The following is a 72089-nucleotide window of genomic DNA, read 5'->3' on the forward strand; positions in this document are numbered from 1 at the left end:
CTTTTCCAGCCTGAGCTCAGTTCCCCCTCCCCCCCCCCTTTTGTCTTTGTTTCTTATATGTTTCCAGCAGTCATCCTGATTAAGTCACATATGTAAATAGGTTTTACATATGGTGGAAACCCTTTGTTTTCCAGTGTGGTTCCCGACCCCCAGGAGAAAAATACTGGCATTCTATCATGGAGTCCAGTACCAGGTGACATGATCACATGACCCTGCAGTGTCAAAGCAGCCATGAGTCAAAGGTTGTTTGTAGCATCTCAGGAAACTTTTTAGGAACGTGGGAGATTAGCATCTTCAAAGACCTATTGTTCTCCCTAATGGCCCATCCGGACTGATTGCATTCTGTCTGGTGGGCATTCCCCAGGTATAAACCCACTTGTAATTGATACATAGTCAATATTCCTAACTTTAGATAAAAAAATGATACATGCGTACAAATAGGATAATAATATTCAGTAAATCATAACCTTTCCAGTGATATCTTGCATGCATTCTCTTGCACAAAATATATCATAGATATGCTACAATTATATAATATCAATATTTCTATGAAGAATATGGGGCATAGTGTCACACCTTCCCCCTGAGATTACTGCCATAGGGTTAGTCACTGACTAATGCAAAGGCAGTGTTCCTAAAATTCTCCTTAAGTCTTGGGTATCCAACTGGCCAGTGTTACCAAAAAATGGAGTGTTATTCCTAGGTGTTTTTTAAAAAAAAATGGGTTTCTTTTTCCAGGTTGCCTGAAAGCAATCTAGTGTGCAGCATTATTAACACAATGTAGATATCAATATCTTTTAGTGTGTAGGTGTCTTGGCATTTAGCCACCAATGCCATGAGGCAGTGTGCCTCAGTTTCCCCTTCCACACAGCAGCCTAGGTTTGTTATGCTTTCTCTGCTGTGCCAAGCTGTGAGCCTGTTTACCGGTGCTAGCTGAGAAGTAATATTCTTATAGGACTTCCTTGTTACCACTCTTGGCATGTTCAAAAGTTTCTTCCAAAAATCATAGAATCATAGAAGATTAGGGTTGGAAGATACCTCAGGAGGTCATCTAGTCCAACCCCCTACCAAAGTCTTTGTTATGACCAATAAGCTGTATAGTATAAGGTTCAACACTACCAGCAACTTCATGACAGGGAGGCGTTTCCAAGTATACCATGCCTTCTGTTTAGACAGTCCGGTTTGTTCAATAGTCATTGTATTTCTTAATCCCTTCTTGAACCACAGTAAGTATTCTGATACTGGTCTTTCTTCCCCTTTAGTAAAGGTTCTCAATTCATGTCTGTCTTTGGGGCTTTGGCAAGGAAATGGTGTAAGGAGACCTTGCATGTTACTGGCCAGCCTCCGGTGGAGCTGCATTCCATCTCCAGGGTTATGCCCATACAAAAAATCCCTCCCTCCCTCCCCCCTGGGATTTTTTGTAATTCTCACTCTTAGAGTTGGAATCTTCCCCACTCCTTTTCTCAGCTCTTGCCTAGCTGCTGGGAGGAGTTTACCTGCCCGGGAGAGTGCGTCCTCCTCCCCTTTCTCAGGTGGGTCATTAGCATTTTCATTGACACCCAGTTGTTAGAAAGACTCTCATCCTGCCTTAAAGAGACAGAGTTAGTTTTCAAAAGTACATTAGGAACAACATTTAGCAAAAATGGGACCTGGATTGGGGTACCCTCTGTCACCCCTCTCTCTGTTCCTAAGAGATCAGTTGTATGACTGCTCCCCTCCGGGAGGTCAGTTACAGAGTTCCCCCTTAAAACCTGAGCCTGCTGGGAGGAGTTTACCTGCCCGGGAGAGTGCGTCCTCCTCCCCTTTCTCAGGTGGGTCATTAGCATTTTCATTGACACCCAGTTGTTAGAAAGACTCTCATCCTGCCTTAAAGAGACAGAGTTAGTTTTCAAAAGTACATTAGGAACAACATTTAGCAAAAATGGGACCTGGATTGGGGTACCCTCTGTCACCCCTCTCTCTGTTCCTAAGAGATCAGTTGTATGACTGCTCCCCTCCGGGAGGTCAGTTACAGAGTTCCCCCTTAAAACCTGAGCCACAGGTGGGGTGCCTGGGAGCATAGATGCCAATCCAGCAAATTTCTCCTGGACAAACCCTCCCATGTAATCAGCGAGGAGACATTCCTTTACTCCCCCACATCCCTTCTTAACTTCCTTCTCTTGGGCCCCCACTAAGGCACACACCTCTGTGCTCTTTAGAGTGGGATCTATCCCCTGTTCAGCTAACAGCTAACAGCCAGAACAATCCTTTCGCTGGTAAGCACTGCACCCTTTCTTGTGTTTATTTTAAACCTGCTACCTATTAATTTCATTTGGTGTCCCTTTGTTCTTGTATTATGAGAAGGAGTAAATAACACTTCCTTATTTACTTTCTCTATGCCACTCATGATTTTATAGACCTCTATCATATCCTCCCTTAGTCGCCTCTTTTCCAAGCTGAAATGTCCCAGTCTTATTAATCTCTCCTCATATGGAAGTTATTCCATATCCCTAATCATTTTTGTTGCCCTTTTCTGAACCTTTTCCAATTCCAATATATCTTTTTTGAGATGGGGCGACCACATCTGCACACAGTATTCAGGGTGTGGGCGTACCATGGATTTATATAGAGGCAATATGATATTTTCTGTCTTATTGTCTATCCCTTTCTTGATGATTCCCAACATTCTGTTCACTTTTTTGACTGCCGCTGCACATTGAGTGGATGATTTTAGAGAACTATCCACAATGACTCCAAGATCTCTTTCTTGAGTGGTAACAGCTAATTTAGACCCCATCATTGTATATGTATAGTTAGGATTATGTTTTCCAAAGTGTATTACTTTGCATTTATCAACATTAAATTTCATCTGCCATTTTGTTGCCCCGTCGCCCAGTTTTGTCCCCTGTCTTGCTGTATGCAGGACACAACCACTCCCATTTGTGGATTTTTGGAGAGGTGGGGCCCCCTGGTGTGGGGTTCTGGTTCTGGTTCTGCCTGTGAATCAAGGCCAGTTCCTCCTGTCTCTCTTTTTCCTTCTCCTCCATGGCTAGCTTCTGGGCCTCCATTTCTTTGTTTCTCAGTTCCAGGGCAGCTTTTTGCCTGGCTGCTTCTGCCTCCATGGCTCTCTCCATGGTCTTAAATAGGTTTTACATATGGCAGGAACCTTTTGTTTTCCAGTGTGGTCCCCCACCGCCACCAGTGGAAAAATACTGGTATTCTATCATGGAGTCCAGTACCAGGTGACATGATCACATGACCCTGCAATGTCAAAGTAGCTATGAATCAAAGGCAGCATCCCAGGAAACTTCTCAGGCAGGTGAGAGATTAGCATCTTCAAAGACCTGTTGTTCCCTACTGGACTGATTGCATTCTGTCTGGTGGGAATTCCCCAGATGTAAACCCACTTGTAATTGATACATAGTCAGTATTCCTAACTTTAGATACAGAAATGATTCATGCATAGAAATAGGATAATCATATTCAGTAAATCATAACCTTTCCAGTCATATCTCACATGCCTTATCTTGCACAAAACATATCATAGTTATGCTATAATCATATTATAACAATATTTCTATGAAGAATATGGGGCATAGTGTCACAGTCACTATGACCATATTTGCAAGCAGAGTTGGGTGAATAATGAAAAAACTATTTGTCAGATATTTGATTAGAAATTTTGTCAAATGTGTTGAATAGGTATTTGATAAATGTTTGTAAACCATTCACACAGCCCTTGTGCAGAGAAGCATTTCTCTAGCCAACATTGAGGATTTATGTCTATTTACACACCTATCAAAGCACAGATGACATGTTAATTTTAATTACATTCTTTCAAATAAAAACTCTTAACTTGGTGCCTCCGGTAGAGTATTTTAGTGCTGTAAAAAGTCCCCAAAGGGCCCTGGTGTACCATGCAAAGCAGCTGCTTTTACTTTGGGCTCCGTCTCTAGAGGAGGGGCATGTCTCTGGTCTCTCTTCCCCACCCCCACATCCTCGCACATTCCCCAGTGCTGTGATTCCCCTGGCTGCCTCCGTGCATTGTTGCTGCCTGCTCACACTCAGGGTCCAGAGTTGCCCCAGCTAGAGGGGTCCCACATCACAGCCACCCCTACCCTGGGTGGCCAGCAAGCCCCACTCTCCCCTGGTGGCCCCTCTTGTTGGGCCCCAATATTCTTCTGGGCCCTCGCGTGACTGCATACTCGCACCATTGTAGTTACACCACTGGAATTTTTAATAATTGAAATGAGATATTGTGAATTTCGGAATTTTGTTTGTTGTTTTAATTTTGGGAGATGCTCAGATGAAGGACATATAAACGCATAGGTAACTAAATAGATGGAGAGCATCTGACTGTAAGGGATGACCATGATGTTTGTGTCACTCACAATATGTGGTGACATCTGTAAAGTGCTTGTACTTCAGCATTTAGAGAGCCAATTACCCACTCCTGGAGAAGAACACTGCATGTAATCTCCAGATGGTTTTTCAAGCAGTTTCTTTCCATTCTCTCTAGGAGGGGGGAAGACTTTTCAATCTCATATTGGGAGGAGGGGTACAGTCTGGAAAGCCCATTGTGCCCTATTCTGAAGAGAAATTAGAATTAAATCCTACTTTTCTCAAGCCCACTGTATATTAAGGAGATTTGCATTGCAGTAGCTAGTGCATTGGTGTAAATCCTAATGAAGACATGCTGCACCAACACAGAGTGGGGCTTGCACCAGAGATTGTCACTTGGTAATGTGCTGGGCATAGAGCAGAGGATATCACACACATCAGCAGCTGCCCAGTTCTACTCCTTTTCACCCTCTATAATTCCAGTCCCACCATATACATAGGAGGGGTTTTTGCAACCTGGGGGAAGAGTGTAAATAAACACTGATCAGCGCTCCCCACCTCCTGTATCCTCTCCCAATCCCCTCAGCTTTATCTCCCCTCCCTCAGCACAAAGGGAGGAAAACATCCTTCCACTACTTCTTAATTTCTGTGTATGTAAAGTTTGCGGGTATAGTTCACTCCTAGACTCAGCTACGTTTTTGATTAAGGGTGACTTTATCTTAATTATTTCCCAAGAAAATGTCTATTGTGTTATGGAAAAAGCAGTTTTCGTCTACTTTAATGATTTCATTATAATATATAAAAATAAGTTTTAAAATAATGCAGGAAGATTCTTTCAAAGAAAACAATTTGTGTAACTATCTGCATATGAGCCAGTTCATTACACCTGAACATATTACTACAAACAATTTTCATAATTAAAGTACAGTAGTTATCCCAAAATACTTTTATAGCAGAAGTAATTTCATAATAACAATAGAAATTACATCCGAATTAAGGAATAATATGAGCTTGTTATGTTACCACATGTTATCAGAATAACATGATTCCAACATATATGCAAAAATTGTTACTTCTTTAGGCGTTGCTCACTTTCAGTGTACTAATACATTATATTATGGGTTTTGAGCTAAATTCACAGTTGTAGCTATGTTAAGAACCTTTGAGGGTGAATCTGTGGTAAACAAGTCTACAAATCTTTTTAATGCAAATGACAGCTCAAGGAGAAGTCTTTTAAATCACACAGACACTTAATTAGATTTGGTTCCGTTACATTTCATTGATTTTTATGGAGAATACTGTGACATGCCTCAAAGACTTCATTTAGCGAACCACAAATAATTTAAAGCACAAAAGATCATAGAGTAAAAAAACACAGAATAGCTGATAACATAAGATAATGAATGTTAATAGAATGGCAACCACTGAGATTAGACCAGTAAGTTTTTTATAGGGTGCAGAGATAATTCTGAATTCTCACTTTGTGGAACACATCCACAATGTATATGCTTCTTCCTACATTAAAATTTACTTGCCACCTCAGCTGATAGGAATAGGATTCCTTAGATGGTATTTTTGTAATAACATAGACTAAAGATACCATTAAAAATAAATCAAGATACCAGCTGCTGGTAATGTCATCACTGTGCTGCTGTCATTATGGTGTTACATTTTGGAGATCAGAAGATAAAGCAACAGGAAAAAGAACAAGCCGGATATCCAAACTATATTGTTTCTAATTTTGTTTTGTGAATTGTGTCATCATTGATTGGCCTTAGATTTGGTGGTATGAGAAAGCATTTATGCTTCTACGGAATATGACACATGACAGTATATTATTTGAGTGCTGTAGAAGAAAATTCAGGATTTTTAAAATGAATTTAAATGACATTACAATGGTTCTTTAGAATATTAGTGTATTACTCATATGGTCAAATTCAGAGGTGACATATGGAGATACAAGTTACACATGGTGTCATGTAAAGAATACAGAAAATGCTAATAGGAAAGTGTAAGATAATTAAATATGCTATATCTCCTTTATTTTATAACTTCTTGCAAAGTCCTTCTGGCCACTGTTCCTGCTGCAACACCTCCCTTCTGCACCCTTTGATGAATAAATTACACCAGTCTACAGCCCTTCTCCACTACAGCTGTGTAGATAGTAGTGGGTGACTTACTTTCAACCTATTTGTCCTTTGACCTAGTTTGAAAATCATTCCAGTTTGTAGTGCATACAAAGGTGTGTCCCTAAACTGTGTTAAAACCCACAATGCAGGGACACATTTATTATCCCATCTATGCTGCAAAATGGAACCCTGGTCAGGGATCATAGAATCATAGAAGATTAGGGTTGGAGGAGACCTCAGGAGGTCATCTAATCCAACCCCAACTAAATCATCCCAGCCAGGGCTTTGTCAAACCGGGCCTTAAAAACTTCTAAGGATAGAGATTCCACCACCTCCCTAGGTAACCCATTCCAGTGCTTCACCACCCTCCTAGTGAAATAGTTTTTCCTAATATCCAACCTAGACCTCCCCCACTGCAACTTGAGACCATTGCTTCTTGTTCTGTCATGCCACCACTGAGAACAGCCTGGCTCCATCCTCGTTGGAACCCCTCACTGTTCTAAACACAACAGTTGGCTTCAATGGGACTACCTAGGGGAGTAAGCATTATGTGTGATAGTATTTGTAGTAAAATTGGATTACAAGAAAGATACACCAGGAGATCATCTCCGAGGAGCTGAAATTTTGTATCTGGGTGCTCCCTGAATAAACTCATTCCTTCTAGAGTGGTGCTTGAGGCAAATTCTGAGAATCCTTTAATCCGTGAGGCTTCTGAGTATCTGAGATCTATTTCTAGATGCCCAGAGAACAAGAACAAGATGGCTTCTGGAAATGTGTCTCCACTATTACTTCTGCGGTTTCTCCAGTTGTGTAGGATTTCATTGAGAGTCCTCTCCATTAACCTTATGGTATCTTTACCCAATGTCCATATGCAGTTTTGTGGCCTTCTCAAACCTGGAGTCAGTCTGCTTAGAGCTAAATCCCATCTTCAAACTTCCATCTTCCTTACGAGATATGGTTTCTGAATGCCAATCTGGTTTTGGAAGGGTAGATGGAAAATGATATTCCTGAACAGGCTGCTCCATCTTCCTCCTCACCAGATGGTGCTACAGGAAGCTCAATTATCTGGTGATTTACAAGAAGGCTTGGCAGAATTCAATTTTTATTTTTTTATAATTTTGATGAATAATATCAATTTTTATTTTTTGGCTTGTTTAGTTTTCTCTATTTAAATTTTCACACTTGTGGAGAAATTATAGGGGGGTCAGACAATGGAGGGTCAGACAATAAATATTTAATGACAGAAATTTTAAAAAAATTAAAGCTTTATAACCATTAAACCACAAATTGTCAACTTCATATGTCAAAGTATACAAAGTAAATAGTCGTAAATCAAACTCTAAGAAGTTCTCAAGCAGCATTTTTCTTACTTTTCCTATCTGTACATTTCAATTATTGTCAATAGAAATATTTGTTGTTGGTTTGTGTCTGTAGGGTGAAGTAGACATTTACAGATAAAAATTTAATCCTTCCAAGCCTATTTAGAAGAGCTTCCAGGAGCTCTTACGTTAGAATATGGAGGAACTGAGTATTGAACTCTCCATTGTGCAGGAGAAATCCCTTCGATATCCTGAAACTTAGACAGAAAGGGGTAGAAATGGCCAATCCTATTAGTTAGGTCTCCTTGGACCAGCTCAAGATCTGTGACAGATACATGCTTTCAGGCACAAAATAAAAGGGGGCTGATAGGCTGCATCACTTTCAATGGTATGGCTTTAACTTTTTGAACACCCATCCTATACCAAGATCTTTGGTTGTCACAGCTGTCACAAAAAGGACAAAGCAAAGGAGTGTCTCTTGTTTCATTTCCCAGGAGAAGGACACAAAGAAAACTGACATTTTAGGACCATGAGTTTTTATTGGAGCCCCTTCTGTTTAGTATATTAGCACCTAGGCAACCCCCATGATAGTCTCCCATGCCAGAGTCTGGCACAGGCAAGTTTTCTTAACCTCCCTTTTGGCCATTTTCTCACTGTTTTGTCATTTTCTCTCTTTTTTCCCATCTTGTTCATTTTTCTTCCCTATAAACCTTTTTTTCTGCATTTGCTGTCCATTTTTATTCTGGTTTCCACTTCATATACCTCTCTCCCAGTTCTCCTGTTCCTCCTCCATCTCTGTTTGCCTGCCCCTTCTCCCAGTTTTCTCCTCCCCTTTATTCTCCTTCTGGCCTTGTCTAGAGTAGGAAAATTTATACCTGTTCTTCAGCAACAGCGTACATGTAATATTGCTATAAATAGCATAAGTGTTATTGTAGTCAGAGCTCACATGTTTTTCTATCAAGATATACCTGTGTCACTAAGAGCACCCTAGTGTGATATGGTAAAGGGATCCCTGGTATGTAACAGTAAATCTCAGCTGGCCTGATCAGCTCGATACACCTCACACACCATTGTTATGATATTTATTTAAAAGGTGTCTTGTAATATATCATTTGAAAACTAATACACTGCTCATTAATATCACTGTGAAATTTATGTAAACACTGTATGTAAAATTATTGATACTCTCTGATATTATGGTTTGAAAACAGACAAAGGAAGAAACAAGTTTTTTCCAGACAAAGGGGAAGGCAAACACCTCTTTGGTTCAGTTGCAAACCAAGCCAGGTGTGATCATAAACAAGGATAATGGGCTATTCACTTGCATCAGAGATTGCAGGAAGATCATTTGCATTGTAAAATCCAGGAGACTGCAAAATTAACATGGTGGTGTCTCTTGGTGGACACAGAGAGCTGAGCAAAGCTGAAACCCCAGGAGGGCTTCTTGACTTTGAAATTAAAGATACATTTTGGGGATATAAGGAACTAGGATGACCAGATGTCCCAATTTTATAGGGACAGTCCCGATTTTTGGGCCTTTTTCTTATATAGGCTCCTATTACCCCTCACCGCCTGTCCCAATTTTTCACATTTGCTGTCTGGTCACCCTATAAGGAACTGCTGAAAGACATTGGGGGCATCCATCTCTTGAGGGAACAAAGAAACCAGCATTATTCTGAGAGGGGTAGGATCCTGGCTGGAACAGCCAGCCATGCTGGAGAATGCTGAAAACTTTGTGTGAGTAAGATACTAGTTTAGGCAAAGCTGCATCTTGCTAGAATTAAGTTTTAGACAGTAGAAAATGTGTTATTTTTGTTTAGTTTATTTTTATTTGTAACTCTTTCACTGGTGCTTAAAATCACTGTTCTTTGTTAATAAACTTATTCTTGTTTTATTACAAACCATCTCAGTATAAAGGTGGAGTGTACCACCCCAGCTGAGCTAACAAACCGTTGTGTGTACTGGCTCTTTGGAGGCAGTGAACTTAGTGTTACCTCTGTGAATGTCCACTTAGACTATATCTACACTACAGCTTACGTTGGCATAACTTATGTTGCTCAGAAGCATGAATAACCCCCCTCCCCTGAGTGACGTAAGTTACACTGACATAAGCGCTGGTGTGAACTGCGCTATGTTGGCGGGAGAGCTTCTCCCCCCAAAATAGCAACTACCACTCGTGGAGGTGATTTTATTATGCCGATGGGAGAGCTCCCATTGGCATAGAGCATCTTGCCCTAAGAGGGACGGGACACTGCAGTGGAGATGGTTTAGGGAGATTTGGGACAAGAAGGATTGGGACGGGACACTGCAGTGGAGATGGTTTAGGGAGATTTGGGACAAGAAGGATTGCTGGGGTCACCCTACATGGAGTAACTGGGTGGGTGGAATAGCTTTTAACCTTTGTGCTGTGAGCAGGCTGCTGGTGTCAGGGCTCTGAGCCAAAGCTGCACAGACTAAAAAACAGAAGGTTACAGGGCAGGCAGTGACAGAACCCTTTACTGGTTTGGGTGAACCCCTAAGGCATTACAACACCATTCCTACTGTAGACATCCCCTTTCTGTATATCTTATTTACTTTCCTAATTCCCTAGTCTTCTCCCTTTCCCTTCAGTCTTAAGTGCTGTCCCTAAAGTTCCCCATTATTCCCTTTGCTGTGTCCTCTCTCTTTGGGCTTTTCCTCTATCAGGGCTGTTCCTCTCTCTGCAGTTTGGGAGCCAGTTCACCCTGCCCTGTTTGGAGACTGCACCTTTCCTTTTTCCCCATCCCGCAGTCTCCGCTTCTGTATGTTGTCATCCAACCCTTCCCCACTGCCGCCGCCAATCGTTTCAAGGGCTTGGCGTTGTATGAAGCACTCCAGAGGCCTGGTCCACTGCTTCCGCTGCTCTATAGCTCTGGCTGATGTGAAGATAGCTGCCTTTTAGTTATGGGTGTATGATTTTAAGCAGCAATGCCCCTTGTTTTGCCAACTATTTACAATTTACATTTTGAAGTATATATTAAAAAAAAATACATAAGTAGGTGTGAGGCACCTATCCTCTACACTATTTTATTTCACAGAACCCTTTAATTAAACATGAAATACATGACTCTCAGGAAGAATGGTCACCATTTATCATGTTTAAAATAATGAGTTGATAGGAAAAAAAGGACAGAGAATAAATCACAGAGATAGTAACATACCCCAGTGGATTTACCTCAGCATTATACATTGCTTTTAACAGAATTCTGATATGCTGTGTGAAGTAAGTGCTCTTAAGAAATAACCCATTAGCAAGAAAATATCTCTCACTCCTTTTAGTGCTCAATGTTTCTAGCACTTAGTAACCACGGCGGAGGTTGCAAGTTATTTGATGCCTAACAAAATATACTAGCTTCTTTTTCCTCAACGGAAACAAACAAACCAAAAAAATATATATATATAGATCAAGTTTACAAAAACAAATAAATCAAACCAATAGGTGACTATAAATTTTGTTAAGCTCTACATTCTGCCCTTGAATGCTGTGTGTGACTCATCACTGAACGGAGATGATACATAGGTCTGAGGGAGAAATTCTCATTTACGTATTTGTATCATGGTAGCACCCTAAGTCACAAATCAGGATCAGATAAAGTTTTGCCAGGCTGTATACAAAATGGAGTAAGAGACAGTCCTGCCCGTAATTAGTGCTTATTTAAGGCAAGACATACCAAATGGTTGTAACAAACAAAGGAGGAAGGGTGAGGGAAACCATAATAGGCCAGCTATGTAAACAACTAAATGGCTCTGAGGCTGTCATTTTGCCAAAATATAGATAGATAGATACAGGGCCAGCTCCAGCATTTCTGCCGCCCCAAGCACAAAAAAAAAAAAAAAAAGCCGCGATCGCGATCGGCGGCGGCAATTGAAAAAAAAAAAAAAGCCGCGATTGGCGGCGACAGTTCAGCGGCAGGTCCTTTGCTCCTAGAGGGAGTGAGGGACCTGCCGCCCCCGAATTGCCGCAGGTGCTGCCCCTCTCCCTTGGCCGCCCCAAGCACCTGCTTGTTAAGCTGGTGCCTGGAGCCGGCCCTGGATAGATAAATAAACAAACAAAAACAAAACAAAAGAATCAGAAGTCCCTACATACCATCTACTTAGGCGCTACCAACTGTCAGTTTCCCATAGGATGCCGGAAGAAGTGGGTCTTGCAGAAGAGAGATTTGGAGGAGAGGGTAATGGCTTTATGGAATAATTGGGGGAGGATGTTCCGCAAAGAAGATGTGGGGCAGAAAAAAGCACAAAGATGCTTATGGGAGAACTGGACAAGGGGGCAATGGAGGCTGGCAGCATTGATGCAACGGTGGAGGGGGTGAAGGGAACACAATGAAATTCTTTTGTAAAATGAGTCAGATACTTTTAAAGTTGATTAATGCATTTTTGCTTCTCCAATTAAGAAATGACAGGCAAACATGCTCTTGTAGAAGTATTGTACTATACTGGCCCTACAACACTCTGATTTGTAGTTAATTCATTTGTTCTTTTCTATTCTGTTTAGTTTTAAATCAAGCCAAAACCCCAGAAAGCACCATAAATAGTTAGAATAAAAGATTTCTTCAATGCTGTTAAAATGTAACGGGAGACTGTTCAGCCATTTTGATTAAAAGCAATGGCCTAATCTTGTGTTAAGCAAGTAATGGAGAGTTCTCCAAAAACACATTATATATTTTTTTCTGGACTGCATTTTACAATCAATAATGTCCTGCTTTCAATTGAAAATGCTGCCAGAGCAGGCATAATATATCAATAAGATTTCTAGTGTTTCACAGTAACACATCTAATAATTTGAAAACAAAAGTAGCCTAAAATGATTGAATTCTTGAGGCAATGAAACAGTACTGGTGATTTTATTCAGAATGTGTCCAATACGATTTTCCATTTGGATTCCACATTTTTAAGCTTTTTCATTATATTATTATAAACATTATCTCCAGATTTCATGGAGTCTTAGAAAGTTTTTAAATTATTGAACAAAAGAGAAAAATTAAAACTTAATGATTAAATAACAGGACATTTATATACATCAGTGGGTTTTCTCAGATACTGGGCTCAAAGTACATACAATGCCTATTGAGTAAAAATAAAAAATTCAACCATGCAAATCATCTTACAAACCAATTGTTCCACTTTCTTTGAAAAATCTGACTTTTACTTTGTTACTGGCACATCATTTTAAAATGACTCATACGTTTTAAAGGTTCATTTATGCTTTTTGGTTTTTGTATTGCCGTTGAAAAGCTGACAGGCAAACATGCTGTTGTTGGAGTACTGCACTGTACTGGGAAGATAAAAACTATTCTACCATCAACTACTTTGAGCCTTGTAGTGGGTGCATCTGGTATCTGAAATATCACCTGATCTAATCACACTGGCTTATCTTTGAACAACAGCATACCACAATACCAGCATAGATAGTACAATTTGACCAATTGGGTGATTTCATTTAACAGTTTTTTAACACCAGAATCTTTCATTGTTATAATTCTGCTTTTATGAATTAAAGGTCATATATAGAGCACACATGAGGTCTAAATTTAGTCACAGCAGACCACAGCTCCACATAAAGACACATCTTCAAGTTATGTTGACCTGCTAGGAAACAAAGATAAACAGCACAGCAAACATGTACCTGCAATGCACTGCTTCCCTATTAAATATTAACTGCTTCATTTACATTTAAATGAACTGAGCAGTAATGGATGGAATTTCCAGTACTGATGTCTGGTGCTGCTGTCATGGAAAGAAGATGAAGACAATATGGCCTGCATGGGGCAAATGACACAATCATAACATCCGCTCTAAAGTGACTTAAAGATGACCATTCACCAGTCTTAAAACATAATCCTAAACAGCATTTGTTTTCTCTCCCTCTGTAAATAGATCAAATTATTTAAAAGTCTCCTTGACATTCATGGTATCTAACAGAAGCTGAAGTAGAAAAGGATGGGTGGTGTACAGCACTGAGGAGATGGCATAGTACTTGGTTTTGTTGTTTTGTTTAGCATTGATGTGCAGGTTGCAAATATCAGCCATCAGAGACGGGAGGAGTGACCCACCCATATTTTTCATGGGTCTTCACTAAACTCTTAAATGTTGCTTCAGCTTCCTTACGACTGAAGGACTTTTTTGATTTGCCAGCTTTTCTGCAGATACGGCCCTGCACCAAAGAAAGAGAAAACATTCATTAAACATGTGAACACATAGGTCCATTCAAATTTAAGCACTGAACAAGTAAAAACAATAAGCATTCACAAATGGTATCCCATAAACACTCAGTTTGTATTAGTATTAGACCCTTATGTCCTCTGTCTGATCACAAATGCTTGAGCAGGTCTGACTGTCCACCCAGCAGAGAACAACGATACTCAACATTGTCAGAAGATAGGCAGACACACAAAAGTAGCCCTTTATTATATAATATCTAATTGCTGAATAATGGGAACAGGGAGGAAGATGGATGGCTTTCAGGGAATCTCCTACCACTATATAGATGTAAAAGCATATTTGCGAAGTGAGAGGGCTCAAGTTCTGCAGCTTTCCCCACCACCACTGATACTAATCTTCTCCTTTGCCCTTCCCAATTCCCTCCCACCAACTTAGTCTGGTGCCTCCCTAAGGCATGTCAGCCCCAGGGGTTAGAAAATGCTTTCTTAATGACCCAAGATTGTGTAAAAGCTCAAATAGTGCCATACATGATTATTGTCATTAATTACGATTTACGGACAAATCAAGGAGTATTAATGAATGATATTCTTACTGAGGTTACTAATGCCCTTCTTTTCCTCTCCAAACAGGAAAATGTTATTTTTCATAGTTGATTAAATGCTGTTTCCAATGTAAGAAGTAGCTTGCAATATGAATGTGCTTCTAAGTGTATCCTATATTATACCCAAATGCTACCAAGCACACGATTCCTAGTTATCTATTGTTAATTTTTATTTAATCAGACCTTCTCCATATAAATTCAGTTTTAATATAAATGTGCAATTTACCAATAAACAGCCCAATCCTGCACTTCTCTGGAATACTGTGATTTACTACCATGTGTAGTAAGGAATTTATGCAGGGTAGTAAGTGCCAGTCCTAATAAAAAACATGAATGTCATGAAATCCATGCCTTCTGTGCATCATGAAAAAGTCACGTGTTGTCCATTAATAATGCTCTGAATGATCCAGTCCTCCATGAATAATTCATGAGTAAAATACTCAAATATATTCTCCAGAGGAGGCTGCCAACATGGTAAATTGTCCCAGTGATAGCATGGTAACATCACTAAACAACAGGACGCTTTGCCTGCTGATTCAACAGAGTTTTCCTCTGATAATCTGAACTGCAAAAAATAAATGGACCAACACCCAACCGTATTCTTTCTTAAATATAAGAACAGACAGTGTAATATTCCAAATTGGATTAAAAAGACCAACCTGCCGATTTCTATTTTTGTGACTCATGCATACCATGAATTTTATGATAAATGAAAATCTAAACATTCAAACTCCTTGCATCTTCATTAGGTCAGAATTAAATATGGGTATCAAATGTATGACAGGACACTATTTCAAATGCATATTTGACATGACACCCAAGTAATAGGTTGTTAACAGCTTATCACATATAATAATTGTAGAATAATTTTGCACATTTGGTGAGAGTATGAATTAAATTATTTGTGAAATCAGCAGACTACACAGACACTAGACAATAATATAGCTGTAAATTTATTCCACTATACACTAATACTGCTCTTAAAAATGCTAATTTGTATTGCATATATCAGGGGAGGGCAAACTACAACCTGCAGGCCAGATCTGGCCCGTCAGGGCTTTCAATCTGGCCTGCGGGATTGCCAGCCCCGTGGCGCAGCGGGGCTAAGGCAGGCTCCCTGCCTGCCCTGGCCTGGCACCGCTCCCAGAAACAGTTGGCAGCCCCTGGTGCGGGGGGGGGGGGGGGGACAGAGCGCTCTGTGCGCTGCCTTTGCCTGCAGGCACCACCCCCCACAGCTCCCATTGGCCAGGAACGGGGAACCGGAGCCAATGGGTGCTTCGGGGGTGGTATCCAGAGGCGAGGGCAGCGCACGGCAGAGCCGCCTGCCCCACCCCGCCCCCAGGAGGACTGCCGGACGCGCTGACCACTTCCAGGAGCAGTGCCGGGCTGGAGCCCGCACCCCAACCCCCTGCCTTGAGCCTCCTGCCCTGAGCCCCCTCCTGCACTTCGCACCCCCTCCTACACCCCAACCCCCTACCCTGAGCCCCCAACCCCTTGCCCTGAGCCCCCTGCCGCACCCCGCACCCCAACCCCCTCCTCTGTACCCCACACCCCTCCTGCACCCCAACCCCTTGCCCTAAGCCCCTTCCTGCACACTACACCCCCTCCCGTACCCTGTACTCCCTCCTGCACCCCAACCCCCTGCCCCAGCCCTACATTCATGGCCCTGCATACAATTTCCCCACTCAGATGTGGTCCTTGGGCCAAAAAGTTTGCCCACCCCGGCATATATCCAATAAATAAAGATTTATTTAGATTATTAAACTACCACTTTATCATAATTGTTTGACAGTCTGATTTGAAAGCCTTTGTTAGACAGAACAAAAATGATCTGATAAGTCGTTGCTCTTGTGCAACAGTGTTACACTTAGAAGTAACCAAATAATATATCCTATTCTTCTACACTTTGCTGAAAATCAGGTATAGGTCACAATTTTTGATTCCCATATTTTGCTCCTGATCTGTTAACCCTGTGGCACTCAGTTGATAGACAGAAAAATGGAGATTGGTAGCAGGGAATTAATGTTCTTTTATTGGTAAGTCTGCATTTCTTGTTGACTTTTAACAATAGCTAAGTAATTTGAACTGAAAATTGCCAACTCTAATTACATGCAACTGATTACACTGAATAAGCAATTGAGTTTGGAGTTAAAATCAAGAGTATAAAAATCAAAATGGAACAAATTCGCCTTCCCTCCTGAGACATACACCCCAGAAACTGTTAAAGGTGTTTTAATAGTCACAGACCAGATGTTCTCAAATTGTGATTGGTTGACAACTGGTGGTCCACAAGGCACTTGCTAGTGGATACCAAGAAACTGGCTGATCACATGTTCCTTTTCCTTATTTCCAGCTGCTAAATTACACTAAAAGGCAACTAAAAATACATTAAACATTGTTCCTACTATTAATTTTCAATTTAAACAATTTCTGTAGTTTCCACAGGGATAGTATAGGATAGCAAATAGGGAGATTGCCCTATGACCCACCTCCCCTCTAATTCATGCTCACATGGACAATCTCTATTAAAATGTGATCTATGCTATGAAAAAAATTGGAACCCTCCATCATAGACAAAGAGACACAAATCAGGCAATAAATAGTGCTGCTGAACCTACTTCAATTGAAATCATTGTGAGTTTTGCCATTTATTTCCATGAGAGGGCTTGACTTATTATATCAGGATTACTGATTATTTCTACTGTGGCATCACTTAGGCCTGGTCTACACTACGAGTTTAGGTCGACTTTAGCAGCGTTAAATCGAATTAAGCCTGGACACGTTCACACGACGAAGCCCTTTCTTTCGACTTAAAGGGCCCTTTAAACCGGTTTCTTTACTCCACCTCCGACGAGGGGATTAGCGATAAAATCGGCCTTAGCGGGTCGGAATTGGGGTAGTGTGGACGGAATTCGACGTTATTGGCCTCCGGGAGCTATCCCACAGTGCTTCATTGTGACCGCTCTGGACAGCACTCTCAACTCAGATGCACTGACCAGTAGACAGGAAAAGGCCCGCGAACGTTTGAATTTCATTTCCTGTTTGCTCAGCGTGGAGAGCACAGGTGACCACGCAGAGCTCATCAGCACAGGTAACCGTGATGGAGTTCCAGGATCGCAAAAGAGCTCCAGCATGGACCGAACGGGAGATACGGGATCTGCTCGCCATATGGGGAGATGAATCAGTGCTAGCTGAACTGCGAAGCAGTAAACGAAATGGCAAAATATTAGAAAAGGTCTCCAAGGCCATGAAGGACAGAGGCCATAACAGGGACGCACAGCAGTGCCGCGTGAAAATTAAGGAGCTATGGCAAGCCTACCACAAAGCCAGAGAAGCAAACGGAAGGTCCGGGGCAGAGCCGCAAACATGCCGCTTCTACGCGGAGCTGCATGCCATTCTAGGGGTTGCAGCCACCACTACCCCAACCGTGTGCTATGACTCCCTCACTGGAGAAACACACAGGGAAGCGGGTTCGGGGTACGAGGAAGATGAGGATGGAGATAATGTAGATAGCTCACAGCAGCAAGGAAGCGGAGAAACCGGTTTCCCCAACAGCCAGGATATGTTTATCACCCTGGACCTGGAACCAGTAACCCCCGAACTCACCCAAGGCGTGCTCCCAGACCCTGAGGGCACACAGGGGACCTCTGGTGAGTGTACCTTTGTAAATATTACACATGGTTTAAAAGCAAGCGTGTTTAATGATTAATGATTAATTTGCCCTGGCAATCGCTGCCAGTACAGCTACTGGAAAAGTCTGTTAACATGTATGGGGATGGAGCGGAAATCCTCCAGGGATATCTCCAGAAAACTCTCCTTCATGTACTCCCAAAGCCTTTGCAAAAGGTTTCTGGGGAGGGCTGCCTTATCCCGTCCGCCATGGTAGGACACTTTACCACGCCAGGCCAGTAGCACGTAGTCTGGAATCATTGCATAACAAAGCATAGCAGCTGCAGTGTGTCCTTTTCCTTCCCTCCTCCCCCACCCATCCTGGGCTACCTTGGCAATTATCCCCCTAGTTGTGTGATGAATTAATAAAGAATGCATGAATGTGAAGTAACAATGACTTTATTGCCTCTGCAAGCGGTGCTTGAAGGGGGGAGGGGAGGGTGGGGTGGTTGGTTTACAGGGAAGTAGACTGAACCGGGTGGGGGGGGGGCGGAGGGTTCATCAAGGAGAAATAAACAGAAGTTTCACACCGTAGCCTGGCCAGTCACAAAACTCGTTTTCAAAGCTTCTCTGATGCGCACCGTGCCCTGCTGTGCTCTTCTAACCGCCCTGGTGTCTGGCTGCGCGTAATCAGCAGCCAGGCGATTTGCCTCAACCTCCCACCCCACCATAAATGTCTCCCCCTTACTCTCACAGATATTGTGGAGCGCACAGCAAGCAGCAGTAACAATGGGGATATTCTTTTCGCTGAGGTCTGAGCGAGTCAGTAAGCTGCGCCAGCGCGCTTTTAAACATCCAAATGCACATTCCACCACCATTCGGCACTTGCTCAGCCTGTAGTTGAACAGGTCCTGACTCCTGTCCAGGCTGCCTGTGTACGGCTTCATGAGCCATGGCATTAAGGGGTAGGCTGGGTCCCCAAGGATCACGATAGGCATTTCAACATCCCCAACGGTTACTTTCTGGTCCGGGAAGAAAGTCCCTTCCTCCAGCTTTCGAATCAGAGCAGAGTGCCTGAAGACGCGAGCATCATGTACCTTTCCCGGCCATCCCACGTTGATGTTGGTGAAACGTCCCTTGTGATCCACCAGGGCTTGCAGCAGCATTGAAAAGTACCCCTTGCAGTTTATGTACTCGGTGGCTTGGTGCTCCGGTGCCAAGATAGGGATATGGGTTCCGTCTATGGCCCCACCACAGTTTGGGAATCCCATTGCAGCAAAGCCATCCACTATGGCCTGCACGTTTCCCAGAGTCACTACCCTTGATATCACCAGGTCTTTCATTGCCCTGGCAACTTGGATCACAGCAGCCCCCACAGTAGATTTGCCCACTCCAAATTGATTCCCGACTGACCGGTAGCTGTCTGGCATTGCAAGCTTCCACAGGGCTATCGCCACTCGCTTCTCAACTGTGAGGGCTGCTCTCATCCTGGTATTCTGGTGCTTCAGGGCAGGGGAAAGCAAGTCACAAAGTTCCATGAAAGTGCCCTTACGCATGCGAAAGTTTCGCAGCCACTGGGAATCGTCCCACACCTGCAGCACGATGCGGTCCCACCAGTCTGTGCTTGTTTCCCGGTCCCAGAATCGGCGTTCCACGGCATGAACCTGCCCCAGTAACACCATGATTTCCACATTGCTGGGGCCTGTGCCTTGTGAGAGGTCTATGTCCATGTCAATTTCCTCATCACTCTCGTCGCCGCGCTGCAATCGCCTCCTCGGCTGGTCCTGGTTTTGCTTTGGCATGTCCTGGCTCTGCATATACTCCAGGACAATGCGCGTGGTGTTCATAGTGCTCATAATTGCCGCGGTGATCTGAGCGGGCTCCATGATCCCAGTGCTAGCTATGGCGTCTGGTCTGAAAAAAGGCACGAAACTAGTATCTGACGGACCAGGGGAAGGAGGGAGGGAGGGAGGGGCGAGTGACGACATGGCGTACAGGTACAGGGAATTAAAATCAACAAAGGTGGCTGTGCATCAGGGAGAAACACAAACAACTGTCACACAGAATGGCCCCCCCCAAAGATTGAACTCAAAAGCCTGGGTTTAGCAGGCCGTTGATTTCACGGAGGGAGGGGGAAGCAAATGAATACAGAACAAATCTATTTTTTACATCTTAAGCTGGCAGACGACGGTGCAGCATGACTGATAGCCCTCGGCATCTTCTGGGTGCTTGGCAGAAAATACTGGGCGCTTGGCAGAAAATAGCATACTACGACTGATAGCCATCATTGTCAAGACAGTTCGATAGGACTGAGCATGTCTGCCCAGGTGCCCATGATTGACAGCCACTGCAGTACGATGACGACGGATACCAATCGTAATATACCATCTTCTACCAAAAGGCAAGGGGCTGCTGCTGTGTAGCAATGCAGCCCCACGTCTGCCAGCCCCACGTCTGCCAGCACCCAGATCGCCCTCGGCCTCTTCTGGGTGCTTAGCAGAAAATATTGGGTGCTTGGCAGAAAATAGCATACTACGACTGATAGCCATCATCGTCAAGACAGTTCAATAGGACTGAGCATGTCTGCCCAGGTGCCTCTGATCGAACCGCAATATGACGACGATGGATACCAGTCGTAATATACCATCTACTGCCAAAAGGCAAAAGGCAAGGGGCTGGTGCAATGCAGCCCTATGGCTGCCAGCCCCACGGCTACCAGTCATGCTGCACCGTCTACCGCCAAAAGGCAGTTAGATGCTGCTGCTGTGTAGCAATGCAGTACCACGTCTGCCGGCACCCAGATGACATATGGTGACGGTGAGCTGAGCTGAGCGGGCTCCATGCTTGCCGTGGTATGTTGTCTGCACAGGTAACCCAGGTAAAAAGGCGCAAATCTATTGTCTGCTGTTGCTCTGACGGAGGGGGAGGGGCCTGACGACATGTACCCAGAACCCCCCGCGACACTGTTTTGCATCATTCAGGCATTGGGATCTCAACCCATAATTCCAATGGGTGGCGGAGACTGCGGGAACTGTGGGATAGCTACCCATAGTGCAATGCTCCGGAAGTCGACGGTAGCCTCGGTACTGTGGACGCGGTCCGCCGACTAGAGCACTTAGAGCATTTTATGTGGGGACACACACAATCGGCTGTATACAACCGATTTCTATAAAACCGGCTTCTATAAATTCGACCTAATTTCGTAGTGTAGACATACCCTTAGAGATCCTAATTGTAGACCAGGGCCCCACTATTCACCACAACTGGAGGCTATAGTTGTACTCAGTTGTGAATGTTTGCATGTGTGAATATGTTCTGCATGTGCAAATCGCCCTTTAAAAAAAAAAAGTGTGGGACAAAATAGCTTTTTCTGAATTGTGTGGTTTTGTCTGGGACCTCTGAAGTTACTTGAGAATAATGTTAGCATTTAACTTTTAATTTCACATATGCAAATTGTGCCTATAGCTGAAAAAAATGCAGATGCCTATGCATGATGTTTCACTTAATTCAGATTTTATTACAATGTCCAAAATATTAAAATAAACTGACCAGGGCAGAAAACAAACAAACTAGTCAGGACTGTAAACTGAAAGGAACGAGGATAAAATCACTATTAGAAGTTAGTAAACTAGTTACTATTAAAATGACATTAAATTCATGTAATAAAACCTTAGAAATTGGAGATGGAAAAGCTCTATTAAGTCATCTTTCTCACTCCTCTACCAATGTGGAATTTTTCCCAATACAGTATATTTTCCAGTGTTTACTTTAAAATGTCTCAAACGATAGGGCTTTTGTTACAATTGCTATGGTATAACTGAGAATTTTAAAGTTTACCTTTTAAAATTGTACTAACACATACATTTGTGTAAATATATTTCCCCAGAAAATATTCATTTTCAGTTTGAGAAAAGTAATATATAAATGAATTTAGTGATTCTTAGCATCGTTTCAAATGCGCATGGGTGCAAAATCTACTGTCCTCTTTTTTCAAGAAACACTAATCAGATTGATTTAATGGAAACATAACACATTCTGAATGGTTAATTCAGCTGAGATAACATTCTGGATATGTTTGTTTTTATATTAAATATTTTCTCCTTTTTATCCTAAACTAAACATGCGTAGGGAATATATTTGTACTTAGAGACACATGAGAAAAAGGAAAAATAATATCAGAAAATGAGTCCAACAGCTTCCACTTAAACTCCCACAGGAACTGATCTAGTTAGACATCAGCATGTTTTAAAAGTCTCATCAACTGAAAGTTTTTGGAACCTGACACATTTTGTCCACCCTTTAATTTCCTGAGATGCAGCTATTACCATTCTAGAGATGCCTAGAAATAGAATTTTTGGGGAGAACATATGCCATCTTTTCTCTACAGCAAACAAGCTATACAGTATGCAATACAAAAAACTATAATATCAAAGATATAAATTTTGAAATCCCTTCTGATACTAAATGAAATTCTTTCAAATTGATTTGATATAAATGTCTCAAGGGAATATATATGTATATGTTGTGGCAAATGGCCAACACTACCGTGGTGGGTCCTGCACTTTTCCTTAGTATGGTGGGTCAGGGTGCTGCCCCTTGCCCCTATTCTTGGGTGTTGTGGGCTCTGCTCATGCACTGGTGGGGGAGGGAGAGGAGCGGGGAAGGTCCGCCCCCTACTCCAGGTCCCAGCCCCTTCAGCTTTGCGGGCTTCTTACCCTCTTTTTGCTTCGGCAGGGTTTCCCTTCCCCTGGTATTCTGGTTAACAACAGTCCGCCTCCAACTCTAGTCAACTATCCTTCCCCTCCCTGTCTGACTGAAGCAGATGGTTTTATTAGGTCTCACACGGGGCCTTAATTGGCTCCAGGTGCTCTAATTACCCTGTAGTAACCTCTCCTTAGTCCACAGGGAATATGGCTCTGATCATCCTGTGACCTCACTCCCGTTCCTGTTATCTCATTAGTTGTCCCCCGCAATTATTTGGTATCACGGACCTGTGGATCCTCCTCCTGGGCTGGGGGGAGGTCCTTTAGCAGTGGGCGGGCTCTCCCCACCCACTTCCTGGATACCAACAGGATCACTCTCCTGCACAGGTTGCAGCCCCTCTTCCGGCTCCTCCAGAACCTCTTATTGAGGTTCTGGCTGCACTTTTCCCCGCACCTGTTCATTTATGCTCACCCCATCTATGGCCCCACGAAGTTGAGGGACCTCCTCATCAGCCTCCTCCTAGCTATGGCCAAGATGGCCATTTATAACACCAGGGAGAGGAGGTTGGCTGAAGGGGGGCTCTGCGACTGTGGGGCCTGTTTTCATTCCTTTATTCCCTCACGCATCCGGGCAGAGTTCCTCTGGGCGGCATCCGCTGGCTCCTTGGATACCTTTGAGGAGCATTGGGCACTGTCCAGGGTTCTCTGCTCGGTGTTCCCTTCAGGTTCCCTAGTTTTGGCCCTTTGACCCTCATGCCTGTTCCTGTTTTTTTCCTTTGTTGTCCCCCGAATTTAGTTGAGTTCTGGGCTCAATAGCTCCTCCCCAGGCTGAGGGGGAGACTTTCCAGCACCCAATAAGATCACTCTCCTGCTGCTCTCCGGCCCTGCTGTATCTATCTATCTATCTATCTATCTATCTATCTATCTATCTATCTATCTATATGAGGGGCCGGTAGCACCAACTATTATTACAGTTGCCCCAAATTTCCCACTTGCTTATAACTTTGCAAAACTTTAAGCATTCTGACTGAAATTTTCCATTTTCTATGTCAGCTATCTGCCTCTGGCTCTTTTTTTTTTTTTTTTTTTTTAATTTCAGCTAACTGGTAGAGCTGTTTCCAAGAACGAGGCTAGGGAATATGTTTTTTTCCCCCATGTTAAAAAATTCTTGAGATCTTTTCTTTGAAATGCTCTAGCATTTCCATGCACTGGAGCAGGAACATGGCATTTGTTTGGTGGGGGGCATGGCCTTAGCATCAGGGAGTTCCTTTTGCTATATCTGTGAAAATCCACCCACATTTGCCAAGTTATAAGTCTTTGAAAATGGCAATTCATACTAAGGGTGCTGGAACATTTTTTATAGTGCGGGTGCTGAAAGCCATTGAACAAAATTGTAAACCCTGTATATGATGGAAACCACTTCAAGTCAGGGGGTGCTGGCCTTGCCTATGATTCACACATGTTTATAATGGAAAGTATCAGGCAACTTCTTAATAGGTGATGCTACCAGCCCCACCTATAATATATTTTAAAGCTGCTATTTGAAAATGTAGCAATCCTAACCCTTGCAGGAGCCTTTTGGCAATTGAACATCGTAAATGGCCAGCACTGGCTGTATCTTGATTGCACATACTTATATTTTACCTAAACTAGGGTCATCTTTTTTTTTTCTTGCCACTTCCCTGTTCAGGATTGGTAAAACTAAACTAAACAAGGGTGCCATCCTGTAAACTCTAAAGCACATGAATAGTTATTGCTCCCATGAGCAAGGACTAAGTGCATGACTGAAGATTTGAAGTATCAGGCCCTAATTCATAAAAGACCAATTCTGAGTTGAACTTGATCAAAATGTTCTATAAAACTTAAAAGCAACAGAAAACAAGGAAACTTTTCATAAAGGCATTTAAAACAAATGTAACTCCAAAAAGTACCATCAGCTATTTCCATGTACTACTAAAATATGAATGAATCTTTTTAAAGGACTGGTGAGGCTCTTTTCATAATGAGCTAATTGAGGTTAAAATAAAGAAATATAGAGGACAACAACACTTCAGTTTTTTATCATCATTTATTTATCTAAGCAGAACTTTGAACAACTAACTGCTTCTTTTAAAAAAAATAAAATAATTTAGTATATTTAAACACAAGTCAAATTCTATTTGCCTTACTCAGATGAACAGCCCAATTGACTTCTCTGTGGCTACACATGAAAAAGGCAAGCAGGAATTGGCCATCCACCACTCAGAAATCAGATGTAGGTCCTGCTCCCATTGAAGCCAAAAGCAAAACACCCATTGACTTCAGGGAGCAGGACCAAGCCTTTAAAAAAGATATTAAAAAGTTACATAAAAATATTTAAATATTAGCAGCATTTCACATAAACCGTTACTAAGTTAGCCCACATTACCAGCTTTATGGAATAATTTTTCACTTATATGTCATGCTATGGGTACTTTGAGAAAATTAGTACTGACTGGTACTTTGGCTATGAAAGACTGTCATGTCAAACAGAAAACTTTAGCAAATGATTTGTGTTTTGTATCGAAGCCTCTCACTTTTATCTCATGTTTTGAAAATATCTAATTTGTTCACAGGATCTGTGGTTAAGTAAATGGTGTAGGGGCAAAGGCTTTGGTTTTGTGGAACACTGAGGCTCCTATTATGGAGAGGGGTGGCTGTATGGTTCTGACATCCTCTAGCTCAGTAGTAGGGTTACTAATCTCTTGAGTGATACAGGGGGTCCCTAGTATACGTCGGGGTTGCATTCTTGAAAAGGGCAATGGATACGAATAGATACCAATAGATACCGGGGAATTTTTCCCCATAGGAAATAATGGCCCAGTTCCCACCCAGTTCCACCCCCTCCTCCGAGTGTGCCCTGTCCCCGTTCCTTCCTCTCCCTCTCAGTGCCTCCTGCATGCCACTGAACAGCTGTTTTGCAGCGTGCAGGTGCCGCTGGGTGTGAGGGGGAGGAGTTAATTGGTGGCCTGCCGGGCCACTCGTGGATGCTAAGCACCCACGAAAAAGCGATGCAAAAAGTGAAGCGAGTAAGTTGCAAGCAATGGATATGCAGATCAGGACCAACATGAATTGTAACACGTACCCCTATTGATGAGCGATGGATATGCGAAACGACAGGCAAGGGAGAGACATTTACCGGGGACCCCCTGTAGATTATCTAGAGTAGCAGGAGTGCATAATCATGAAGGGTGAGGGTAATAATGGGGCAACCATGGTACAAACACCCAAATATGTAGACTAACCTCAAGATGTCATGCACATGACAAATCCAAGCACTAGGAGGCATGTAAGGAATAAAAAATTGTAATTGTCTATATACTAATGATAGCAGCCTAGATAATAAAGAATAGTTGGAGATGCTTGTGAATGAGAAGAAATATGATACAGCTGATATTACTGAAACTTGGCAGGATAGGTCATATGACTGGAACATTAAAATTGATGGTTGCAACTTGTTTCATAAGGATAGGGATGGTACTTTTAATCAAAGACACTATCACTGGTTACAGAGTCATAGACAATTCAGAATCACAGGACCCCAAATGCTTTATGGATTAAAGTTGTAACTAGTAAAACTAAAGATGGAGTACTGGTGGGCATATGTTACAGACTTCCAAATCTCACTAGAGAATAGGACAAACTGCTCCTTAAGCATCTGTTCGTAATGTGTAGAAAGAAAAAATGGGTTGTTATCAGTGACTTCAATTGGGGGGACATTTGCTGGACATCTCATGCAGCCAGTACCAAAACTTTGTCAGAATTTCTAAAAATAATACATAATTGAACACAAAATATCCTGCACGCAACATGGGGTGATTCAATATTAGTCTCATTCTAATGGACAAAGAAATGAATTGCTAACCTAAAAATAAGCCATTGTCTGCATATCAGTGATCATGATCTGACTACCTTTACATTGTGCAAACAGAATATGGCACCAACAAATAATATATATATTTGGAACTGTAAAAGGACCAAGTTTCCAAAATGTAAAGCAATTGTCTGCATAACTGACTGAAAATATACGTTTAAAGAGGGAAGTGTGAATGACAACTGGGAATTGTTCAAGAATAAAATAAGTTAAATATATAGGTGACTGATAATGCAACCTAAAGGAACCAATGAAATAACAATGGCCAATAGGATTAAAGACAATAAGAAAACATTTTAAAAACATATCAGGAATAAAAACAAACAATAAAAAACCTAGGTCAGGTACAGGTCCACTGCTAGATGCAGATGGTAAAACTGTAAATAGTGATGTAGAAAATGCAGGAATGCTTAATAGACATTAATGTTCTATATTTGGAATGAAGAGGAGTCTGTATCCATCCCATATAATGTTGTGGATGCAAGAGAAACTTTACCATCTGTAACAAAAGAAAATGAGAGGAAGCATCTGACACAATGAAAATTTTTCAAATCAACAGGCCTGGATAGCTTATACCCAAGATTCTTAAAGGAGCGAGCTGAGGAGCTCTATGAACCATTAATGTTAATTAACAAATATTGGAAAACAGGGGAAATTCCAAAGGATTGGAGGACTGCCAATGTAATTCCAATATTTATAAAGGTTAAAGGGGACAACCCAGGAAACTATAGACTGGTAAGCCTGATATCAGGAAGGCCAAATCACACTTGGAGTTGCAGCTAGCAAGAGATGTTAAGAGGAACAAGAAGGGTTTCTTCAGGTATGTTAGCAACAAGAAGAAAGTCAAGGAAAGTGTGGGCCCCTTACTGAATGAGGGAGGCAACCTAGTGACTGAGGATGTGGAAAAAGCTAATGTACTCAATGCTTTTTTTGCCTCTGTCTTCCCGAACAAGGTCAGCTCCCAGACTGCTGCACTGGGCAGCACAGTATGGGGAGAAGGTGACCAGCCCTTTGTGGAGAAAGAAGTGGTTCAGGACTATTTAGAAAAACTGGACGAGCACAAGTCCATGGGACCAGATGCGCTGCATCCGAGGGTGCTAAAGGAGTTGGCGGATGCGATTGCAGAGCCATTGGCCATTATCTTTGAAAACTCATGGTGATCGGGGGAGGTTCCGGATGACTAGAAAAAGCCTAATATAGTGCCCATCTTTAAAAAAAGGGAAGAAGGAGGATCCAGGGAACTACAGGCCAGTCAGCCTCACCTCAGTCCCTGGAAAAATCATGGAGCAGGTCCTCAAGGAATCAATTCTGAAGCACTTAGAGGAGAGGAAAGTGATCAGGAACAGTCAGCATGGATTCACCAAGGGCAAGTCATGCCTGACTAACCTAATTGCCTTCTATGAGGAGATAACTGGCTCTGTGGATGAGGGGAAAGCAGTGGATGTGTTATTCCTTGACTTTAGCAAAGCTTTTGATACAGTCTCCCACAGTATTCTTGCCAGCAAGTTAAAGAAGTATGGGCTGGATGAATGGACTATAAGGTGGATAGAAAGCTGGCTAGATCATCGGGCTCAACAGGTAGTGATCAATGGCTCCATGTCTAGTTGGCAGCCGGTTTCAAGTGGAGTGCCCCAAGGGTTGGTCCTGGGGCCAGTTTTGTTCAATATCTTCATTAATGATCTGGAGGATGGCGTGGACTGCACTCTCAGCAAGTTTGCAGATGACACTAAACTGGGAGGAGTGGTAGATACGCTGGAGGATAGGGATAGGATACAGAGGGACCTAGACAAATTAGAGGATTGGGCCAAAAGAAACCTGATGGGGTTGAACAAGGACAAGTGCAGAGACCTGCACTTAGGATGGAAGAATCCCATTCACTGTTACAGACTAGGGACCGAATGGCTAGGAAGCAGTTCTGCAGAAAAGGACCTAGGGGTTACAGTGGACGAGAAGCTGGATATGAGTCAACAGTGTGCCCTTGTTGCCAAGAAGGCTAACAGCATTTTGGGCTGTATAAGTAGGGGCATTGCCAGCAGATCAAGGGACGTGATCATTCCCCTCTATTCGACATTGGTGAGGCCTCATCTGGAGTACTGTGTCCAGTTTTGGGCACCACACTACAAGAAGGATGTGGAAAAATTGGAGTCCAGCGGAGGGCAACAAAAATGATTAGGGGGCTGGAGCACATGACTTCCGAGGAGAGGCTGACGGAACTGGGATTGTTTAGTCTGCAGAAGAGAAGAATGAAGGGGGATTTGATAGCTGCTTTCAACTACCTGAAAGGGGGTTCCAAAGACGATGGATCTAGACTGTTCTCAGTGGTACCTGATGACAGAACAAGGAGTAATGGTCTCAAGTTGCAGCGGGGGAGGTTTAGGTTGGATATTAGGAAAAACTTTTTCACTAGAAGGGTGGTGAAGCACTGGAATGGGTTACCTAGGGAGGTGGTGGAATCTCCTTCCTTAGAGGTTTTTAAGATCAGGCTTGACAAAGCCCTGGCTGGGATGATTTAGTTGGGAACTGGTCCTGCTTTGAGCAGGAGGTTGGACTAGATGACCTCCTGAGGTCCCTTCCAACCCTGATATTCTATGATTCTGTGATATTGATCACAGGTAAAATAATGGAACAATTAATTTGAGGTTATCCACAAAGATTTAGAGGCTAAAAATGTAATTAATGCCAGTCAGCATGGTTTCATGAAAGGTAGGTCTTGTCAAACAAACCTGTTGTTTTTTTGACAGGGTTATAGGTCTGGTTGATAAAGGCAACTGTGTTGATATAGTATACCTAGATTTTTCCATGACATTTTGATTAAAACATTGCATTAAATGGAACTAACAGGGCACAGATTAGATGGATTAAAAACTGGCTCACTATCAGATTTCAAAACATATTTGTCAAAGATAAATGTCTATCAGGGATGGTCTAGACAGTATCTGGTCCTGCCATGCGGGCAGGGGACTGGACTCGATGACCTCTCGAGGTCCCTTCCAGTCCTAGAATCTATGAATCTATGAATCTATGAAAGGCGGGGGATATCAATGAGCAGGGCCGTTTCTAGCAGGGTCCTTCAGTGACCAGTTCTTGGTTCAACACTATTCAATATTTTTATCAACGATCTAGATGATGTTATAAAATTATTGCTGGTGAAGTTTTCAGATGTCACAAAGATTGGTAGGGTAGTAAATAATGAGGAGGACAAGTTGGGCAAGATTCACAAAGGGACTTGGGCATTGCAGTGCTCAGTGTCACAATGCTTAATTTTAAGTGCCTAGAAAATCATTGGGATTCACGAGGCCTGAGTCAAGTGCTCAATCTCCCTATACAATGAATGGAGGGAGAGGAGAGTCCAAGGATGGGATTCATGAAAGCCAGCATGCTTGGCGGCTCCCTGTCTAAACTGGCCAATGGGAGAGATGTGTCCTCAATCCCAGTCCTCTCAGGAAGTTTAGCAGCTAAATTCAGGCTGGAGGCCTATGTCTGCTTGGAATTTACAGTTGTGAATACTCTCTTAAGAGTTAGGCACTAGAGGAGGATCTCCTTGTAACTTTTAGCCCAGTGATTAGGGTATTCACCTGGGATGTGGGAGACCATCTGGTTCATGCCCCCCCCCCACCTCAGAAAGAGAAGGCATTCAAACAGGGCTCTGCCACATTACAGGTGAGTGCTATAACCACTGGACTATGGGATATTCTGTTGAATTTGTGACACTGCCTCAATCTTTCCAATTTAGATAAATATTTAAAGAGTCATTAAGTGAGAAAGAGGAAGAGAGAACATATAAGGTTATAGCACTCATGCAATATGTGGGAGACCTAGGATCCAGTCCCCCTGCTCCAATGTACACTAAGTTTAAAAGTTATGAGGGAGGTCCCCCTTCCCCACTGCTGTCTAGTGTGGAATTAGGAATGCTCTGAGCATGCCTACTGGATTGGGCCTCACAGGCGAGTTAGGTTGGGGAATGGCTATTTTCCTCCATTTCATGAATCACACTGGTGCTCTAGGCACCTGGACACCTAGAATGAGGGAGCAGTGTGCATGCCTATAGGCAAAATGTAAGTGACTAGAAATCTTTTACTGCAAAATCTTAAATTCTGAGTGAGTTTAGGAGTCTACAAGGTTTGGCAGCAGCTGAGCAGAGGGATTTTATAAATTCCAGATTTAGGCACCTAAAGTGGCAGTTAGGTAACCAAGTCACTTTGTGAATCCAGCCCATTATTGTTACAGAGTGATCTGAATCACCTGGTTACAATCCAACAAAGTGAGTTTTAATACAGGCAAATGCAAAGTAATGCATCTGGGAATAAAGAATGTAAGTTAAATCTACAGGATGGGGGACTGCCTTGGAAAGCATTGACTCAGAGAAGAATTGTAGATAAACACCTCATCATGAACTCTCAGAGCAATGCTGTGGCAAAAAGGGTTAATGCACTCTTTAGGTGTATAAAAAGGGGAATATCAAGTAGAAGTAGGGAAGAAACCTTGCCTCTGTAAACAGCAGTGGTAAGACTGTGACTAAAACCCTGTGTCCAGTTCTGGACTCCACACTTCAAGAAGGATGTGGAAATATTGTAGAGAATTCTAAGGAGGGCCACAAAAAATGATCCAGGGGCTGGAAAACAGGCCTTACTTTGTGAGGCTTAAGGAGCTCAACTTATTCAGCTTAGCAAAGAGGTGGCTGAAGGGTAACTTGATCTCTGTGTCTAGGTTCCTACACATGGAAAAGATATCTGATACGGGAAGGAGGGCACGGGGTGGTGGCGCATGTGTGTTTTTCAGCTTTGCAGACAAAGGCATAACAAGACCAATGGCTGGACATTGAAGTTAGACCAATTCAACCTTGAAATAAGATGTAATTCCTAGAAGTGAGGGTGATTAAATATTGGAACAGCTCACCTGGGGACTCGCCATCACTTGGAGTCTTAAAAATGATATTAGATCTATTTCTAAAAGATATGCTGATATCCACCTTCTGAGAGAAATTGTATGACCTATGGGATTATGTGTGCAGGGGCAGGGAATGGGGTGGACTGGATGGTCATACTCAATGGTGTAGTCCTAAACTGCAGAGTCTCCCTTGTCAGCCTGGCCCTCTAGCCCGCCCCCCACACTACTTTCTAACCTTTCCCCCACACTGCATGGGGAGAGGCATATAGCAGTGTGGGGCTGGGCACAGTGGGGTAGTGGAGCCAGAACTCTGTTCCAGTAGGGGTCCTTTCTGGTCTTGGATCTGGGAATCTATGAATCCCCCTGTTCATCCCCTTCCTTCTTGGGCCAAGGGGAGAACAAGAATCTCTGCATTTTGTCCTCAGCTTACTCAGAACACTTGCAGCTCTGCATTATGACTGAAATAGAATCTCATGCTTCAGGAAGGCATTTTTCCCCTCAGTGCACAACTGGACAGCTGTAGTCTGGGTTTTGCTTTGCACCATCCTCTGAAGCATCAGAGATTGGCCTCAGCTAAAAGCAGGACAAGATGGCCTAACTGTATGGATCCACACATCTAGAACATAGCACGCTAGGCTACTAAGACACCTCTCTACTGCCACTGGAAAGTCATGCAGAATAGTATCCAACAATTACTGGAGAGTTAGGCACTGCAGAAAGTAATGCCTGAAGAGGCCAGAGCAACAGAGCTGCCTGATTGGTCCACACCAGGAAGTTGGCCTACGGAGCAATCTGAGCAAAAATGCAGATTGTTACTGACCTTGTCTTTTGCCCAGGCTTGCTCCTGACTTTGACACTGGCCTGGCTTGACCTTGGTACCCTCTCTTTATTTGGCTTACTAACTAGTCCTGACTCCTGCCTTTGACTCTTGCCTGGTAGATGCTACAAGACTGGCTGCCTATGCCCTGGCTATTACACTAGTGCTCTGGGGTGGTACACAGAATCTTCTTTCTTACATGCTTGGCTGGTGTGTCTTGTTCATGTGCTCGGAGTCATAATCAGGATTTAGGATTTGGAAGGCATTTACTCACAGGTCAGAATGTCAGGGATCTTAGGGGTTCCTCTGGAGCCTGAGGCATGGATTAAGATCATCTGAACATATCTTGGGCATTGGTGGGTCTTTTGTCTCTCCTGTTCTCTGCCTGTGGCACCCAACAATTTAATCTCCTGAGGACTGAAATGCTTTAGTCTAACTCAAGGTATTGAGCTCACTATAGGAGTATGGGTGAAATGTAGTGGCCTGTGATAAGCCGGAGGTCAGACTAGATGATCTAATGGTCCCTTCAGGCTTTAAACTCTGTGAAATTATGCATATGGAAAACATTTTCAGCATCTAGGCCACTATACAATATTATGTTGATTTCCCCCCAACAGACTTATTGTGTTGCCCAGTAGTCATGCTGTTGCAAAATTCAGCTAGAGTAATAATGGAGCCTCAGATCGTCTTCCAGAATTCTACAATTGCGTAACCAAATCCTCTCATTAAAAACTGTAATAGTAGCAGTGACAACCAAAGTAAACGTGATAGCCTACTCAGTTTCTCTGTCAAACAACTGGAATAAACTTTTAAGAAAAAAGGCATGAAATTTTATCTTATAAGGATTGCTTTTGTTTCCATTTTAATGTTAGGTTATTGCAGCCTGTAATAGGATTTGATACCAAAATCTCAATCCTGATTTCCTTGTATTGAAATGAATCAGAGTTTTGAATGTGGAATCCCAGGCAGTGATAGGTGCCTCCCTGCAGAGCCCAGACTTAAGCACTAATCTCTGAGACAGTGACAGGGCTTAACACACACCACACTAATCAGCATCTCCTATTGGCTATCTTAGGCCTGGTCTACATGGGGGGGGGGAATCGATCTAAGGCCTGGTCTACACTAACCCCCCAATTCGAACTAAGATACGCAACTTCAGCTACGTGAATAATGTAGCTGAAGTCGACGTACCTTAGTTCGAACTTACCGCGGTCCAGACGCGGCAGGCAGGCTCCCCCGTCGACTCCGCGTACTCCTCTCGCCAAGCAGGATTACTGGAGTCGACGGCGAGCACTTCGATTGCCTGCCGCCGAACCAGCGCGTAAGTATAGACAAGCCCTAAGTTAAGCAACTTCAGCTATGTGAATAACGTAGCTGAAGTCGACGTACTTAGATCTACTCACCACGGCGTCTTCACTGCGGTGAGTCGACTGCTGACGCTCCCCCGTTGACTCCGCCTGCGCCTCTCGCTCCGGTGGAGTACTGGAGTCGACGGGAGAGCGCTCGTGGGTCGATTTATCAGACATAAATCGACTCCTGCTGGATCAATCACTGCCCGCCGATCCGGCGGGTAGTATAGACATATCCTTAGGTGGCTACCTGCCTAGTGTTCTGGCTTTTGGGAATCGCATTCTGAGGTGCCTCTCTCTCCCCATTCAGTATATAGGAGTCTAAGCATCTAACTCACACTTTGTGAATCACAGTGATTTTTCTAGGGACCTAAAAGTTAGGTGGTATGCCAGTGACTCCTTTTGTGCATTCAGGTCCATTGTGACTCCCAGAGTCACAATCTCCCTTCTGGTCTATTCCTTGGACACTACAATAATGTGTGGCCCCTTACACTGGGAAAGACAACAAAATGATGATCTAGCTCATAAATAGTCACACTGACGAATGTACAGCTAGAAGGCATTGAACAAATGTCTTGGAAACCTAGGCTTTTCTAAATAATAATGGTAAATTAAATGAAGGTATAAAATTTCTATGTCTTTGTAGGAAATGTTCACCATGACCTTGATCCAGCAGAACATTTAAACATGTGCTTACCTTATAGCATGTAAAATATTCCCATTAACGTCAAAGAAATACTTATATATCTGAAGTTAAAAGTTTGCTTAAGTGCTCTGCTGGGTTTGGTACCATGGCATCATTGCAATAACTAATGGCCCATAGCACAATTTTTCATGTCACATTTTAATACGCAAATGTTTCCCTCCTCCCAATTGCAGGCTTTTAAATCTACTTTAAAGTATCTGCTTATGAGATATGGTTAATAGTATCACAAACCTGATGTATAAATATTGTAAGTGAATAGCTGCAGCACAAGCAAATATTGAGCAATATTATTAAGAATAGTTATTTGCAGATCTATAATTTCAGCAGTAACTTTTCTATGCCTCTTTGGCCCCATTCTCCCCTATATGGGAATAGCCCATGGAAGCAAATAGAAACTCAGTAAATTTCAGATTGTGGCATTTCCCTTGAATTATTCCTTTTGGGGAGGTGAGTGTTCTTTGCCTACCCCCCTTTAAACACAGGGTTCCAATAGGACAATTGTTAACAGTCAGTAGTATATATATATGCAGTAGCTCTTAATATAAATAGCTGTGAAGACCTGCTTAACTTCAGAACAATAAAAACTGAGTGTGGTTCAGGAGCTCCTAATTTCTCCTAATCCCTTTCTGAAAGCTATAGAATGCTGAACCTCATTCTATGCCACCCCCTCCACTAGTACAAGGCTAATGGCATTACCTAGCTGGGTTTCAGTATAGTTGAAGGTCATCAGGGTGACTATCCTATTGACTTCTACATTACTAAGATATTGCAATACTAGGATATTGCAGGACTAATATTTGCGTTAGCAGGGTGCAGAACCTATGGGCTCAATCCTGCATTCCTCACTGATTTCAATGGCAGATTTGGGGAAAGCAATAATTGCAGGATTGTTGAAATGCTAAATGCCACAGATGTTTTATGAAAAATAGGGTCTCAACATTCTCATGTATAACTGCCAGTGGAAAAATTACTCTAAAATTATTCCAGGATATGATAGTAATCACTGGTCATATAACCTATAGTATATATCACATTTGTTCAGTTTTCTAAAAATACAATATTTCTAATATCAGTATTTGACATGAATTATTTTCCTTCCTTTGACACTGTATGATTGAAGATGACCATTTGTGTCATTGTTGCTACCACTGTTATACAAATCTTATCATCTAAGGTGTCAATGGAAAAGATACTGTCAAGTATGATTATCCTTGTTAAATCCATTTATCATAACTGTATCTGAAATTATGAATATTGGCTATGTATTTGTATCTTAGATGTGATTGATCTTGGGGGAGACCCACAAAGTAGTTTACATCCAGTCTCACCAGCCCATTGTGAATGAACTATTCAAGCTTGATAGGCAGTAAGAAGAATCAGCTCTCCAGATAGCTCTTTGTGAGGATGCCTCAGACAGCAAGGAACCCATGGCCACCCCCTGTGATTCAGCAAAACATGTAAAGGAATGTGATATGGACATGTAACCTCAGACTCCATCTTTGTCAGTAACTTTCCATACACAGGGGCTGTGGGCTTTGTTTGGACAGTAAATTTCCATGCACATGGCAGAGGATATAAAAGACACTTGAGAATCTCCATTATGCCTCATTCCTGCTCCAATTGTTTAGACTGTGGATTTACAACAAAAAGGAGTATTTTGAACAATGGACTGAGAATCTTCCAATCTTTTGGAAGCTACCAGAGGGACTTTTGCAGCCAGCAGTCTATGCCATCACTGCTATGATCCTGATCTATGAACACTGAAAATCACTTGTATATATCTGATTCCTTAACCATTCAGTAACTTTCTTCTTTTCTTAATAAAATCTTTAATTTACTAAGGATTGGCTGACAGCCTGATAGTTGGGTAAGATCTGAGATACATATTGACCTGGGGGTGTCAGATTGGTAGATCCTCATATATGGAGAATTGGGTTTCAATAACCTCTCACTATATTAGACCTGTTTGTCTCGATGGGAGCCAAGGGCTGGAATGCCTAAAGGGGATTGTGTTTGGCTTCTGGTTAACCAGTGTGATGGTGCTGCTCCTTTGATACTGGTTTAGTGAATCTAATTATAGAATAAATCACCAGTTTTTGGGGATTGTCTGCCCTGTTTCTTGCAGTCTGCTCAGAGTGTGGCATTCTCAGTGTGGCCCATCCCAGGCACCCACTCATATTTCCTCTTATGGAAAATCTTTGTTCCATACATAATCACTTTAAAACTTTAATAAATAATCTTTGTAAACAAAGAAAGAGAGTCCCCTGACAGAAACAGCAGTACTGTTCCATCTGCAGGTTGGCATTGGAGATACCTCGGCAGCAGGGGCGGCTCCAGGCACCAGCGCACCAAGCGGTCCCTGTGAGGGGGGCAGTCAGGCAGCCTTTGGCGGCATGCCTGCGGGAGGTCCGCCAGTCCCACGGCTTTGGCGGCAATTTGGCGGCGGGTACGCCGAAGGCGTGGGACTGGCAGACCTCCCGCAGGCATGCCACCGAAGGCTGCCTGACTGCTGTGCTTGGGGCGGCAAAATACATAGAGCCGCCCCTGCTCGGCAGAGCTGATTGTTGGGAAGTTTGCATATCACCTTCCTGCACTATGTTTTGCTCAAGGCCAGTGCTACTAGTCCTTCACTTTCACAAGCACTAAATTAAGCACAGTTTATATAATTGTATTAAATATAGCAATTACAAATGAAATGGCTCCAGTATAATCTAATTCAAAAATGTAACCACCAATAGGTGTCCTCAAAAGTATTTTGTTCCTCACTGGCTGAAATGGTGATATCAGCAAAGTGAAATAGAAAACATCTTCCACCAGAAGACTCAGGATGTCACATTGCACAAGGTTAAAATAGATTAATCTTTTCATCAGTTTATTTTTGTATATTACATTTATTTCTTGTCAGGGATTTACAGCCTGTGGGATTAAGATTTTGGACTTGATCTTGCAGTACTTGTGCAGGAAAATCGCCCACCGATGACAGTAAAATATTTTCTTATGTATGGATGACAGGATCAGGACCATAGACTAATGTGCTTCCTCTTTCTCCTTGCCTTTTCTTTGCTGTATGCATAAGAGTATATCCAGCTGCTCAAAAATTGACATGGAAAATAAAAAAATACATATATATTTATCTACCTATGCTGTTATGTTGACAGTCCCCATTTCCATAGTATTTGAGCACCTAACAAACATTAATGGACTTATCTTCACAACTCCGCTCAGAGGAAGGAAATACAATCCTCAATTTACAGATGGCAATTTACAGAGGATAACTGACTTGGCAAAGGTCACACAGAAAATCTGTGGCAAAGCTCGGAACTGAAACTAGATCATCTGATCCCAGGCTAGTGTCTTAACCACAAAAATATCCTTCTCTCCTATCTACTTACAAAATGCATACATCTTAAATATAATGGTTCTACAAATGTCATAAAGCAGTTGTTTGATTAGATGAATATCATTTTCTTCTCTGTGGCTATTCAAACCTTTGATTTTAATGGCCACAAACTAGGTTGATCACACTGCACTCTTTAATATAGCTGGGACATATATAATATAATATCAATATAACATCTCTACTCCACTTACTAGGCTAATGAAAACTGACTATGAAAAAGGTGCAGGCTTTAAGTGGTCTTGTAAAATAGGAGAGATGCTCACTCTCCCTCCCTCACACCCACCGCTAGACTTTAGATTTGCAGATGGTCACTGGTCTACTATTCCATCAGCAACTGGTTGTATAGGTTCCATGGATATTTGAGAACATGTACAGAACAGGACTCCTTGATCAAAGTAGCTTGACTCTATAATAAACACCACAAAATCCTCAAAGCAGAGAGAAAAGATGGGCAGATAGTGCAAAGGTTTCTGAGGGCAGGTGTCATAACTATAAAGGGAAGGGTAACAGCCCTCCTGTGTACAATACTATAAAATCCCTCCTGGCCAGAGACTCCAAAATCCTTTTACCTGTAAAGGGTTAAGAAGCTCAGGTAACCTGGCTGACACCTGACCCAAAGGACCAATAAGGGGACAAGATACTTTCAAATCTTGGTGGGGGGAAGGCTTTTGTTTGTGCTCTTTGTTTTTGGGGAGAGTTCGCTCTTGGGACTAAGAGGGACCAGACATCAATCCAGGCTCTCCAAATCTTTCTGAACAAGTCTCTCATATTTCAAACTTGTAAGTAAACAGCCAGGCAAGGCGTCTTAGTTTTATCTTTGTTTTCTCAACTTGTAAATGTACCTTTTACTAGGGTGTTTACCTCTGTTTGCTGTAACTTTGAACCTAAGGCTAGAGGGGGGTCCTCTGGGCTCTTTAAGTTTGATTACCCTGTAAAGTTATTTTCCATCCTGATTTTACAGAGATGATTTTTACCTTTTTCTTTAATTAAAAGCCTTCTTTTTAAGAACCTGATTGATTTTCCTTGTTTTTAGATCCAAGGGGGTTGGATCTTGATCCACCAGGAGTTGGTAGGAGAAAGGAGGGGGGATGGTTAATTTCTCCTTGTTTTAAGATCCAAGGGGTTTGGATCTGTATTCACCAGGGAATTGGTGAAGAGTCTCTCAAAGCTACCCAGGGAAGGGAATTAGCACATTGGGAGTTGTGGCAGCGGACCAGATCTAAGCTGGTAGTTAAGCTTAGAAGTTTTCATGCAGGCCCCCACATCTGTACCCTAAAGTTCAGAGTGGGGAAGGAGCCTTGACAGCAGGCATATATGCATGTATGTGTGCACAATTTGTTTGTGTGTGCTCTTCCCCACTGCTTGGCTGTTATCTGGAGTGGCATAAACTGTGTAGAGATCTCGATCCTACTCTGGAACAGTAGTAATTTTGCTATCTAAAATATGGATGCTTTTTGTGCATGCTGCGGTGTGGTGCAAATTCATTTCCACCAAGATGCACCCTCTCCTCTCAGAATGTGCCCTTTTTTCGTGCTGTTGTCATGGTAGTAATGACAGAAGGGTGGATACCTGGTAAGCAAGCCTGAACAGGGTACAGATTTTCCTGCTTTCTGAGCCAGGCCTGTTTACTTTGATACTACTGTGGGGCTCAATCCTGAAAGATGCCGAGTGCTCACAGCTCCCACAAACTTCAGTGAGAGTTGAGGATGCTCAAAACAGCACAGAAGTGTTTGACACCTTGTAGTAATGAGCCCACGGAGTGCAATTATCTTACTCACATACTTAAGTACCACTTAAACCTGTGTCAGGCCAGACCCAAGAGGACATAGGCTGTGCAGTATCATAATGCTCTCCAAAAACCTGGCATTCAATTAAACAATCATGACAGTTCAATCCTTTGTACATTACATTTATTATACATTTTGGACCAAACTATACATCTTCATTCAATCTTTACTAGGTTCTTACTCAGGCAAAATATTCACCAAAATTAATGGATGTTTTGCCTAAGTAAAAACAGAGTCAGAATTGTACCTTTGTGATCCCTCTGCTTGGATCTCCCCTTTCCACATGTAAAGGGAACTCGGCTGCCTAATGGCTGTGTTCCCCCTTTGCCAGATCCTGCTGATTGGGATCTGTATGGGAGATTGGGCAGGTTTCGGGGGGGGGGGGGGGATGCATCCTTTCACCCAGCCTGGTGGAGCTCTTATTGGAAAACTAATATAATTGAGGGGTGTCCCTGGGACAGCCATGGCCAAACGACCTGGCAATAAGATTCCAATGGTGCAAAGGCCAAAACTACTGCAGAAACAGAGCTTCCACATGGAAGTCCCTGTCCTTCTGTGGATCCCCTGGGATTTGTTCCAATCCTAGGGGATTTTCAGGGTATGAGGGTAGCCTCATAGCCTGGTCCAGGAGGACCAAACTGTCCCCGCCCTACAGAATAGCACCTTGTGGCTCCTCCCACATATTTTCCTGCAAGAGAGGACTATTAGGCCCTGAGTAAGGCCTTCAAGATTTGACTCTTATTTCAGAAATGTGATTCTTTACAATATTTGACAAAAAAGGCAAATCCTACAGAACTCACTCAAGTGAGCAGCCCCACTAAAGTAAATGGGGACTACTTGTGTGATTCAGGCTCTTCATACAAAATTGCATCTAATCAGCTGTGATAAAAGCAGGTGTTTCTTAAGAAATCATCTATTCAGGGTATCAGCCAAGAACTGCAAGGGAGAATTAGTTCTATGTGCCAAGAAAGTATGTTTTAAAAACAGTAATTTTTCTCAATTTTAATGATTTCACTAATTTGATCATTATTTTTAACAATATTTAGAATATTTTAAAAATCTTTAGAATTGTTTCCCTATGTATACTTTGAAGGGATAAAGTGATAAAGTGAAGATTATTTTCTCCCTTCTGTTTAAAAGAATTAAGACATCTTCCTATCTCAGTGAGTTGGAATCCCTGTGTCTCCACTCCCACTCCACAGAATAAATTTGCATAATAATACACTCTACAGTCAGGACAGCAGCACAATGCACATGAACGATGTTGTTTTTTCAGATCATACATCACTTTCCAGCATCTCAATTGTACAAATAAAAGATGAAGTTTAAAATCCGAGCTTCATAAATTATAGTCTAAAATAGCTCTCAGATTGTTAATGACATACCTGATTTTCTTCATGTATCTAAGGGCTTGTCTTCACTACGGGGAGATCAACGCTGCTGCAATCAATGCAGCAGGGGTTGATTTAGCGGGTCTACCCGCTAAATCAATGTCAGAGTGCTCTCTGGTCAACCCCGGTACTCTAGCTCTCCGAGAAGAGTAAGGGAAGTCGACTGGAGAGTGTCTCCCGTCAATGCACCACAGTAAAGACACTGCCGTAAGTCGACCTAAGTGACATCAATTCCAGCTACATTATTCACATAGCTGGAGTAGCGTAACTTAGGTCGACTTACCCTGGTAGCAAGGACAAGCCCTCAGTAATATTCCTTATTTTTTCTGCTTAAAGTTCACATCCTTTCATGTGACATGCCTGCTACTTAATGATCATTACCTTTGTCATTTCTTATAGTCTTGCATACTACTAAATGTGGCTCTCAATCATGGTTCTAAACACTTGTCCTCACCACCCATGCCTGAAGTCATTCACCTGGGGTAAGCCCAGGAGGCATAACCAATTAACAGAAAGCAATCACATACTAAATGTAATGTATAAAGCTCTGTGTGGCTTGGGTTCTGGTTATCTTAGGCCTTGTCTACACTACAAAATTAAGTCAACATAAATTAAGTTGACGTACATCCTCCACAGTAATTACTGTGGTGATTCATATCTACATTTTGCCTCCTGTCCGGTGGTGTGCATCCTCACCACTGTGGGACACCGACAACCCAAGCTGTGATAGCCAGCAGGCCATGTAAGTAACGCAGTGTCTACATACAGAGACACTGCGTCACCCTAACTACATTGACCTAAGCATTATGCCTCTCATGGAGGTGGATTTATTAGGTCTGTGTAGTGGGCAACTTACACTGGCGGGAGCAACATTGTAGTGTAGACACTTACAGAGTTAGTTCAATGTAAACTGCCTTACATTGACCTAACTCTGTAGTGTACACCAAGCCTCTGACTACCAAGCTTCCTAGGGATAACTGCAGCAGTGGAAATTAGCTGATGGGTCCATGCTAACAATCCTTAGATTGAATGTCTGGAGGTTAGTGAAGGCTCATGGATTTGGAATTCATTTCCACTGTTCATATCTGAAAGAGGTGGAATCTATTAAAAAGTCCATCTGTTTGCTCAGGCTTTTGCTTCAGAGGGTAAAGGTGGGAGATATTTAGGTTATGTTTAACAGATGGATTCTGTGACTGAATCTCATTTTAATAAAATGATATTAACTAATGTTGTGGTGTTTTTAAGTTTCATACATGGAGAGTCAACTGTGATGGGTGCACTTTTAAAAATGGAAAAATAAATTAGTAACTAATTACTTTAATTTATATAGTATACACTCTATTTGTAAAGTATACACTCTAGTATACATTCCATAGACGGTTGAAACAAATTATTTTTGAAGATGCTTGAATGTACACTTTACATTATAACCTGAATTATAAAATGTTACATATTAAAAAAAAAACCCTAGATTGATCAGCTTAAATCAAGCTCTAGACACTTAAACATGTGAGAACACTCCCAGCTAGTTTTTTTCCTATTTTTAGGACATTAGGTCCTGTCTGCATTCTCATACTTGTCCTACTTGATACAAAAACAAGCAGCATATATTCTTTACAACAGGGAAGCTTTACAAATGCCACAACCTGCAGAGTCATCATTTAGCTGGTAATTATCTTTAACTATTTTGTCCCCTCTCCCAGATAGAGAACACATGAAACACAGTGACTAAAGGCAGGACAGACCACCAGTATTACTAATCCAGTCCAGGGTCCCTAGGGGGGAGGGATAGCTCAGTGGTTTGAGTATTGGCCTACTAAACCCAGAGTTGTAAACAGGGCCGGCTCTGGCTTTTTTGCCGCCCCAGGCAAAAAAGCCTCCGGCCGCCCTCCCCCCCCTGCGGGGAGGGCGCCGGGGGGGAGGGCGGCCGGAGCCCTGGGAGGAGGGCGGCGAGCCCCGGCGGGGGCTCCGCTCTTCCCCCGGGTGCCGGGGGGAGGGCGCCGGGGGGAGGGCGGCCAGAGCGCCGGGGGGAGAGCGGCGAGCCCGGCCGTGGCCCCGCTCTCCCCGGCGGCTGGAGCGCCGTGCCGCCCCCCTCCAGGTGCCGCCCCAAGCAGAAGCGTGGTGGGCTGGTGCCTGGAGCCGGCCCTGGTTGTAAATTCAATCCTTGAGGGGGCCATTTAGGGATCTGGGGCAAAAGTCTGTCTGGGGATTAGTCCTGCTTTGAGCAGGGGGTTGGACTAGATGATCTCCTGAGATCCCTTCCATATTCTATGAAACAATTAGGTAATGCTTTCCTGCTACTTCAACAATTTTCTTTCATCATTTTAATAAAACAGATTCAAGCATTATATTGTGAAGCAGCATGGCTTCATTTGACAGTTCAAACAGAACTTTTTTAACAAAAAATAGGAAATAGGAAAAAAATAGGAAATAGGAAAAAAAATTTCTTTCATCATTTTAATAAAACAGATTCAAGCATTATATTGTGAAGCAGCATGGCTTCATTTGACAGTTCAAACAGAACTTTTTTAACAAAAAATAGGAAATAGGAAAAAAATTATCTTGAAACTATATTCGTTCACTAAAGAAAACAAGTTATGATTTTTTCCTGCAGAATATAAAATGGGGGTGTTTTGGTTTAGTTGATTTAAGGACTTAAAATTTTCTCGTTGAGCCTTAGGGATGTTCATTATTTTATCTGATTATCATCTAGAGTGTTTACACAGTTTGCAAAACTGCAAATAAAATGGTTCAATTACTTTTATAGCAATAGTAACTGCTTTGGGATAAATTTTGAAGAATGCTTGTTTGCAAGTAACAAGATAGCATCAGACTTTGAAGGGATATGCACTGATCTCAGTCATGCATCATATTATTAAATAAATGTGAGCTACAGCAGACTCTGCTTTTTTATTACAGTTATATGACTGGCACTACTCCCATTTCCTTTATTCAGTGAATAATAGCATTTAATATTGTAAGGACAATACTTACTATTCTAGAATGATTTACAAATTTCTGAAGACCAAATCATTAAGAAAAATAAAAGGACTTCACTTCATCTGCTACAAGTTACATGTGCAGTTCCCTAAGGCTAGCCACATAGATGTAAAAGGTTCTGCTGGGTCAAGAGTGCTCCAAGACAACAAACAATATTCTGTCCAGGACCTGATGCAGTGTCAGATGATGATATTCAAATGTATTCTTCTAAAGCTATCTTAACTCTTTGGGTGAAATCCCAGCCCCACTAAAGTCAACGGGAGTTTTGTCATTTATTTCAGTGGGGTCAGGATTTGAACTCTGGTGCAGGCAGTTAGGCCTAGTCTACACTAGGAAATCAGGGTGATCCATACCCCAAGCATTGCAGTTAAACTGACCTAACCCCCCAGTGTAGACAACAACACTAGGTTGATGGGAGAAGTCTCCTGTTCACGTATTGCTTATCAGGGAGGTGGATTACCTGTACGAATGGGAAAACCCCTTCTGTCAATGTAGGTAACATCTTCACTGAAGCACTACAGTGGAGCCACTGCAACGTTTTAAGTGTAGACAAGTCATTAGTTTTGCTCACCAAACTGTCAGCAATGGGTACAGCAGGAACCAATTACATAACAGTAATAATAAATAAATAATAATAATAACAACCCTTCTTAAAGTACAGTTCATGGCCCAATAATCTTTTAAAAAGAGAGATCCAGAGTTAAGGCAGAAAATATGGGCCCAGCCCTTTGTGGTATTGAGAACCTCCTGCAAGGTGCTAAGCACCATCAACTCCCAATGGAACTGGTCTCATGCCATTAACTCACACCATTGTGGTTAAGGAAGGGCTCAATTCTGCTCCTTCTGAAGTTAATGGAAGTTTTGCCATTGACATCAATGGGGGAAAGACTGGGTCCTATTACTTTTACATATCAAATATGCTATTATCACTCAATGTAAAAAGTTGGGAGTCCATAAATCTAAAATTGTAAATTCCACAATGAAAGAAATTCAATCAGGCTATTAATATTAATTTGCAACAAATGTTTTGTATAAACAAAGACCTACTTGCAAATGTATGAGATACTCTGATCAATTTTAGCTCAATGACACGATTCATTTTAATAACTCTTCTCTTGTGTCAATATTAGTTTGCATACTAAAATATCAACATTATATAATCTAAATACTCTATAGTACATGTGCAGTAATCTAAATGGAACTTAGAGCATGTCTTAAATATGCAAACTAAAAAGGCTTTCAAAGATAGATTTATAAATATCAATATCATGACCTTTTTTTATTTGGTAACAGTAGTAATCTTGTTGACTCAGTAAGTTATTTTTACATGTGTGTTCTTTGAGATACGGATTATACCTCCTATACAAAGTTTGTCTATTTCTTTTTCCTAACTAGTCAAGTAAAATAATTACTTGTCTTGTTTTATTTTATTTATTTAGTTAGTTTTGTGGCCTGCAAAATCTTCTATTTCCCCCCCCAAAATTAAAACAAAAAACAAAACAAAATCCCAAAGCAGTGTTAGAACTGAAGGCGCCAATCCTTCAAAGGGACTACACAGGTGCTTACATTTAGGCAGGACCAGAGTCTTTGAAAGCAAGGGCTTGAGCCTGTGCTCACTGAAGTTAACGGTAAAATTCTCACTGTGCAGGATCAGGGCCTATACACACACAATCTTTTTGTTTTTGGCACTCCTAAAATATATAAATGGCTGGAACAACTTACACGAAGATAGTAAAAATAAACAAAAGTATGTTTCCCAGTGAGATGTTGTATGGCAAACTCTAACACATGGCAAATTTTTAGAGCAAGTTATAAACTCCTAGAATTGGTGAATGAGTGTTATTTGGACTCTATCAAGCATGACAGGTCTGGCTTAACGGTTAGGGTTCACTTGCTTAGTTTTTGTTTTTGACAAAACCCTAATATGAGAAATATATTGAAAGGCATTTTTATTTTCAACACAAAATGTAAGCATTCCCTCTAGTGTTGGAAACTAGCACAGAACAGCATTATTGTACATAAATATCAAAAAGTGGGCTTGACTAGAGACAAAAAATGAAACTAACCAGCCTAGTTATATTGTTCAAACTGGTGAAAGTGAAAAAAGTAGGCAAACATCTCAAATGGTGCATTGACACACTTGAGTAATTTTGCTCACATAAGAAGTCTTATTAAAGATACATACTTGCCTAATTGCTTACAGGACTGGGGCATATATATTTAGAATTCTTTCATGTGAAATACTCTACATTCTTAATAGTTAGAATGTTTAATATATATTATCTTAAGTCTTCTTTTAACAATGGAAATGCTACTTTTGATCCTGATCCTGTAACTGTTCTGTGGGTCAGATCCACCTCCCATTAAAGTCAAAGACTCCCACTGAATTCTGTGGGAGCAGAATTGAGCTCATATTGGGCCAGATCCTACAAGAGCTCCATGCATGGCATTCCTTTGAAGATAACGCCCAATATAAGGGTTAATACCCAGGCTAGTGGTGACTACCAAGCTGGAATTCAAATGAGGAATTCTGATGCTGCATTATTCTGGCATGTTTTATGATAGCTTCATAATCCTTCAATGGAATTGTATGCTAGTAATTACCATTTACTCTTGCACTGTCATTTCTAGTCTACAGAAAGGGCCTACTCTTTCAAACCCTTACTTAAATAATAATGATATTTAGCATTTTCACAATGTTTTATATGCTAAAACATTGTACAGATATTAGTTAATTAATCTGACATGAATCATCCTTATTTGTGCAGTTAGTTTCACTGAAGTCAATGTGACTACTTGCAGCATGGTAAGAATTAACCATGTACATTTTTGCAGGATCAGTGGTTATATATTTTCAACATTTATATTCTTATGACTTTAAGATATATGTTCCCACTAAACTAATAGTCAAGAGAAGATAATGTTTAAAATACAAAAATGGAATTAGGATTCTAAAGTGTCTGCACTTTCAGCTGTTGCACTTATGCAATGGAATCAAGATTATATAACATGAGTCTGATTACAAAAAAACATGGCTCTCATTACACAGTGCATGGATTCTATTACAGGATAGTAATCTATCACAGATTATCAGGCTATAACTGACAAGTATATATTATATTACTGTTAATATATATTTTAACTTGCATTGCACAGTGCATGTCTTTCAAATTTCCCTTTTATGGCTACTTGCCTATTAAATTATTGGCAATAATTTTAATTGAGCATTTTTACTTTATCTCACAAATACACATCAACATACATACATGACTTTTTCATATTAAATACCTAAGATCAAACTGCTGGCAGACCTCTAATAAATGTTGGCTTGAACAGATTTATTTCAACAAAAAAGAAAAACTTTGCTTTGAAGAAACCATCCTTCCTTTGCAACCAGAAAACAGAATTTTATTTCAGAAATCCTTTTGGTGATTAAAAGAAGATTGTGAAATTTTACAGTGTGTTCAAGACTAATGTTTAATTGATTAGTAATCTAAGTATTTTATTTAAAATTTTTCATATTGAGCCATGTTATGAATAAACAAAACATTTAAAACAAAATTATACCATTAAACCTTCCTTTGACCCTTTTCAGTTTAGGGGTAGAAACAAACCACAGAAAAATATTACAATAGTTTAAGAACTGGTTTGAAAGATTTTAACATAATACTTCTCAGTCCTTATTCAAACACAATGAGAAAAGATGATCACTGTAAAAAGAGTGAATAACAAGTAATGGGACATAAAACAGATACTACTGAGGTTTAATATACCATGGATCTATTATAAATTAAGTAAGCCTCTCTTTTATGGGTAGATGTTTCTTTGAATTCCAAGGTGACCTATGGAAATTGACATCTTCAAGTGAAACAAGGCATACAGTACAAACTAATTGAATAAATGAGTAGCAGACCTAGAGCCAGACTGAAGGAGGAGGTGAGGACTATGGAAATGTCTTTCCCAAAAGGGTCAGGCAAGGTTCAAGTAAAGTAATCTAAATAAACACCTCCTTTATGGGCCAGTCTGTGAAGCTACTGATGAGCAGTTACTCACACAAGCAGTCCCATTAGTGAATGTGAGTAAATCTGTGATAATAATGTAATTATTTATTAAACAAATGACCCACCCAAAAGATATCCAGTGAATTTATTTACCTTTGTTCAACAGAAAGAACACCATTTTGCATTGTCTACTATTGCTAGAGGACATGGACCTGTGTGTGTGGGCTAAGTGGAAAGACAACATTTCAAGGACACACTAAATGATCAGAAAACCACCTTACATAGACACAGGCAACTTGCACATTGTAATGAACATAAAGAAGGACTGGCTAGAGATCTCACAAAAAATATTTATTCATTATAAATATTTCATGAAAATCTCATTTTCAATGGTGTTCTAAGGGAGACAGAGAAAAAGGAATACAACAGTAGTATTTCTTCTTGGCTAAGAGCAAAACATCATTTGATATCTAATACATCCTCTGTTGAGGAACTACATATTCTGTTCTGGCTGGAGGACCCAAAAGATCTTTTCCAGGGCTAGCCATTATGAACCTAATGTATAGTAAACAATTACTTGATTAGTTTTTTAGACAACAAGATTTTAAAGCTGCACAGCAATGTTGATAGCTCAGCACTGGGCAAGAATTGTAGCCTGAGTGTAACTAATGTCAAAGAGGCAAACCTATGTTTAGAGCTATCAAAAACCAGGTGCTGAGGGAGTCCCAATAATTGCCCACTATCCCATCCGGTATTTTATCTGTGCAATTCTTGCGAGGGCAGGAAGAAGCCAGATAAAAGTCTGGAAGCAGCAGTTCAAGGCAGTGTATCACAGTGATACTTGTCTAAAGCAGGAGGCCAGCCAGTCTAGGTTGACTAGTGGAAGGAGGCTTTAATTCAAGATAGAACAAATGTCACCTGAAATCTGGAAGATAATTTGCTCAACAAAAAGGGGTTGTCTACTGGGGATGGCTCCTCCAGCAGCTTTATATATTTAGCAAATTATAATGTCAGCTACAGGACAAAGTATATAAAAGGGGGGATAAAGCCATTCCTTTCAGATCTCTCCCCCTCCACTGTTACCATTGTATGTAACTGAAAGGAGAGGCTCTCCAAGCACCTGACCCACATGACTGACGCTTTCGCCCTTGTGCAGTAGGGAAGTGTTATTATCCCCATTTCACTGAGGAACAGGGAGAGCGGGGGACACTTCACCTTGGTATCTTGACCTGGCCAAGGTCATACAGGGAGCCATTGGCCCAGGAGGTCAGAGCCAGGGAGCAGGCTGTGCGGGAATGGGGGCTTAAACCCCTGCAAGTAAGGAAACAGCTGACACCGCACAGAACCCCGGGGTCTCCCAGCCCCTTACCTGACCCTTCACCAGGCTGGCTGCGAACTGCCTCATGACCGCCTCCACGGTGTAGGCACTGGACCAGCCGCGAGGGGTGAGCAGCTCCATGCAGATGGCCCCGCCGTCCAGCACGTAGCCATTCTCCAGGCGGGGGCTGAGCACCCTCATGAAGGGTGGCGAGAAGGGGAAGTTGTCGGGGAAGGTGAGGTTGAGCAGGATGAACTCGGTGTTGGTCTCCTTCATGTCCTGCCACAGCACCGAGTCCTTGTCCACCTGGTGCAGCTTCACGTTCCAGTCGAACAGGCTCTCGTCCACCAGCTCCACCGAGATGAAGCGGTCGCTCAGCCGGGCGATGTCCTGCAGCTCCTTCATCAGCCGCCGGCTCCGCACCTGCGTGCAGTGCTGCTGCCTGCCCAGGGGCGCCAGCGGGGCAGAGCCCGACGGGGGCGGCACCAGCTGGGCAGGGCCGGCCCGGCCGCTGCTGCTCCCCCCCGGCAGCAGCTGCGGCTTGGGCTCCTTACCCGAGCCGGACTCCCTGGCGCTGTGGTGCGGGGGCTTCTCCTTGTGGCCCCCCGAGCCAGGCTGCTGCGGCGGCTGCTTGGAGAGCTCCAGCACTTTCTTGGCCTTGTTGCCCGCTGGGCTGCCCTCCTTGCTGGGGCTGCTGCTGCTGCTGCAGCCGGCGCTGCCCTGCTGCTTGTTGCTGCTGTTCTTCTGGCTGCCCTTGGCTCGGAGCGAGGAGCCCTGCTGGCTGCTGCTGCTGCTGCGGTGGTGGTGGTGATGGTGCTTGGGATCCTCCGTGTCCCTGTTGTGCAGCCGGATGAGCCCGATTTTCCGGAGCAGAGTGGCCATGTTGTGTTTGGCGGTTTCTGTTGTAGTCGCTGCCTGGCGAGCCCCGGCGTGGCCCCTCTGCAGAGAGCAGGGCGCTCCTCGTCTTGAGTGAGGGCGACAGAAACGTCTGAGCCCGGAGCAGGGAGGGCGGGAGAGACAGAAAGACGATGGGGAGAGGCGATGCAGCTTCTGCTCAGACGCCTCCTTTCACCGGGGCTGCTGCTGGCAGCATTGCAGCACTATAGCTGCTCCCGGAGTCACCAGAGCTCCACTGCTGTGGCCATAACCCCCTCGAAAGGGGGGACACCCCCTCCACACACCCCCGGAGAGGTGCTTCTCCTGCAGATGGCCGGCTGCTTACCGACTAACCTGCAGTTAATATCGAGCCAAGCCACGCCACGAGCTCTGCCCGCGGGATTTACCCTTCGCTGCTTCTTCCCCGCGCCCCCTCCCTTCCCTCGCTAGCCTTGGACCTGCTGAGGTACCAGATTTCCCTCCTCCTCCAGCTGGTGCGTGAACGTCGCTCTCGATTCGGTCGGCTGCAGGTTTCTCCCTGCGAACGGCGGGATCTGTTCGGCTCCTGAGTATCCCCCTCTGCCTCCCCGTTTCCCTCTCAGCGGCGGCAGCCGGGCAGCTCCTGGCCCCGGCTCTTTGTTGTGGAATCCGCTCCAGCCAGGCTCGGGGCGCTGCGTGTGCCGACGGGGCTAGTTTGGGCTGACGGAGTAATACAGCGAGAAGGCGGGTGAGGGGAGTAGGGAATCCCCGATCGCAGCCCAAGCCGTCCTTCCCCCTTCCCTCCGTTTACCTTCTCCTGGCACAGGGGGAGGGAGCGCTTTGGGGGGAGCTGCCCCCGCACTACGCCCGCCCTGCCTTGTCTCTGCAGGTTCCCCGCTTCTGCGGAGCTGACATTGCAGAGGCCGCTCAGTCTGTTGCTCTGCAGGCGGAGGAGGAGGCGGGACACGGGAGGGGCCAGGCTGTTGCTCGCACGGTGGCAGGAGCCACTGGCTGGAGGAGAATTAAAATGTTCCTTTAATAATGGTGGGGAGTTGGTTGGGGACGGCCGCCTCTTCATCCCCTCAACATGAACAGGTTTCTCAGCCCATTACAGATTTCTCAGCCCACCTGCTCCCCCCAAACGCCCAGGCTAATGTGGCCCCATGGGGTTGTGACTGTGCACAGAGAGAAGACAACCGTCGGTATCAGAAACGTGATCGCTGGGTGCTGGATCCATACAACCGCTTTCCCCTTCAAAGACTGAACAGGGAAGAGAGACACACTTTCAGCTGGGGAGGAAGAAAGGCAAAGGCTGAAAAATAAATACAGCTATTCATCAGTGAATACATAGTAATGGCCAGTGTGTGTGTCCCTGTTGACATTATATTCTATAAAATCTATGTCAAGTCAGTACCTGATGAAGGAATAAATCTGTTACAGAATTAGATGTCCTCTGCCCCTTGGTGTGCCCTGGGGAGGCCTCCACTGTGGTTTGGAAGAGCTGCCTGTATTGGGAAGGGATTTGTGAACTCCTTTAAGCCATTTTGGAAACACTGTGAAGGAAACTTAGCAGGCTTCTTAAATGATATGTGCAAATCATAGTATGTTATCAGCAGCAACCATATTTTTTGATCTGAGTAACTGCTTCTTGACACAACTCTAAGGAATTTTGGAGACACCCTTTACTTTTCATCCCTATTTTTTTCTCCTTGCTATTAACAGGTCACTTGTTTTGTCAGGTAATACTGCATGTGACAATTTAGCATGTTACAACCAGTTGCAATAACCATTTTTACAAGTTATATGGTGTAAAATGCAGATTAATTTAATACAAACAGAAGAAACAAATTAATGACATCAGTTTGATTTGCCATAATTTTAAAGAGCTTTTAGAAATCAAGATCCTAAAAATAATTGACAAATAGCATTATACAGGTTGAACCTCTCTAGTCTGGCACCCTTGGGACTGACCAGTGCCGAATCAGAGAATTTTCCGAACCACAGGAGGTCAATGCAGAGTGCCAGCGGGTCTCCATAGGCACGGGAAGTAGGGGTGCACAGGGGCAGCACGTTTGTATAATTTTTGGTGTTGCCCAGAACAGGTCCAAGTCCTGCCCCCCTTTACATTAAATAATGTAAAAATATGAGGGCTGGGGCTGGGGATGAGGGGTTTGGGGTGTGGGAGGGGCTCAGGCAGAGGGTTGGAGTGTAAAGGGGTGAGGGTTCTGGCTGGGGGTGCAGGCTCTGGGGTGGGGCAGGGCCAGGGATGAGTTTGGGGTGCAGGCAGGCTGCCCCCCGTCTGGGGCCAGAGAGGAGGACTCCCCCCAGCCCTCTCCCCACTGGCAGCACACTCACCTCGCACCGCTGCCACTTCACGTGCTCCTCTGAGGTCCAGGAAGCCCCCTCACCTCCCCTGTGGAGGGGGGCTGCCATCAGGTGTGCACCTACTCCCCTGCTGCTGCCCCTCATTGTAGTCTCATTGGGGTGGGGGTTGGGGCTTCCCCTTGCCCAGCGTGGGGCAGGAGCGGGCGGGGGGCTGTGCTGGTGGAGGGTCCCACCAGAAAAGGGAAGGCTCCGTCCATCCGAGGTGGAAGAGCAGAGTCGGAGTCAGCATGCCGTGGCCCTAGTGATTGGGGGGCGCTAGGACCCTGCGGCGACAGTTGATGCTGTGAGCCAGCAGAGCGCAGCACAGTGTGGAGCTGTAGGTGGCAGCCGCCCGTTGCCCAGGGTGCAGGCAAGGATGCTTGGGGGAGGTGCACGGGGGCAGCAGGCGGGGCCATGGGAGAGACCCGGCCCCGAACATTGGTGGAGCCGTGCCCCTGGGCCCTAAATATTGCTGGAGCACGGGCACCACGGGCCCATATAACTCGCCGCCCATGGGGATGCGGGAGCTGATGCAGCACCCCCAGGCTTTGCACCCAGCGTGGCCCTCCACCCGGGGGCTCTGATGCCGGCCCCAAGTCTCAGCCGCTGGCCTCTCACCCGGGGTCCCAGCCGCCGGCCCCAGGTCCTCCCCCTTCCTCCCTCCCAGAGCTTGGATGCCATGAATCAGCTGTTCGTGGCACTCCAGAAGCGCTGGGAGGGAGGAGGAGGAGGAGTTGGTAAGCGTGAGGCCGCCGGCACACGAGAGGCACGGGGGGAGGGGGCAGAGGGGGAAGCTTGGCACCTGTTGATGCTCCGCACCCACTATTTTTTCCCCGTGGGTGCTCCAGCCCTGGAACACCCACAGAGTCATTACCTATGCCGGACCATGGATGTTACCGGACCAGGGAGTGCCGAATTAGAGAGATTCAACCTGTATTGATTTCTCAGCTATGGTATCATTAAAGGCTCTATCCTGCAGGTGAAGTCAGTGATCCAGTGAAGTCAGTGAGAGTTTTGCCTTCAGTGGAAATAGGAGGGGTCCAAAAGGAACACTGATCGCTTTAAAAATTATTTAAAACAAAACAAAGTTCCTTGCCTCTGTTATAAATGACACTTTGATTATTAAAACTATAATAATTTTAAACATCTATGCTGTTTGTTTACTGGTTGCCTTTCTTGAAGCTTAGACAAGGATAGTCAGTTTCAGACTTTTTAGACATCTTTTTACATCATGCCACTGATGTAAGTTCCCTAGGTGACCTTACAGTAGTGGAGGATCATGCAAAGTGGAGCTCTGCTCTGTTCCTTTGCCCCCTAACACGTTCCCTCCTTTCAGCTATGCTATGGGAAGGGAGTTTTTTTGTGCAGGGGACAGAAGGACAAAGCTGACACAGGAGGCAGAGATCTCACTTGCACAAGAGGAGTTCTCTGATGGCCATTTATGGCCAATTTCAGTCCATTTTGTACACTTGAGGAACACAAAGTAGATACAGTGGGTAGGAGAATCCGGCTGCTAGTATAGATCGTTTTTTGGCAGCTGCCAGCATTTTAAGCACTGCGTCCACTAACACTGCTCAAAACAAAGATGTAATTTACTTTTGATACTTAAACATTGGCTGCAGCCTATGTCCTGTCTACTTCAAGGCTCTCAAAGTTGCTGGTGTAGCTGACACTAGTGTTAGTGATTCTGAGGAATTTTTGTCAAATTTCCCTAGTGTAAGCAAGCCTGAAAATAGCTGGGACCCAGCACAATGCGGAGTTCAAATATCATAACCAAAACACTGAAATTAGTGCACAATTGGATAAAGAGTTTGTGGAGTACACAGAGCACTCTATTATCCTGTAAGTAATGGCAGATGCCAAATGCCAACATACTTATATACTGATTCTTGCCAATTGCCAATCACATCCCAGTTGGCCACTTTGCCAATCTCCACACCCTAGTTCACACTGAATGCAAACTCCATCCTCTTGAGTTCCTGTACTTCCGCCACACAGCCACAATAAAGGTCAATCACAACCCCTGTTATGGACAAAGGGTATGTCTACACTACGGGATTACTCAGAATTTACAGAATTCAATTTTTGGCAACCGATTGTATAAAGTCGAGTGTATGCGGCCATACTAAGCACATTAATTCAGTGGTGTGCGTCCATGTACCGAGGCTAGCGTCGACTTCCGGAGCGTTGCACTGTGGGTAGCTATCCCATAGCTATCCCATAGTTCCCGCAGTCTCCTACGCCCATTGGAATTCTGGGTTGAGATCCCAATGCCTGATGGGGCAAAAAACATTGTCACGGGTGGTTCTGGGTACATCCTCCCCCTCCCTCTGGGAAAGCAATGGCAGACAACCGTTTCGCGCCTTTTTTCCTGGGTGAACAGTGCAGACGCCATACCACGGCAAGCATGGAGCCCGCTCAACTCAAGACAGCAGTCATGAACATTGTAAACACCTCGCACGTTATCGTGCGGTTTATGCTGAACCAGCACCTGAAAAACCAGGCAAGGAGGAGTCGGCTATGGCAGCACTGTGACGAGAGTGATGAGGACATGGACACAGAATTCTCTCAAACCGCGGGCCCCGGCGCTAATGGGGCAGGTTATAGCCGTGGAACGCCGATTCTGGGCCCGGGAAACAAGCACAGACTGGTGGGACCGCATAGTGTTGCAGGTGTGGGACGATTCCCAATGGCTGCGAAACTTTCGCATGCGTAAGGGCACTTTCATGGAACTTTGTGACTTGCTTTGAAGCACCAGAATACCAAGATGAGAGCAGCCCTCACAGTTGAGAAGCGAGTGGTGATAGCCCTGTGGAAGCTTGCAACGCCAGACAGCTACCGGTCAGTCGGGAATCCATTTGGAGTGGGCAAATCTACTGTGGGGGCTGCTGTGATGCAAGTAGCCAAAGCAATCACTGAGCTGCTGCTACCAAAGGTAGTGACTCTGGGAAATGTGCAGGTCATAGTGGATGGCTTTGCTGCAATGGGATTCCCTAACTGTGGTGGGGCGATAGATGGAACCCATATCCCTATCTTGGCACCAGAGCACCAGGGCAGCCAGTACATAAACCGCAAGGGGTACTTTTCAATGGTGCTGCAAGCATTGGTGGATCACAAGGGACATTTCACCAACATCAACGTGGGATGGCCGGGAAGGGTTCATGACGCTCGCGTCTTCAGGAACACTACTCTGTGTGAACGGCTGCAGCAAGGGACTTATTTCCCAGACCAGAAAATAACCATTGGGGATGTTGAAATGCTTATAGTTATCCTTGGTGACCCAGCCTACCCCTTAATGCCATGGCTCATGAAGCCATACACAGGCAGCCTGGACAGTAGTCAGGAGCTGTTCAACTACAGGCTGAGCAAGTGCGGAATGGTGGTAGAATGTGCATTTGGACGTTTAAAGGGTCGCTGGCGCATGTTACTGACTCGCTCAGACCTCAGCCAAACCAATATTCCCATTGTTATTGCTGCTTGCTGTGTGCTCCACAATCTCTGTGAGAGTAAGGGGAGACCTTTATGGCGGGGTGGGAGGCTGAGGCAAATCACCTGGCCTCTGATTATGCAAAGCCAGACACCAGGGTGATTAGAAAAGCACACCAGGAAGCGCTGTGCATCAGAGAAGCTTTGAAAACCAATTTCATCACTGGCCAGGCTACGGTGTGAAAGTTCTGTTTGTTTCTCCTTGATGAAAACCCGCCCCCTTGATTGACTCGTTCCCTGTAAGCAAACCACCCTCCCCCCTTCGATCACAGCTTGCTTTCAAAGGAAATAAAGTCACTATCGTTTAAAAAGCATGTATTCTTTATTAATTGATTATAAACATAGGGAGAGAACTGACAAGGTAGCCCGGGTGGGGTTTGGGAGGAGGATAGGAGGGGAGGAAAAGGCCACTTCAAAAGTTCAAAATAATAACAGCCTTTTGTTTGGGCTGTCCACTGGGGTGGAGTGGGCAGGTGCACGGAGCCTCCCCTCCCCCCGCCCCCCCCCCACGTTCTTACACGTCTGGGTGAGGAGGCTATGGGGGTGGAGGGCGGTTATACAGGGGCTGCAGCGGCACTCTGTGATCCTGCTGCCATTCCTGAAGCTCCACCAGACGCCGGAGCATGTCCGTTTGATCCCGCAGTAGCCCCAGCATTGCATTCTGCCTCCTCTGATCTTCCTGCCGCCACCTCTGATTTTCCTGCCTCTACCTCTCATCTCGAGCGTCCCTCCTCTCTTCACGTTGGTCCCTCCTGTCCTCACGTTCACTGGCATCTTTCCTGTACTTTGATACCATGTCCTTCCATTCATTCAGATGAGCTCTTTCATCACGGGTCGATTGCATGATTTCCGAGAACATTTCGTCTCATGTGCATTTTTTTCGCCACCTTATCTGAGATAGCCTTCGGGACGGAGGAGGGAGGCTTGAAAAATTTGCAACTGCAGGAGGGAGGGAAAAAAGGGAGAGAAGTATTTAAAAAGATACATTTTACAGAACAATGCTTATACTCTTTCATGGTGAACAACACTATTCACATTACATAGCACATGTGATTTCAGTACAAGGTCGCATTTTGCATCTTGTATTGAGTGCCTACGGCTTTGGTGTTAGAGATCACAGACGCTGGGCCGGGCAACAGAATTCGGCTTGCATGCAGCCATGGTAAGCCATTGTCTTTCGGCTTCTGCAACCTTCATTAAAGCAGCGCCCTCCTTTCCCATACCAAGCAAAGCCCGTTGAATGCTGCAGTTTTTCTGTTAACGTGCAGCAGCAGAACCCAAACTAACCCCTCCCACCACCCATCCAATTCTCTGGGATGATCGCTTTACCCCTCCCCCCACCACATGGCTGGTATCAGGGAAGATCCCTGCAGAAACCAAACTAACCCCCCCCCAATCCAATTCTGTGGGGTGATCGCTTTACCCCTCCTCCCACCGCATGGCTGGTATCAGGGAAGATCCCTGCTAGCCAAACACGAAAAGCTCAGTGCCAATGCCCCCCACCCTCCACCACTTGGCTAACTGCAGGGAAGGATTTCTTTTCAGCCACAGGCAAACAGCCACCTCTGTCCCCTTAATTAAATTCCCATATTTCAACCAGGTTACCATGAACGATATCACTCTCCTGAGGATAACACAGCGAGATAAAGAACGGATGTTGCTTGAATACCAGCAAACACCGGGACCATACGCTGCCAGGCTTTGTCATGCAATGATACCAGATTACTTGCTACTAGCATGGCGTGGTAAAGTGTCCTACCATGGAGGACGGAATAAGGCTGCACTGCCCAGAAACCTTCTGCAAAGGCTTTTGGAGTACCTCCAGGAGAGCTTCATGGAGATGTCCCTGGAGGATTTCCGCTCCATCCCCAGACACGTTAACAGACTTTTCCAGTAGCTGTACTGGCCGCGAATGCATCCCAAGTCCTCAGGGCAAATTAATCATTAAAAAACGCTTGCTTTTAAACCATGTTTTAGATTTACAAAGGTACATTCACCAGAGGTCCCTTCCATGGCCTCATTGTCTGGGATAATGTCTTGGGAGGGTTGGGAGGATACTTCAGTCAGGCTGAGAAAAAGATCCTGGCTGTAGGGGAGAAGGGAGTGCTGTGTACTCTCCGCAAGCTCGTCCTCCTCCTCCTCATCTTCCCCGTCCGCAGAATCCTAAGGCATGGCTGAGATTATCCCCTCCTCGGAATCCACGGTGAGAGGTGGGGTAGTGGTGGCGGCCCCCCCTAGAATTGTATGCAGCTCAGCGTAGAAGTGGCATGTCTGCGGCTCTGACCTGAACCTTCCATTTGCTTCTTTGGTTTCCTGGTAGGCTTGTCTGAGCTCCTTAACTTTCACGCGGCACTGTAGTGAGTCCCTATTGTGGCCTCTCTCCATCATGCCCTTGGAGATTTTTTCAAATATTTTGGCATTTTGTGTTTTGGAACGTAGTTCTGCTAGCACGGAATCCTCTCCCCATATAGCAATCAGATCCAGTACCTCCCGTACGGTCCATGCTGGTGCTCTTTTTCGATTCTCGGACTGCATGGTTACCTGTGCTGATGAGCTCTGCGTGGTCACCTGTGCTCTCCACGCTGGGCAAACAGGAAATGAAATTCAAAAGTTTGCGTGGCTTTTCCTGTCTTCCTGGCCAGTGCATCCGAGTTCAGATTGCTGTCCAGAGCAGTCACAATGGTGCACTGTGGGATAGCTCCCGGAGGCCAATAGCGTCGAATTGCGGCCACACTAACCCTAATTCGAAATGGCAATGTCGATTTTGGCCCTACTCCCCTCGTCGGGGAGGAGTACAGAAATCGATTTTAAGAGCCCTTTATGTCGAAGTAAATGGCTTCATTGTGTGGACGGGTGCAGGGTTAATTCGATTTAATGCTGCTAAATTTGAACTAAACTCATAGTGTAGACCAGGCCAAAGAGGTTTTTTCCAACTCCTCTAAGATCTTCTCATCACCATCCTAAGAGATACTCTATCTTACCACCAATTATTGGGCTTGATGCAGGGTGAAAGTCTATGGCCTGTGTTATAAAGGAGGTCAGACTAAGTGATCACAATGATCCCTTCTGGCCTTGGAATCCATGAATATATGAATTCAGTGAGCTTTGGCTCAGCACCTGAGAATTTAGCCCAGGAACTTCTTACATAAGAACAACAGTACTTGTCTGAGTAAAGGATGGAATCCTGGCTATGCTGCTATTGAAGTCAATGGCAACATTTCCATTGATTTTAATGAGAGTGAGATCACTCTGTCACATGAATATACCACCCTATCAAATTGCAGTCAGGGATTGCTTAGTTCTCATCATTGCATGAACAAATTGGTAAACAACCAAACAGTATGAAAAATATACTTGTACTATATATCCCTCTGAATCTGGGCACTTGGTAATTTCTGGTCTCTTGAATAAATAATGTCTATTTATTGTGTGGTACTGCAGTTCCCATGGTTCACATAAAATGAAAGAGAATGGTTAAAATTATTCAGATGTATGCTCCTGTGCAGCAAGTGGAAGACAAAGAAATGAAACATTTCTATAAAGAGCTAGAGGAGGCAATGCAGAAAAGGTCCACCTATACAATCATTCAAGGGGACTTCAATGCAATAATAGGTGGAAAGGAGAGTGAGAATGAAAAGTACATGGGAAAATTCAGTAAAGGTGTAAGAAATGATCGCGGAGCACATCTGGTTGCATTCACAGAGGCAAACCATCTCCACATAATGAACACAGTATTTCAAAAAGAACAACGGCAGTGGACATGGAAAAGCCCGGATGGAGTCACACTGAATCAGATTGATTATGTATTGACTGATACCCGGAGAATCTTCAACGATGTAGCGACAATAGGAAAATGAATTATTTGCACAGGCTCAGACCATCGTATGTTGCACTCAGAACTATGCGTTGACAATGCCTACAAAAAACGAGTCAAGAGAAGCCAGAAACCAAAATGAAAATGGCACTTCAACAAAGAGGCATTTGCACAGAAAGTGAGTGAAATGGACTTTGAATATAAGGTCAACAAGGACATTGATGAGGACTATGAAGAGTTTATCTCTCAGATAATCTCACCAGCTAAGAAGGCAAAGGCATTGAAAATGCTGGGACGCAAGCAGAGGATCAGTGAGAAAACTGAATCTGATGGCGAGGAGGGTGCACATGAAAGTAGAAGGAAAAATGGGCAAAGAATACAGAACACTGTGCAAAGAAATTCGCATGAAGATCAAAGAAGACCTCAAAGACTTTAGAAAGAAGAAATTGAGAGAGGTGGCCGAAAAGAACAAGTGTCTGAAGAAGGTAGAAAGAGATGTTAGGCTGAAACAGGTTATCCCACAGTGCTGAAAGATTAAAATGGTGAAAGGACATCGGAAAGGAACAAGATGAAGGAAATATGTACAACATTCTACAATGATCTCTACTCCTCACATGTCAATGTCCAGCATACCCCACTGCAGCAGGCAACAGAAGAAGTTCCCGACGTTATGAGGGAAGAAATTGAATACGCAGTTCATAACATAAAGAGAGGAAAGAGCCCGAGTGTGGATGATATTTGGCCAGAATATTTCAAAGCAGGGGAAGATACTCTCTTCAAAGCATTGGTGCAATGGTTCACCATCTCCATCAATAACAAGCATGTTCCAGATGCATGGAAGAAATTGAAAACAATACTATTGATGAAGAAAGGCGATTCAGAAGAATTGAGCAACTACCATCCGATCACACTCCTCTCACCAGTGTATAAGGTCTTCACCCATGTCATACTCAATCAGATTAAGAAGGATCTTGAAATTCATGAAAGCAGAGAACAAGCTGGTTTTCACTCAGGGTATTCAACAATTGATCACATTCACTCAGTTCGGCAGCTCATTGAAAAATGCAAGGAATACAAAGTACCATTGTGTATTGCATTTGTCGACTACAAAAAGGCATTTGACTCAGTGGAGACTAATGCTGTACTCAACGCACTCAACGAAATCCGAATTAACCCGAGGTAAATTGACCTGTTGAAAGAAATGAACTGCAATTGTTTGACAGAGATAACATTATTCAATGTCCCCTGCATTATTATTATATGTAGAGGAGTCAGACAAGTCGACACAATCTCAGTGAATCTGTTTGCAGCAATACTGGAATCACTGTTCAAGAAATTGAATAGGGAAAAGGAATCAAAATTGATGGAGAACAGTTAACACATCTTCTCTTTGCTGATGACTGTGTAATATTGGCAAAGGTCAAAGCAGAACTGGAGAACAAATTGCAGTAACTACAAACACTTTCACGTGATATCGGGTTGGAAGTGAACATGTTGAAGACGAAGTGGATGCAGAATGAGCATTGTGCAGCAGGAATCATCACTATAAATGGGAAATTAATCGAAGAGGTTGACAAATATATTTATCTGGGTCAGCAGCTGAACAGACACACCTCATTCAAAGGGGAAAGCAGTAGGAAGAGAAAGGTGGGGTAGGCGAGTTTCAACAAAATAAAGACGTCTCTAATGGATGGTGAACTGCCCGTAAAGAAAAGGAAAGAACTGTTTAATTCCACTGTTCTGCCAGCAATGATATACGGAGCGGAAATCTGGTCAACAACAAAAGTGGAGGAAGAAAAATTCACTGTCACCCAGAGAGCAATGGAAAGGCAAATGTGTAAGATATCGCTCCATGATCACATACCGAATGAGATCAGAAGGCGTACAGAGGTGACCAATGTAGTGCAGGCGATGTACAACACAAAATGGAGATGGTCGGGTCATGTAGACCACAGGCAAGACAATAGGTGGACAACCTGCATCAGTGACTGGAGCCCCATAGACCACAAGCAACCATTGGGCAGACCAAAAATGTGCTGGGCCGATCCCATGACAAAACTCTTTGGCCAGAAATAGAAAGAATGTGCTCACAACAAAATGGAATGATGTGGTGTCAACTCGCGTTTGTGGAGAAACGGACGAGGACAAGCCGGACAAAGGTGACTGCTTTATCTTTTATGCAATATGCTTTAAATTTTTTATGATATGTTTACTGACAGATCAAAATGTTCCTTGTAACTGGGTTGTCTGGGAGGTACCCCCTTGTGGCCTGCAAGGCCCTGACTTCTCCACTGTGGGTCCCTGATGGTTGGGTGTTGTCCCTCACAGATCCAGTGTTGTAGTGCCTTAGCCCTCCAACCAAGGCACACTAAGGCTAGGTCTACACTACAGCTGGGGGTCAACCTAAGATACGCAACTTCAGCTACGTGAATAGCGTAGCTGAAGTTGCGTATTTTAGGTCGACTTACCTGGCTGTGAGGACGGCGGCAAGTCAACCGCTGCTGCGCCGCCGTCGACTCTGCTGCCGCCTCTTGCCGCGGTGGATTTCCGGAGTCGACGGCAGAGCGATCAGGGATTGATTTTATCGCGTCTTCACTAGACGCGATAAGTCGATCCCCAATAGATCGATTGCTACCCGCCGATCTGGCGGGTAGTGAAGACGTGCCCTAGGAGGTCTATCCCTTCTGGGGTGTTAGAGTCCAAACAAAAAGGAAAACAATAAATCAGGGGCATCCAAGGATGTGTTGGATGGACTGCGCTATTCCGCTTCAGGCTTTTCTCTATGCACTAGTCCCTCCTTGTCAATTTTCCTGGGCCTAACCATCCCACCCACCAAATGACTCATCTAAGTAGCAAGTTGTCTTAGGCTATTGGCTGGAACCAGGCTTCCCTGGTCAAGGAAGTAGCAAAGCTCTACTCTCCTTCCTGGTCAGATCTGAACTGGGCTAGGTCTTCTCCTTTTAACTCCCCTCTCCACACCTGAGATTGGCTGCAGGTTTAGCAGGATGAGGGATCTTTAACCCCCTCATTGCCAGTATGGGGCCTATCTACCTCATCACATTCCCTCTCCTTCAGGATATTGCTTGGGTTATGGCTCTCCCCAACCGGCTTCCCTCCATCCTGAGAGAAAAAAAATCTCCATTTTGGTGAGCACCTGCAAGCCAATGCTGTATCCAGAACTAGAAGAACTGGAGGGATAGGTATTACCACATGATTCAGGGGCTGGTGTCTTTCATGGCATGAAGCCATTATAGCAGGGCATGATTCATGACTAGAGTGAACTTATTGTCAGGGAGGTAATATCTGAGTGCCTCCATGGCCCATTTCACAACTAAGCCCTCTTCTTTTATCATGGAGTGGGCCTTTTCTCTTGGGAACAATTTTCAGCTTAGGTAGAGGATGGGGTGTTCCTCACCATCAACCACCGTAGACAACAATACCTCAAATTTCAGAGGCATCAGTTTGTAGGAGACATTCCTTGGTGAAATCTAGGGTGTATAAGATTCTGCAAAGGTGAGATTTTTAGGGTCTGAAAGACTGTCTCATAGACTTCTGTCCAGTGGATCTTTTTTTTTGGCTACTCTCTTTAAGCTTAATAGTGAGGGGGCCACAATAGATGAGAACCCCAGTACAAACTGGTGGTAGTAACCTATGAAACCCAGAAACCTGAACATCTGCTTCTTTGTAGTCAGAGTGGGGCAGGCCCTTAAGGCCTGGACCTTGTCCACAAGAGATTGTACCTGACCCAAGGTATACACGAGGTAAGCCATCTTGTCTTTGCCTATGCAGTATTGTGCAGGGTTTGCTGTTAGTCCATCTTCTTCGACGGACCAAAGTACAGAAGCTACTTGCTTTAGGTGGTCCTTCCATCTCTGGCTATAGATCAGTTGTTGAGGTAAGCAGTGGCATAACGGTTATGGACTGGGGGACATGGTCCATTAGCTGTTGGAATGTTGCTGGTGCGCTGTGTAAGGCCCACGGCATGGTCTGGAACTGATACAGGCTGAAGGGGGAGGCAAAGGATGTTGGGTTTTTTTTTGAGATTCTGGTGTGAATGGAATTTGTAAGTATCTTTTGGGTTAAGATCCAGGGTGGTGATATATTTGGCTTCACCCAGATGATGTAATAGCTTTTCAACACATGGCAGGGGGTATGTGTCAAACTTTGATATGGCATTGACTTTTCTAAAGTCAATGCAAAATTTGTTGGTTACATCCAGCTTAGGGACCAACATTATTGGACTCCCCCAGTCACTACAGGATTCCTCAGTTACCCCAAGGTCCAACATAGATTGGAGTTCTTGTTCCATGATCTCTCTCAGCTTCTGGGGAAAAGGCTGCGAGTTTTCCCTGACACAGTGTCCAGGCTATGTGATGGATGGTGAGGTGTTTTCACCTAGGCTGGGCAGAAAATACCATTGAGAAGGCAGCAATCAGCTGTTGGGCTTGGACCTTCTGCTCTGGTGAGATTGTCCCCAGTATAGACTCTTTGGAAGTCTGAGATGCTGTCTGACTGCAGCCATAACTCTAATTCCAGAGGGTAGCAAGCTATACATATGCCTTCCCTGGCTTTTCCCAGCTTTAGGAGATTGACATGGTAAATTTGTTTGGTCCTCCTCTTGACTGACTGCCTGATTTCAAAATTCACTGGCCCTACCTGGCAAATAATTTTGTAAGGACCCTGCCAGCAGGCCAGTAGTTTTGACTCAGAACTAGAGAATCAGATTTAGGAAGCAACAAGATCCCCCCTGTTGGAACACTCAGAGGTGGGCCCCTTTATTATAGGTTGTTTCTTGGGTGCTCTAAGAATTTAGGAGATTATCCTGTGTGATGGTGCCTAAGGCCTCTTAGCCTTTTGCAAACGGGGAGGATATTTTATACAACATTGTCACCTTGGGGACTCAGTTCCTCCCACATTTCTTGTACTAAATCCAGAATCCCCCACAGTTGCCTCCCATACAACAGTTCAAATGGGGAGAATGCTGTGCATGATTGTGGTACCTGTGGTACCACAAACAGGATAGTGATGGTGGGGAAGCAGCTAGTCCCAGTGACAAGTAACTGTGGCAAATTATTTTTTTTTAGTGTCTGATTAAAACCTTCTACCACCCGTCATTTGGGGAGGGTAGTTGAAGGTTAGGAGGTACTTGATCTTCAGTAGTCAGCTTTGTTTTGTTCATACCTGAGATGTAAATTTAGTTCCCTAGTGTGTGAGAATCTCCTGAGGCATCCCTACTTGGGCAAAGATCTTCATCAATTCAGCTGCAGTGGCTTTGGTATTTGTGGAGCACAATGGTAAGGCCTCAGGATATTGGGTAGCATAATCCATGATTACCAGGATTTAGCAATACCCAGCCCACATTTTTCTTGAGTGGCCCAACCATGTCCATCCCAGTCCTCACAAATGGTATGTCAACCAAGGGGAGATGGACCAGTATAGCCTTCATCATTCTCTGGGGTGCAGTTAGTTGACATTCTGGGCAAGAGGTGCAGAAATCTGGAACCTTCTTATATATCCTGGGCCAGAAAAACTGGGGCATCTGGGGCACCAGGAATTGAGTTTGAACTTCCTCTGGTGATCTTTCTTTAGGTGGTACAACCACTCACCCTGAATTTCAAAATGGGGGAATACTTCAGATAGCAGGGGGTCCACTATCTCCTCATTAAAAATGACCACTAGTACATAGGACCAGATTAAAGTCTCATCTCCTTTTTGTTCTTCAATAACTTTGTAGAACCTAATCAGGATCTCAGATTTGGATAAGGGGGTAACCATAAGCTGCAGGAAGGACAGGGATCCTAAGGAAGCAACTAGCTGCTTGGAACTCTTGCTCTCTGGCCTGGCTATATGCTATATGAGTGAAGCCTATTGGGCCCCAAGTCAACTGAGGGGATGCCAGCGGTGAGGCCCCTGTGCTCTGGGGAGATCCCAAGAATGCCATCAGGAAGTCCCCAAAATAGTCCCAGTCTCAGTCAGTAATGACTGGGTAACTGAGTGATGTCATGAGGCTGGCCATTAGGGGTCTTGTATGCTCCCCCATGGATAGCAGAAATTGAGTGTGGGGATATGGCTTTACATCCCCATGCAAACACTGTAAGTAGATGGTGCTGTGGGGCAATCTTGGAGTTGGTACTGATGATTCCTTCATGAGGGTCTGGCCCCTCTGTGTCCCTGAGACCATAAGGCCCATTACTTCTATCCAGTTTAACCAGGATGGTCAGTTTAGCTGGCCCTGGCCAACCTGTTTGGGCCTCTGCAGTCCAGACTTGCCAAAACTGCATTCCATAAACAGGCAGTCCTGGTACCAGTGCCAGGGGAGGCCACACATAAAACAAACATCCTGGACCTGGTTGCTGGTATGGAGGCCTCCCACTCATTTCTCAGTAATCTCTTCTGCATGGGCCTTCCCTGTGCCAGACCCCAAGATTTCCCTTTTTTGAGACTGGGGAGAGTTGGAGGATTCTTGAGCTGACCCTCAGCCAGACTATTCCAGTTCCTTAGTTTGAGTTGTTCACGACTTCCACGACTTCCTGGGCTTCCTAAATCCTGGCTAGGGAGGCCCTGGGTAGGGTCCTTCAGGACACAGATCCCCTTGGCCAGGTTTCTTGTTCACCAGAGCTTATCCCTCAGCCCAAGAGGGTCCCTTTCTGGATATTGCTGTCCTAGCCACCACAGAGATCTCCATTAGCTGGATTGCTTCAGTTATTGTCTCAAGCCAGTGATGTAACACCCAGTCTCCTTCCCTGGCAGGGAGTACCCATGTAAACTGTTTGAGCAGAATCATTTCCACTACTTGAACCCCTATCATTGTCTTGGGTCTGAGCCACTGACAACACCAGTCTTCCAGTTTCAGTGCCATCATGTGGGCCGGGCGCTTAAAGGATATTGCTCCTCCCAAAATTACTGGCTGAATGTTTCCTCTGAGATAGCCAATGAATCTAAAATGGCCAGTTTGACTCATGCATAATCTTGTGATATTACTGAGTAACCCACAATAGGCCTCTTGTGCAATTCCAGTCAAGTATGGGGATAGTAAGATTGCCCATTGCTCATGTGGCCACCATGTTGCCACTGCCACTCATTCAAACCTTCTGAGAAAGGCCTCTGGATCATCTTCAGGTCCTATTTTTGTTAGTCTGACTGGTACTGGGGCCTCTGTCAGATCTGTACTGGAAGACCGACTATTGTGGGAGGCTGCAATATGGTCACCACCTGCTGCACCAGCTGTTGTTGCTGCTGAACAACTAAATCTTGGATTAGTTGCTGGTGCTGGGTGACCATCTGCTGGAGGAGTTGCTGTAGCTGCTGCTGCTGAGTTGGCCCTTCTGCTGCATCATCCATTTCAATGGTTGCTCCATGTCCATACTGCTGGGGAGGCTTTATTTTTTTAAAGTCCAGACCTGCTCCCTTCCACAGGGGCTAGACTGATGCCTGTATTCACCAGCAAATTTGTAAATGAATTGTTTGGGTAGTGCCCCCTTGTGGCCAATCAGGGCATGACTTCCCCTCTGTGAGTTCCTGAAAGAGGAAAAGAAATAAAGAAATGGAAAAAGATGGGGTGGGGGAAGCAAAAGTAATACATATATTTCAAAAGCAAAAATAATAAATACATTTTTAAAAGTTTTATTTAACTCGTTTAGGTTCCTCCATTGTATTGGATATCTCAGACAGAAAAGGAGAGCTGGAAGGGAGGAAATAACCAATCCTGACTTCAGAGCTGACCAAGTGGCTAGAGAATCTTCAGGCAGTTTGGAGCCCTGAGAGAAAGGGGAACATGCCAGCATGTTAATTATTTCATTTTAAACACTGGTTTGTGTCATATATATGTGGAAATTCCCCAGTGCATACCATAAAAGTACAGGAAAAGGTACAGTAAATTGTATTTTATTTTACAAATCACTTTAAAACTACACATGTACCGTCACAAACCTCCCTTTCACCAACCCACTTTGTCACAAACCACCATGCAACCTGCCCATCGCCTGCACTTAATTAGCCCTTCTTTGACACTCAGCTTACACAGCCTGCACTCACATGACCCCTCCAGTCAACAAGAGTAGCATATAAGAGGCTTAAGGACCTTATCGCTCTCCCTCACACACACAACCACACACAAACTGTCTAGAGACATATAAAGCTGACTTTAAGAGCTCAATCTTAAAAGATGTGATCAAATCCTGGAGGTGCAGAGTGCCCATTGAAGTTAATAGTAATGGAAGGCATTAACTACTTCTGAGGAGCTGATTAGCACCTTACAGGATCAGGTCCTAAATCCACTCTTCTCTGGAAGGAAATAGAACTGGACCCTTGGTTTCACAGATCCAAGCTGGTCTTGATTTGATTCTTATCTGCTTCTTCAAGCCCTTCCAGGGCTGTTCCTCCAATACTTCTTCTGCACAGTATACACTAAGGGTATGTTTGACCGTGTGCTTGATTGTTTGATTGTTTGTTTGAACAGTGTGAATTGGGAGTGCTTTGTTCCAGGTGGGCCTTGAGTGGGCCTGACTGTTATAAAAAGGCAGTCAGCAGCGAACAAGCTGAGCGGCGAACAGCGGAGGCTAACAGAGGGAGTTGGACTGGGAGTTCGCCTGGGGAGAGCCCACTGAGACTTCCATCTCGCGGGCGTCCGTCAGTTGCTGCAACAGCTGAGGAAATGCTTAGAAGGAAGAAATTATGGAAGATGAGCATTCAGCTGTTGTAACCTGCACAGGTTGTGCCATGTTTGTCTTTCTTCCACAGGACAGAAGCAACTTTGTCTGTACAAAGTGCAAGCTGGTCTCCATATTGGAAGAGAAGGGTCGAGGTCTGGAGAAACAAGTATCGACCCTGCGTTGCATACGAGAAAATGAAGATTTCCTGGACAGACGTCAGGATATGCTTCTACGGGCACAACGTTCTGAAGAATCGGAGCAGGCTGTGCAGAGGGGACTGAGGGACGGTGAAGAAATTTGGCAGCATGTGACCTCCAGAAGAAGAAAGAGGAGCGTCCATGTACCAGCAATGGAGATACAGGTGAGCAACCATTTTCATGTTCTCTCCACAGGTACTAATGCGGAGAGTGGAGTAGATGATACATCTGAGAGAAGGGAGCAGAAGGAGACTCCACCGATTGGAAGGCATGAGATGCGCTGTCCTAGGGATGGGGGTTCGAGGACCACTTCTCCCAAGAGAAGGAGGAGGGTGGTGGTGGTCGGGGACTCCCTCCTCAGGGGAAGTCATCTATGTGCCGCCCCGACCGAGAAAATCGAGAGGTCTGCTGCTTGCCAGGAGCTAGGATTCATGATGTGACGGAGAAACTGCTGAGACTCATCAAGCCCTCGGATCGCTACCCCTTCCTGCTTCTCCACGTGGGCACCAATGATACTGCCAAGAATGACCTTGAGCGGATCACTGCAGACTACGTGGCTCTGGGAAGAAGGATAAAGAAGTTTGAGGTGCAAGTGGTGTTCTCGTCCATCCTCCCTGTGCAAGGAAAAGGCCTGGGTAGAGACCATCGAATTGTGGAAGTCAACGAATGGCTACGCAGGTGGTGTCAGAGAGAAGGCTTTGGATTCTTTGACCATGGGATGGTGTTCCAAGAAGGAGGAGTGCTAGGCAGAGATGGGCTCCACCTAACGAAGAGAGGGAAGAGCATCTTCGCAGGCAGGCTGGCTAACCTAATGAGGAGGGCTTTAAACTAGGTTCACCGGGGGAAGGAGACCAAAGCCCTGAGGTAAGTGGGGAAATGGGATACCGGGAGGAAGCACGAGCAGGAAAGGGCAAGAGGGGAGGACTCCTGTCTCATACTGAGAAAGCAGGACGATCGGCTGGTTATCTTAAGTGCCTATACACAAATGCAAGAAGCCTGGGAAACAAGCAGGGAGAACTGGAAGTCCTGGCACAGTCAAGGAACTATGACACGATTGGAATAACAGAGACTTGGTGGTATAACTCACGTGACTGGAGTACTGTCATGGATGGATATAAACTGTTCAGGAAGGACAGGCAGGGCAGAAAAGGTGGGGGAGTTGCATTGTATGTAAGAGAGGAGTATGACTGCTCAGAGCTCCGGTATGAAACTGCAGAAAAACCTGAGAGTCTCTGGATTAAGTTTAGAAGTGTGAGCAACAAGGGTGATGTCATGGTGGGAGTCTGCTATAGACCACCTGTCATAACTATAAAGGGAAGGGTAACAGCTCTCCTGTGTACAGTACTATAAAATCCCTCCTGGCCAGAGACTCCAAAATCCTTTTACCTGTAAAGGGTTAAGAAGCTCGGGTAACCTGGCTGATACCTGACCCAAAGGACCAATAAGGGGACAAGATACTTTCAAATCTTGCGGGGGGGGGGAAAGGCTTTTGTTTGTGCTCTTTGTTTTGGTTGTTGTTCGCTCTTGGGACTGAGAGGGACCAGACTTCAATCCAGGTTCTCCATATCTTTCTAAACAAGTCTCTCATATTTCAAACTTGTAAGTAAACAGCCAGGCAAGGCGTCTTAGTTTTAATTTGTTTTCTCAACTTGTAAATGTAGCTTTTACTAGAGTGGTTATCTTTGTTTGCTATACTTTGAACCTGAGGCTAGAGGGGAGTCCTGAGCTCTTTAAGTTTGATTACCCTGTAAAGTTATTTTCCATCCTGATTTTACAGAGATGATTTTTACCTTTTTCTTTTATTAAAAGCCTTCTTTTTAAGAACCTGATTGATTTTTCCTTGTTTTTAGATCCAAGGGGGTTGGATCTGTATTCACCAGGTGTTGAACAATAACAGCGTCAAACAGCGTCGAGAACTTTATCTGGGGATACACTTTGGAATATTACATTTCAAAGATTTACTGGACTATAGAATAAAGGGGAGACAACCCCTTAGTTATCCATCACTTAGGTGACAAAGTGAATATTGTGTGAATGTTGGATCCTCCTGTCACAAATGCTGGAGATGCTGGTAGCTTAATGTAAGTGAAAAAGCTATTTAGGCACAGATTGTGGCTTGCTGAAGTTAAGGCTTGAACACTGGAAAGCATGATTTACATTGTTTTTTATGTAACCAGACCTGTCTCTTTTCTCTTGCTTAGTATCACTTAAATCTATGTTCTTTATCAATAAGCTTATTCTCAGTTTTACTATAAACCATCTCAGTGCTGTTATACTGAAGTAAAGTAGGAGTTCTGAGCTACACTAACAGGCTGGTGTGTGTTCTGGCTCTTTGGAGGCAGCAAATTTAATAGCTTCTGTGAGAGTCCAGTGAGAGAGACTGGACATTGCAGAGCGATGTCTCTGGCGTACCTGGCAATGGGAGTTCATGGATTGTTACCTGCAAGGCAAGGTTAAGACTGGCAGAGTCCTGAGGAGTTTGCTGGTGAGGCAGACAGACTGGTCTTTTTTTGCTGAGGCACAGAAGTAATACAGTGACTAAGGGTCTGGGTGCCCTGAGGAGAGCGTCACACTGACATAATCCAATGACCTTTTCAATGTATTTTTATTTGTTTGATCTTCAGAAAGAACTCCCTTGTAAAACTGACAACTCTAAATGTAATTATGACATGTCCTGGAATAATACATTGTATAATTATAGAACCTGGCATCATGCGGTAAAGTACAAGGCTGTAAAAGCTTGTAATTGGTAAGTCTGTATCAAATACCAGTATAACATTAGCATTTTTTCTATCAGTTTGTACCTTGCATATTGGATAAGTAAATATAGTCTATGTTGTTGCTATAGTTGCTCAGTTAAAATAGCAGGCTAATTTACCAAGTAGCCAATGTGAAAAAAGAAAGAAGTTGAATGTTATTGCTAGTACATTCTTGAGATAGAGACTGGCATCATCTGAATCAGTGCCCATTCTGAATTAACTCTACAACATATTTTGACTGTTCATATTTTGCCTCTGATTATTTGCTTTCTTTCTACTGACATTTATTTTGTATTTGATTTATTGTTTTGTCTCCCTCCCTCACAATGGTCTTAATTTAAAGATATAAGGTAACATTTCCAAAGCTCCTACCTAATGTAGGAGCCTAAGTCCCATTTTCAAAAGTTTCTTGGGTCCATATTTTTAAAGTTATTTAGGTGCCTAAAATGCAGATAGGCTCCTAGTGGGATTTTCAAAAGTGTTCATGTGCTCAGCACATTTTGAAATCAGTGGGAGTTGGAACCTAGCCAACCTATCTACATCTTTAGATGCCT

At 43.9% G+C, this 72089-nt stretch overlaps 1 protein-coding gene across 1 annotated transcript; it reads right to left on the bottom strand.

The window, feature by feature from the left end:
* Nucleotides 1-13808: 13808 nt before the first annotated feature.
* Nucleotides 13809-50291, bottom strand: UBE2QL1 (ubiquitin conjugating enzyme E2 QL1). The gene is given in 4 exon segments (XM_065399930.1): nt 13809-13940; nt 49461-49917; nt 49919-49955; nt 50012-50291. Coding segments are annotated over 4 exon segments (906 nt in total).
* Nucleotides 50292-72089: the final 21798 nt, after the last annotated feature.

The sequence above is a fragment of the Emys orbicularis genome, chromosome 2 (assembly GCF_028017835.1).
Source record: "Emys orbicularis isolate rEmyOrb1 chromosome 2, rEmyOrb1.hap1, whole genome shotgun sequence".
Lineage (NCBI taxonomy): Eukaryota > Metazoa > Chordata > Testudines > Emydidae > Emys > Emys orbicularis.